The 72,089-nt window shown below is 48.9% G+C and overlaps 1 long non-coding RNA gene across 1 annotated transcript; it reads right to left on the reverse strand.

Annotated features, from left to right (window-relative positions):
* Window positions 1-34,730: 34,730 nt before the first annotated feature.
* Window positions 34,731-45,339, reverse strand: LOC139033031 (uncharacterized). The gene is made up of 3 exons (XR_011485659.1): window positions 45,235-45,339; window positions 35,917-36,215; window positions 34,731-35,048 (listed from the first exon to the last, which is right to left on the reverse strand). It is a non-coding gene; the product is annotated as an uncharacterized lncRNA (long non-coding RNA).
* Window positions 45,340-72,089: the final 26,750 nt, after the last annotated feature.

The following is a 72,089-nucleotide window of genomic DNA, read 5'->3' on the forward strand; positions in this document are numbered from 1 at the left end:
GATCACAGGATTTTCAGAGGAGTGAAGCTACTCTGTGAAAACATGATGGTGAACACACATCATTGCACATGTGTCCAAGCCCATAGAACGTACACCACCATGAGTGAGCCCTAATGTCAACCATAGACTGAGAGTGATGATGGGTCAGTGTGGGCTCATTAACTGTAACAAACATTCCCTCCAGTGGCGGGTGTTGATGATGGGGGAGGTTGTGCATGTGTGGGGGCCAGGGGGTCATGTGAAACCTCTGTAGCTGCTTCTCAAATTTGCTGTGAATGCAAAGCTGCTCTAAAAAATAGTCTTTTAAAAGGCATATGACTTAAGTGTCAGGACTGTAATGATCTGAACTGATTTTGTATCGACCATCTCAATTTGCTAGCGGAGGGGCTCCCACCATTGATTAGAGGGAGGGTGATTGTCGTGAACCTTGGTCTGGGATGCACTCCATGGATGACGGACAGACGCAGGGCGTGGACAGGTCAACGGGGCCCTGCGGAGAGGGCAGGAGGTGCAGGGAGAGCCAGCCTCCAAGGACGGGGCAGGAGAGGCCTGAGCCAGCATGGAGCAGAATGGAGCTGGGGGCTGGGTGACGACAGGGAGGATTTTCCGGCCACTGTTCAGAAGCAGCTGGTGAGAAGCCTGGAGGTGAGATCAGGGAAAGAAGGAGGAACACAAGGTTGTGAGTTTTAACTCAATTCCAACAGAAGTGAAAACAAGGAATCACTAGAGCGTGGTGCAGTTGTTTTCCAACTGCTAAATGTAGAACCCTGATTTCACAGAAAATCCTCCAAGGAGACTAACTCCATGACACAGATGGCAGGGGGCCTCTTGGTTTAGCAGGGGAGCATCTTCCCAGCCCCACGCGGCCTCGAGGGTCCTCTGAGCTCAGCATCCTGAGAGCGTGCAGGGCTGAGTCGGGCTGGGGATGCCCCTGCCCAGTCCCCAGGGAAGTGACAGTGCAGAAGGGATTTAGATCTGCTGACTCCCATCTCCGCCTTTTCTAAAAGGAGGGATAATAACCCCATTCTCACAGGCCAGACAGGCCACGTGGCTAGACACGACTCCGTTTGAACTGGATGCAAGGACCACAGGACGGAGGCTTCGCCTAGGGCTGATGGTCAAGAGTCACCTACATGTACAGGGACATGAGGCCTCCGTCTGCAGCTTTCAAATGGAATGAAACAGAAGACGGTGCAGAGATCATTCAGTTCCACTGCTCCATTTCACAGACGAGAACACCAAGGTCACAACAAGGTCAGTGTAGGTGAAAGAAGGAGGAGAGAAAAGGGTCCATCTGGCTGGTTCTGGCCTTGTCAGTGAACAGGAGCTCAGCTCACTGTGTGCATTGAATAGTGTCTCACTTTAAACACGTGCCAAACAAGAGAAACATTTTCTCTGGGAGCAAAAGGAGAGCACAAGATTCTGCAAATATGTCCACTGTTTTTTCCTTCCTAACATCAGAGGATCTGTTCAACATGCAGGATAGAGAACTGAATCATTCGTAGCGCTAGTGGTAAAGAACCCGCCTGCCAATGCAGGAGACACAAGAGGCAAGGATTCGATCCCTGGGTCAGGAAGATCCCTGGAGGAGGGCATGGCTACCCACTCCAGTAATCTTGCCTGGAGAATCCCATGGACAGAGGAGCCTGGCGGGCTGCAGTAACCTCATAGGGTTGCAAAGAGTTGGACATGACTGAGCAACACACACACATATTTAACTTTATTCATATATGGATTCTTCCTATTGCAAAAGGTTTGAGGCAGCAATAAAAACTCAGACACTGAGCTGAGAGCACTGAGAACTAGGCAAAATCAGAAACAAAGGATAAAAGAAGTGAGTGGGTCGGCAGGACAACACCCTGACTGCTGAAGCATACCAACGTCAGCTGCAGAACTTATTCTCGAGCTTCCTAGCAGGCCAGGCAAGTCAGGAAACACAGCAGAATTCTCACCATTCAGGGCTGGTTTTTATGCTGACATAAATGAAGCTTCTGAAATTAACACAGCAAGTGCTTGAAGTGAAAAAGTCACTCAATCGTGTCTGATTCTTTGTGACCCCATTGTCTATACAGTCCATGGAATTCTCCAGGCCAGAATACTGGAGTGGGTAGCCGTTCCCTTCTGCAGGGGATCTTCCCCACCCAGGGATCGAACCCAGGTCTCCTGCATTGCGGGCGGATTCTTTATCAGCTGAGCTGCCAGGGAACAACTACCAAACTGAGCACCCACTTTGCGTTGGGCCCCGTGTGGTGACGCTCTCCTCTCACGTAACTTAATTGCCTCATTGACAACAGCAGCACCAGGATATCAGAACCCTCAGGATGCGCGGGCCAGGAGGGCCCTCGGGCGTGAAACCCAGGCTGTCTGTGGGAGGTTTTGCAGGAAGCCCCACACTCGCTGTCTATGGGGAAGGAAGGAAATCAATTCACTCGGGCACCCTCATGCATAAACAAATGCATAAATTCGTAACACAAAAACCCACGCTCTGGAGCCCACAGCTTTTGGTTTGACTTGGAAGGTGACGAGTGTCCTGGCTGAGGGCAGTAGCGGGAATCAGGGCTCAGTCTCCCCGCGCCCACATCTGACCAGTGAGCAAACATGCTGATGTTCCTCCTTCATTAACTCACCTCTTCCTCTCCTGGTGCTGCCGCTGTCCCGACTGAGACTTCTCAAGCTCCCGAGTGGCTTAGGAGCCCCGGCCCTGCAGCCGCCTCAGGCTGGAGCGGAGCCGGCGGACGCGCTGCCCTCCGGGGTCAGACTGTCTGCTCCAGCCCGGCTCGTGTATGCATACGCTACTAGCACTGACCTCAGACAAGGGGCCTGATTCTCGGAGCCTGGGGAGGGGATGACGAGGACACGGGGGACCCCTCCGGGAGGCTGCGGGCCCATCCACATGGACACACTCTGCGAGCCAGCTGGGCTGTCCCCTGCCTCACGCTTCCCCTACCGGGGTCAAATCTGAGTGAGGCGGCCGTGCCAGAGGGCCCCCTGCTCCCGAGATGGAGTCACATCCCCGGAGGGTCTTCGGGCCGGCCCGACCTGCCTCCCGGGCCCCTCCTTCCGGCCCCGCCCTCCTCCCAGCCTGAGATCCCCCGGGGCTGGCTGACACCGCCGGCTTCTCATCAGCCTTTCCACCCCCGCCCCCGCCACCCCGCGACCTGCCGGCCGGAACACTCCCACCTGGGACCCCGAACTCATCCGGGAGATTCAGCCCACCCCCCCCCCCCACTCTCCCAGGCGTTCCCACTAGCCCGGCCCCTGACCCGGGCTGCAGGGTCCCCCCAGCACTGAAGCTGTTTACCCCGCAGCCCTCAGGCCGCGTCCCCCTGCGTGTCTGTCCACTTGCCCCCTGGATGACGATTCCATGCCGTCCGCTCACCTGGCGGGACGTTTACCTGGTGAGACGTGCACGCGGACACGGCCGCGTGGGGGCTCCCCGTGGCCGCTGTAATAAAACAGCACAGCGTATTCTGGGGGGCAGAGGCTGACCATGGGGATCCCGGGGCTACAGGCCAGGGGCGGGCAGGGCTGGCTCCCCTGGAGGCCCACAGTCTGCTTCCCCGCATCCAGCTCCCAGCCGCCGGCAGCTGGCGCCCCCCGGCCCCCGAGACTGTTCCTGCCCTCCAGTCCGCTTCCTGACTCAGGCCTCTCGCCCTCCCTTGTTAGGACCCTCGAGTGCACTGGGCGCCCGCGTCACCCGCGACCACCACACCGTCCTCAACCCCTGCTCCGTCACACCCGCCAGGTCCCTCGACCACGTGAGGGGCCATGGTCACAGGTTCCGGGGTCAGGATGAGCGCAGCTCCCACCCACCCCAAGCAGGGATGACGGGGTGAGAGGGGAAGTCACCATGTCACTCGCCTGGCTGAGAAGGTGCCCCTCCAGGACAGCTCTGCGGTGCAGGGGAGGGTGCCAGGCAGACCGGGGGGGTGAGGGGGGCCGGGTTCAGGGAACTGGGGGGCGGGTGGTCAGCAGTGAGGCCAGAGATGGCCCCACCAGGAGCGGATGCAGGAGGCGGGACAGGCAAAGCCCTGGGCCTGGGGTCTCAGGGGGCTGAAGGAGTGGGGAGCCCTGGAGGAATGGAACCCCAACCTGCACGTCCCAGGTCGGCCCTGACGTTGGATCCTCGTGACCTGCGGGGGGCAGGAACAGTGGTGTCAGGCAGGATGCCGCCTGGGGCCCCAGGAACAAACGGTTCACCTCCAGGCACAGCACCCCCACACCCCAGCCTGCACCCCAGGCGGTGACACCCGCGAATCTGGGCAGCCGACCCTGATCTATAACAGGAGGACCCCTCAGGCCCGCAACCCCCCCCCGGGATCCCCGTCTCCGCAGGGACCGCGGGCAGCGGAAAGCATTGGTGGTTTCCGCAGGGACCGCTGGGGCCGTGTAACATCCACCCCTCCCCCGCCGGCCGCCAAGGCCCTGAGGATAATTAGTCCCGAACTCGGAGCAGATTGATCTTACACTGGGGATACTCCATCACGGGCCTCTTCCGATAGAACTCATTTAAGAGAGGGCAGGAGCACTCCCAAAGGACAATTAATAGGCTCTCCATCTTGGAGTAATTTCCAGCACGTGCCGCAGCCAAAGGCACGGCCCCTCCCACTCCCTGCAGCCGGCGGGGTTCGGGGGTGGGGGGCGCAGGTCAGCCTTAGTGACCTAGTCTGAACAGGAGGGCTGCATCCTACAGCTTCCATGGGTTCAGAAACACACATTTCATCTTTCCAGCTCCACTGAATTCTTCCCACCCAAAGCCCACATAGGTCCCGGCATCTTCTCAGATACACGTCAATTACGCAAAAAAGAGCTTATTGCAGGAATTATAAACAGGGTGAGACAGGCGCCCAGGGATCCAGTCTGGCTTGCAGAAAAGTGATCAGTGCTGACTGACCCACCACAGGCATGTTACCCTGGGGGGGGTCTGACGGGGTCCCCCATGTCCTTATAAAAAAAGCAGGCCAAAGAACTAACAGACATTTCTCCAAAGAAGATATATAAATGGCTAACAAACACATGAAAAGATGCTCAACATCACTCATTATCAGTGATGACAATAAAAACCACAGTGAGGTACCATCTGGTACCATCTGGTACCACAGATGGTACCAGGTACCATCTGACCACGCCGGTCAGAATGGCTGTCATCAAATAGTCTACAAACAATAAATGCTGGAGAGGGCGTGGAGAAAAGGGAACCCTCTTACACTGTTGGTGGGAATGTGAACTGATTCAGCCACTGTGGAGAACAGCATGGCAATTCCTTAAAAAACTGGGACTAGAACTGCCATAGAAAGAAAGTGAAGTGAAGTCACTCAGTCGTGTCCGACTCTTTGCGACCCCATGGACTGTAGCCTACCAGGCTCCTCCGTCCATGGGATTCTCCAGGCAAGAATACTGGGGTGGGTTACCATTTCCTTCTCCAGGGTATCTTCCCGACCTGGGGATCGAGCCCGGGTCTCCCACATTGGAGGCAGACGCTTTAACCTCTGAGCCACCAGGGAAGCCCATAACTGCCATACAACCAAGCAATCCCACTGCTGGGCACACACATTGAGGAAACCAGAATTGAAAGAGACATGTGTACTCCACTGTTCATTGCAGCACTGTTTACAATAGCCAGGACATGGAAGCAACCTAGATGTTCATTGGCAGACACATGGATAAGGAAGTTGAGGTACATATACACAATGAAATATTACCCAGCTATAAAAAAGAACACATTTAAGTCAGTTCTAATGAGGTGGATGAAACTGGAGCCTATTATACAGAGTGAAGTCAGTCAGAAAGGGAAACACCAATACATCGTATTAATGGAATTTAGAAAGTTGGTAATGATGATTCTATATGCAAGGCAGCAAAAGAGACACAGATGCAAAGAACAGACTTCTGGGCTCTGTGGGAGAAGGCGAGGGTGGGATGATTTGAGAGAACAGCATTGAAACATGTCTATTACCATATGTAAAACAGATGACCAGTGCAAGTTCGATGCATGAAGCAGGGCACTCAAAGTTGGTGCTCTGAGACAACCCAGAGGGATGGGGTGGGGAGGGAGGTGGAAGGGGTTTCAGGATGGGGGGACCCATGTGCACCCATGGGTGATTGATGTCAATGTATGGCAAAAACCACCACAATATCGTAAAAAATTATCCTCCAGTTAAAATGAATTAATTTTTTAAAAAACCCTCAGATAGGCAAAATGAAAGGGATAGGAAGAGAGAGCTGGTAAAAAAAAAAGGAAAGAAAAGAAAAAGGAACAATCTTTTTATTTTTTTTTTTTTTTTTGCTTCAGGAGCATTAGGAGCCGAAGCCCAGTCTCAGTCTAACCCCAGCATGCAGCAGGGCCTGGCTTGGGCCCAGCATCTCCTCCAGGCCTGCAAGCAGACCCCCCGACCTCCTGGAGGAGGCGCAGAGCAGAGTTCCTCCACGGCAGCTCTGCCGACACCTCGGGCCAGGTCGTTCTCCGGTGGGGGCCGTCCTGGGCCCGTGGAGGGCATTCAGAGGCCCCTTGGTGACCAGCAGCACCCCCACCCCCAGTACATGTGTGTGCTCGGTCACTCAGTCATGTCCGACTCATGTGACCCCACAGACTGTAGCCCACCAGGCTCCTCTGTCCATGGGATTCTCCGGGCAAGAATACTGGAGTGGGTTGGCATTCTCCAGGGGATCTTCCCGACCCAGGGACCAAACACGGGTCTCCTGTACTATGGGCAGATTCTTTACCCTCTGAGCCACCTGAGAAGCAGTGGCAAAACCAGAACTGCCTCCAGGCATGGCCAATGTCTCCTGGGGGCACAGCACCCCAGTTCAGAACCACTGGTTTGGGGGAAAGAGAAGGGACACAGTGCCTGGTGGGACTGCAGACCCAGATGATGTGTCTGGAGCTCAAGGATCTCAGGGTGGGGATGTTCTTGGCCAGCATTCCTGATCTGGCTGCTTCTACAGACACTGAGAGACGTGAGGGAGGAGGGGGCAAGGGTGCTCCGGGAGAAGGACCCACGTGGACAGGCTGGGCGGTCCAGGAAGGCACCATCGGATCCCGCAGTCCAGTCCACCATCTTGTCATCAGCGCACTCCCTGCAGAGATGAGGCCTCATCAGGACCAGAGACCAGGTCAACAGATATCCAGAGATACAAGCTGCTGCAGCCTTGTAGGTAACAGCAGACTGGGGACCAGGCAGCTGCCCGTCAGCAGGGCACTGGCTGAAGAAACCACTCACAGTGACATTCTGTGAAGACATTTCCAAATGCACCAGATCTGTAGATGCTGATGGGGGATGGACCCCGGGACAGACTTGAGAAGAGCAAGACTCAGTCGTGACCACAGCCCGCCTCCATCCCTGAAACATGAAAATGTGAGTCAGAGTCCATGAATGAGCAGAGCCTCTCTCCTTTAACTGGAGTCACTTCTGAAGGGCTTTGAGAGTCTTCAGCAGGAAGGAAATGATTGCCAGTGTGTGTATCTGTTCCTACTCTGAATATTTTACAATGTACATGCAGACTTTTCCAATAAAATATGTGTCATTCAAAAATACAGATTTTTTACATTGTTGTTTTTCAGTTGCTCAGTTGTGTCCAACTCTTTGTAACCTCATGGAGTGCAGCTCACCAGGCCTCCCTGCCCCTCACCATCTTCCAGAGTTTGCCCAAGTTCATGTCTATTGAACCAGTGATGCCATCCAACCATCTCATCCTCTGCCACCCTCTTTTCCTCCTGCCTTCAATCTTTCCAGGCATCAAGGTCTTTTCAAGTCAGCTCTTCCCATTAGGTGGTCAAAGTATTAGAGCTTCAGCTTCAGCATCAGTCCTTCAAATGAGTATTCAAGGTTGATTTCCTTTAGGACTGACTGGTTTGATCTCCTTTTTTTTAACATACAGATACGCAATCCACACTGGACATTACACATCTAAAAATAAGTGTAATCTTTGTTGAAGAATAAAATGCTAAGGACCCCCCTTACAATCTTTTTCATTCTTATACCAATTTGAATCCTTCTGAACAAAGAAGTTCACCCACAAGACAGGAAAGTGATTCAGATCTTTAAAAAGAAAGTGCTTCAAGGTGACCCAGGAAAAGGCAATTTAGCTGAAAGTAGTTGGCATCTGAGCTCAGCTGGCAGAGCCCTGAGGTCTCTTGCCTTTAAATTTAATGTACTTTTTAAGTCCTTGGTGCATGCTAATTCTTGATAAACAAAGTTGAAACAGTTGGTGAGTTTTTATGTGACTATTATATTATCATGAATGCTTATTCAGGATTAATACACAATGACACAATAAACAGAAATCTGCTAACATCCTTTGACTAGAGGGGTAATTTCTCCCAATGCCATGAACGCTCTTTGCTGGAGGTGGGTCTGACAAAGAGGCAGGATCAGATGAGCATGCTGCAAAATTGATAAGTCCAAAGATTACAACTGTCTATTTATTCGTTTTTAGTTCAGGGAGTTATGTAACTGTGTAGTGTAATGTAACTAGTTGCCTGATTCAATCTCAATTTCTTCCTAAGTACTAAAATGGCAATCTCTCAGTATATCAACTGTCATATTTTCTAAGCCTAAACACCATCCTTCAGGTGCTGCTAAATCGCTTTAGTCGTGTCTGACTCTCAGACCCTATGGCCTGTAACCCACCAGGCTCCTCTGTCCATGGGATTCTCCAGGCAAGAATACTGGAGTGGGTTGCCATTTTCCTCCTCCAGGGGATCTTCCCAACCCAGGGATCAGACCCAGGGATCTTTTATGTCTCCTGCATTGGCAGGTGGATTCTTTACCACTAGCACCACCTGGGCAAACACCATCCCTCAGGCTGATGCCAAATCGACCGGTCAGAAACTAAGCAGGTAAAGACTTATTAACAACAAAGAGTTGAAAGGTACACACTCAAGTACAGTTCTGTGACCATAATACTGTCTACTTTCTCAAAGGTTTGGGTAACTTAAAATGTCACCAAATTTTCACAAAACAATTGCTCTTTGAACACTCAGCTGTGTATTTTAAAGTGTGCTTGGAGGGCTTCATCCCAGAACATTGCTGTTTATTTTGAGATGGGGATCATGCTGGAGTTTTCTGCCAATTTAGGGCTCATGCTCCACCACCGCCAGATAATATGAGATGACGGTATCCGCTCTTGATACTCTGAGGAAGCCCAGAATCTTGGTGGTGCAACATAGCAGCTGATTAAAAAAACAAAAAAAGTGTCCATTTCTACTGATGTGCGTGGACACTTAATTGCATGACCTATTTGCCAGGATACAGTTCTAAGATGATTCTTCTATGTCAGCCTTTAAGCTCAGACCCAGGAAAGCAGAAGCTCCACTCCTCAAGCTAGCATTGCAATCACCATAGCCCTGGTCTGTTCATTCCCCTACAGGTCAGGGCAGATCGTTGCTCGTTTTCCAGATGAGGAAACCGAGGTTCCAGACGGCTCAGCCGAGACCATACCGAGTCAAGTGGCTGAGGCAGGCCTCCCGCTGGGACAGGGGGTCCATGTGTGCCCTCACAGAGTCCAGCTGACTCGGTATCCAGAGCGGACACCGTCATGTCATATTCTCTGGCGGCCGTGGGGCATGAGCCCCTAAAGAAGCCGAAAACTCCAGAGTAGGATCCCGTTTCAAAAGAAGCAGCAGGGTTCTGGGATGAAGACCTCCAAGCACCCTCTAATGCTGTGCATCAGGCCAGCACTCAGCCTAGGGGTGAGGCCCCTTTGGAGAGACGGGGTGTCCCGTCCTGTCCCTACAGCCCGGGGCTGAGGACCCTGAAGGCACCATGTCTGACCGTCAATTTGCCAGCATGTCTCCGCCCGCCTCGCGGGCCACCCCTGGCAGCATCTGTTTTGCCAGGAAGAGGAAGAAGGCCAAGGCCGCTGGTCTGACTGCTGGCCTGACACTCCATGGTCCCTTTAGAGTTTGAGGCGGGGGCGTGAGGGCTACCACCCCTCACGTCCCGGGGGTGGGAAGCCCTGTCTCTGCAGAGACTCTGCCCTGGGTTTCTCCCACCCTTGCAGCCAGCGTCGCGGGCAGGGTGGCCCAGCGCCGCACCCGAGGCCCCGCTTCTCCAGGCAGGCCTGCGGGGCGCTCGGGCCTTGTCAGACGATGACCCTGTCGCCTCCTTTCCTGTGTTGGGGAAAAATGAGGCCATTTAAGAGTCCGTGAAGTAAACTGATGAGCCCAATGAGCTGGAACCACAAAACAGATCACAAGTTGGTTTTAAGTCTTCCCAGAGGGAAAGGCAGAAGATATATGTTGAACGTGGGTTTCCTTGGTCTGGTCTGGAAGAAACTTTTATAAGGAAAGGGACCTAAAGCCGGCCTCATCCCTTGCTTCCTGCTAGTCAGCGCCCCCCCGGGCAGGGCCCATCCATGAACTTGAGCACGTCTGGAATCCAGCCAAGGTGCCCAGTCCCGTCTGCTCACAAAGTACAGACCGGCCACTCCACGGTGCTGCCCGCAGGCTTGGGGGCCGAGGCGTGGCCCGGTTCACTGCAGACCCATGTGTGTGCATGCTGAGTCACTCAGTTGTGTCCGACTCCTTGCATCCCCATGGCCTGTAGCCCACCCGGCTCCTCTGTCCATGGGATTCTCCTGGCAAGAATACTGGAGTGGGTTGCCATGCCCTCCTCCAGGGGACCTGGGCCCCCGGATGAAACCCACGTCTCATAATTATGTCTCCTACACTGGCAGGCGGGTTCTTTACCACTGCGCCCCCTGGGAAGCCCATTTCCCCAACTTGTGACTCGATTTTGAGAAACCTCCTCCCTACTCGCCGTCTGACCCTGCTCTACAGGGGTCGCCGGGGCTCGCTGCCCACCCTGAATTGTTTTCCGTGGTTCACCCAGCTCTCACCCGGCCAGACTTCCACCCATCACATCCATCCCATTCATGCTGTCACAGCAAGAAGCCAAACATCTCAGCCACGATCCTTCTTGGGCCTGAGTGCCCTCCATCCTTGAACCGAGCCAAGGAGATGCGGAAATGCTGAGGAATCCACAAGCTGGTCACCAGGGTGTGGCCTGAGTCCTTCCTCTCCTCTCCGCTGGGCACAGGCGCACACGTGTGCATGCGTTCACACATGCACATATGCGTGTGCTTGACCGCAATACACACCATGTGTGTACATGCGCACACACGCATAAGGACACAGCCACACAGCACACACATGCAAACCACACACACACCGCCAGCACCACATGCACACACGCGCCTATGCAGCAAATGCAAACACACACACGTGTACACACGTGTGCACACAACACACACCACACACACAGGCCCACACACACGTGTTTGCTGCCCTCCCTTCTAAGTCAGGCGTGGCAAGCCTACACAGTGTTCCAGTCGGAAACCGACTCTGCCCAAAGGCCCCCGAGCTGGCCGACACTGTCCAGGTAAGCCACTCTTCCCACAGGGACAGAAAAGTCCAGTATTTATCGTCCAGACACGACTGGGCTATTTTCCAAGCATTGAAGTTACTTGATTTCTTTTCCCACGGGGTTTAGAACGTGTTGAATAAATGAACTGATCTCGTTGCACAAACTCTGGCAAGTCATTAACTTCTCTGTACTTCTATTTCCTTCCCGTAAATAGGAGAGTGAAACCCACTTCCCGGGGACGCCTGTGGGTAACAGGAACGGGGCTGGCACAGCTCACCCACGCATGCCACTAAACTCCCAGCAGCCTGCAGACACCTCATGATGGAGAAGTTCTCGTCGACAGCTCTGCATCAGGTGCTGAGTCAGGGCGCCTTCACCTGAGAAGCGCCAGTCCTTGTACTGATCCAAAAACATGTGCAGCAAGCGGGCAACAGGGGCCCAGCTCCCCTTCGACCATAAACCCTGAAGGTCAAGGTGCCAGCGCCTCCCCCAGCACAGGCTTGTCCAGCCCCCGGGTCACTGCCTCTCCTATACTTACTGCCCAGACCTGCCCTTAGGGACCTCATCTCTTCTCCAAAGCTATAATCATGAGAGCAGGTGAGATGAACAAAGGGGAAAAAGCTGGTGAGCACAAGGCACTTAGTTCAGAGACACCAGCCACCAACCACAGCAGAACTTCTAAGTGGGGATAAGTCCAGCTCTGGTGGAGTCTGAATCTTATACCCCTCGGGGGATGCTCTTTACAAAAACGGGCAAAAATAATAAATATAAAATTAGGAGTCAATATGAAGATCTGCCGGAAAAGGGATAGGCTACCCACCCCAGTATTCTTGGGCTTCCTTTGTGGCTTAACTGGTAAAGAATCCGCCTGCAATGTGGGAGACCTGGGTTGGATCCCTGGGTTGGGAAGATTCCCTGGAGAACGAAAGGCTACCCACTCCAATAATCTTGCCTGGAGAATTCCATGGACAGAGGAGCCTGTTGGGCCACAGAACATGGGGTCACAGAGTTGGACACAACTGAGTGACTTTCATGAAGATTTAGAAATATTTAGGTTTTGAATATGAATTTAGAAAAGGCAGAGGAACCAGAGATCAATTGCCAACGTCCATCAGATCATACAAAAAGCAAGAGTATTCCAGAAAAACATCTACTTCTGCTTCATTGACTATATTAAAACCTTTGACTGTGTGGATGACAACAAACTGGAAAATTCGTGAAGAGATGGGAATACAGACCACCTTACCTGCCTCTTGAGAAACCTGTATGCAGGACAAGAAGCTTAAGAAAATCTATGATAAATGTAGACAGTGTACAAAAAGCAGAGATGTCCTTTTATCAACAAAGGTCCATAGAGTCAAAGCTGTGGTTTCTCCAGTCGTCCTATACAAACATGAGAGTTGGATCATAAAGAAGGCTGAGCACCGAAGAACGGATGCTTTCAAACTGGGGTGTGGTTGGGCTCCCCTGGTGGCTCAGAGGGTAAAGCGTCTGCCTGCAATGTGGGAGACCTGGATTTGATCCCTGGGTCGGGAAGATCCCCTGGAGAAGGAAATGGCAACCCACTCCAGTACCCTTGCCTGGAAAATCCCATGGATGGAGGAGCCTGATAGGCCACAGCCCACGGGGTCGCAGAGTTGGACACGACTGAACAACTTTGCTTTCTTTTCTCTCTTTAAACTGTTGTGTTGGAAAAGACTCTTGAGCATCCCTTGGACTGCAAGGAGATCCAACCAGTCCATCCTAAAGGAAACCAGTCCTGAGTGTTAGAGCTAACTCATTGGAAAAGACCCTGATGCTGAGAAAGATTATGGGCAGGAGGAGAAGGGGGTGACAGAGGATGAGATGGTTGAAGGGCATCACGGACTCAATCGATAGTTTGAACAAACTCCGGGAGATAGTGAAGGACAGGGAAGCCTGGTGTGCTACAGTCCATGGGGTCTCAAAGAGTCAGACATGACTGAGCGACAGAACACCCTCACAAAGATTAACGTGTGGTTGGAAGAGAAACAACAGTCACTGGAGCATGGAGTCGCTTTCTACTGGGACATCCTGAACCAAGGGGTCCCCAAGGCTCACGGAAATGCCCCCTGACTGAAGCTTTCCTCCACACCTGTGACCTCAACCTGGCTCGGCCAGCACTTACACGGCCACTTGGTGGTGCCTTCACAGTAAACCCACCTCTGCAGGTCTTTCAGGGACTAGGCCATTGCCCTGCCTGCATCTGTAAAGAATGATGTCAACTTCAGCAACAGCTGAGGTTATCCACGATTTTAAGGGTCCACCTGCTGGCTTGAGGGGAGGAAGTAAAGTCGAAAAAAAACACCTCCTTTTTTATTAAGTGAACCAGGTCCTCAAAATAATCCCACAAGAGCCCCCCTAAATCCTGAAAAGCAGGTGAAATCAGTGCTGGATTAGTGCTTGGTATTTTTCCCACCTCGCCTGTGGGTCTTCAATAGCCCGGGTTTGCAGGGCAGTGGATAGTCACTGCTCTGATGGCTCAGGCCCCTCTGCCAGCACCTTCCTCTCCCAGACTGCCCAGTGGTCCACGAGGACCCCTCCCCTGTCCTCTGACTCTCCACCCACCTACACTTGTGATCTGTATAGTGCCACTTGGATGATGGTCTGTCCACAAGCGTCACTGCAGAATGCTCCAGAAATCTATGCTAGAGTGCTCATCAGCTCACTCTAGACTACAGTGTGGTGGGTGAAATGCCCACCTCCTCCCCACAGCCTCACCACCCGCAGCCCCTGGGACACACACCCCCTCTCCACCTCACCTCTGACCCCTGCACCTGGGCAGACTCACTCCCATGACCTCAGCGGGACGAGGGTCCCTCCTCTGCCAAGTCATGTGATGCTTACTTCCACCACCTCCTAGCGACTTTGATCACAACTACACAGATGCAGATTTCACCAGACCTCCTGAGATGGCCAGTTTTCCAAACTCAAGTTCCCGGAATACCTAGGATTCTGGGGTGGGGTAGGGGATGAGTATAAAGAAGATAAACATGCTTTTGATATGAAAGAACTATTGAAAATTGCAAATTTTGAAAATCACTTATGAAAAAATGTGTTCTTTTGAAGAGTGGCATTGGGCATCTGGAGGTGCCCGTGTGAAGGTTCTCCGGCAAGTTGTTCACACTTCTGATGTTGAGGTTCCCGCAGTAGGAAAGCAAGGTCGATCACAGCACGGCCCCTAAGGTTCATCCAGTGCTCACGGGGATTCAGTCAGTTCAGTCACTCAGTGGTGCTCAAACTCACGTCCATCAAGTTGGTGATGCCATCCAACCACCTCATCCTCTGTCGTCCCCTTCTCCTCCTGCCTTCAATCTTTCCCAGCATCAGGGTCTTTGTCTGCATTTGATCAGCACTCAGTCTCAGAGAAGTGCTTCTCCTCCACTCCCTCCTCCCCCAGCCCACCAAGAACTTCAAGTTCTGTCCATTTGCTTGAAATTTCCAACATCCGAATCTCCTCTAAATTAACAAACAAACTTGATCGTGTTTATCCAGTCTTCACATACGCTCTAATCAGAACTGTACATAGGGCAACGTGCTTCGTTTCTGCAACCTGAGAAGTTCCACATGGGTGACTTGATCTAATGTATTTTTAAAGGTAGAACAAGAGATTCTTGGTAGGAGGACCAGAGCAATAACTCATTCATCTTGAAACTACACAGAAGGGCCAATCGCGCCTTCAGTCCGCCTCATACAGACGTGCAGCACGTGGGAAGCACCCTGCACTACAGTCTCCGTCGGCAGGTGTCACAGCCCCTTCACCCTCCTCCTAACCTACTGCAGGCACCATCTACCTGGCCTCCCAGCCCAAAACTGGCCTCCTCTCCCCCAGGTCCATCCTTTCTATATGCTGTTATTTTTTAAACTCTTAGCTAATGAGTTTAGAGGGAAAATAATAAAGTAGAGGTGACCTTCAATATCAGATGCCTTGAGACTTCCTTGGTGACATAGTGGTTGAGAATCTGCCTTCTGATGCAGGGTTCAGTCCCTGGTCTGGGAACTACTATAAGATCCCACACACCGTAGGGTGACTCAGCCCATGCGTCACAACGAGAGAAGCCCAGTCACTGCAAGAAAGAGCCCATGTGCGCCATGAAGACCCATCGCAGCCAAACCGGTAAAGAATCCGCCTGCCAATGCAGGAGATGTGAGTTTGATCCCTGGGTTGGGAAGATCCCCTGGAGCAGGAAATGGCAACCCACTCCCATGGAGGGAGGAGCCTGAATCAAATGCCTCACAACTGAGAATGCCTACTTACTCATGTCATTTTGTTAGGTCATTAGTTTAAGGGTCTCAAGTTTTCTAAATTGACTTAAAACCCCAACCTGACAATTCTGTGAAAAGAGTATCATTAAGTGAATGACAAATTTGGAGCAAGCAAACGATATCTTCCATGTTCAGCATGTTGATAGGCACATGCCTGTCATTGATCTTTGCATATATCATAATTATAATCCCAATGAGCCTGTGAAAACAGAAAACCACACTGACCACATCTCACAGCTCAGAAGAGCTTTCAGATCCTCTGAACCATTGTTGGTTTAAAACTTTCTGAGTCAGGGTGTTTCAAAATGAAGTGTATGCATCAGTCTTGGAGGTGAGGCTGTTAATCTGAGAATATTTTCCTATTTGGGGTCTTCATTTTAAAAACCTTCCAAAATAACATATTGTCTGGGTCGGATGGTGTAGAGGGATGTCCCTTCATGTTCCTTCTGTGCTGTTTCAAACCTCAAGTTAGCATCTGGGCTTATAAGCCCAGTGATCACTTAAAGGTACATTACCTGTTGTACCTTTGATACACTGCCTTTAGGTTGTCCTGCCCTCGGGTCAAAGCCCTGTAATCTTCCAGGTAAACTTATGTTGAGGGTCTTTTAACCAGTTTTGAAAACAAAATTTCTGTTCAGAAATAACAATTTACAATCAAGAAGAATTTTTTTCAAATCCTAAAGGTTTGATTTCTCAAATTATTTAACAGATTTAATTTGACATCATAAAATACACCAGCAGGATGGAGTGATGTGTAACATCTCAGCAAGAGACAAAGGGATAGTGGTTAAAAGTGACGCTGGCTGGCTTCAAATACTAGCATTGCCGCATTTTAACTGTAGGGTCCTGGGTAAGGCACCTAACCTGTCTGGGCCTAAGTTTTCTTGACTGTTAAATGGGTATAATCTACATGTCCCAAACATGACTTTCAACAAGATTTCTAATTCTCCTCTACCCCTGGTACATGCCCTGTTGAAGTTGACGCAGTCTATGAAGTTTTGGTCAATAAAATACTAGTGAAAGTGATGTGAGTGACTTTGGGGGAGAAATATTTAAGAGCTGATGTTCCAAGTTTTTCTCCCCCTAGAGAAATGATCATGCATGTTCAAACTGATTTGGAGGTGACCTAAGATGGAAACTGAGCCTTCATAAACAACTTGTGCACAAGAAAGAGATATCTACTGAGTTAAGCTGTGAGATCTTGGTGTTGCTTGTTATCATAGCACAAGCCAGCCTGTTTTTATTAATACATTTCCCCATAGGGTATTGTGAGATAAACGAAGTGTACAGAAACACTTAAAAAATGCCTAGCACATTAAAGTTACACAAACGTTTGCCAAAATTACTTGATTGTACTTATGTTGACTTGTATAGTTTTTCACCGTTTTTAAGTGACGGCATCTCCTGCTTTAATTGGCAGTAGCATTTCTTTCTAAATGGTCCACAAGACCCGGGTACATTTTAGATCCAATGAGATAATATGGTGTGACGACGATGATGATGGTTTTAGAGACTAGCGAGGAAAGACCAGAGGCTGAATCTTAATATGTAAGCACCGAGTTCCCAATTCAAGGTACAGAAGAGGTTTTGCAATAGTTTGAGTAAAGGACAGTAGGGGAGGATACAGTCATCATAGGAAACACCAGTGACATGTGCTGAGTTTAGTGCAATGATTGCATTTATATTTGGAGTAAATGCAATATTTGGATTTGATCTTTGTACAGACCAATGGCTCATTGAGTCAAAGTTGTTCAGTTGTGTCTTACTCTTTGTGACCCCATGGATTAGAAGGTCATTAGTAGTGAGTATAACAGTAAATATGCAAGAAAGGACTTTGGTAAATGCTTTCTAAAAATTGCTCAGTATTATATTAATATTTAGGACTTACCTGGTGGCTCAGACGGTAAAGTGTCTGCTTGCAATGTGGGAGACCCGGGTTTGATCCCTGGGTTGGGAAGATCTCCTGGAGAAGGAACCAGCAACCCACTCCAGTATTCTTGCCTGGAAAATGCCATGGACTGGAGAGCAGGGCAGCCCACAGTCCATGGGGTCGCAAAGAGTCAGACACGACTGAGAGACCCAGCACGCACACAACTGTGTGTGACTTTATTCAGAAACAACAGTCTTTGCAGGTGTAATCAAGTGACGATGAGGGCATCAAGGTGGGTCCTGGTCCCGCATGACTGGCGTCTGCATGAGAAGAGGAGAACAGGCCCCAGACAGACACACCGAGGGAAGACAACGTGGAGAGACACGTGTGAGAACAGGGGAGGGACCGGGTGACGTGCCCACGAGCCCAGCAACACCGAGGATCGCTGACAACCACAGAAGCTGGAAGAGGCGGGAAGAACCTTCCCTGCAGATTTCAGAGGGAGCCACGGCCCTGCCCACACCTTGACCTTGGCTTTGGCCTCCAGAACTCTGAGGCAGTAGGTGTCGGCCACACCGCTGTGTTCCTTTCACACATCAGCCCTGGCAAACCAACAGAGGCGGAAAACAGTATTCTTCACCAGCACAGTGCTCCCTTGTATAGTGGCGACTGTAAACTTTTGAACTCTTCAAGGGCACCGCCAAAAATTTCTGGTATTTGACAGTATCCTGCAAACATGAAATAATAGAGAACAGCTGCCCAGACGTTCTCTTTTCCCTCAGATGCCCACATTCCTTCTTTCTTTTTTTAAAATTTTCATTTCATACTGGAGCACAACCGATCAACAAAATGTTGTGACAGTTTCAGGTGAGCAGCGGAGAGACCCAGGCACACACACACATGCATCTGTGCTAAATGTGCTAGGCCACTTCAGCTGTGTCTGACTCTTGGCGACCCTATGGACTGTAGCCCAACCAGGCTCCTCTGTCCATGGGCTTCTCCAGGAAAGGAGAATACTAGAGGGGGTTGTCATTTCCTTTTCCAGGGGCTCTACCCGACCCAGGCCGAGCACTCGAGTCTCTTCCGTCTCCTGCATTAGCAGCAGGTTCTTTACCTCCAGCACCACCTGGGGAGCCCACATGTATCCATTCTCCCCCCAAACCCCCTCCCACCCAGGCTGCCACGTAACACCAAGCAGAGTTCCCTGCACGATATAGTAGGTCCTTGTTTGTGGTCCATTTTAAAAGCAGCAACATGAAGACCACGTTCCTTTTCGTCACTAGCTGCACACTCTCCAGACCCCTGCTCCTCCTCCTCCTCCAGCCTGGCTCCCTGCCCGCTTGGGAACAGACAGAGGCAGGTGACAGCGACAGCTGACCATGGCCTGATTCTGCTGCCTGTTTATGCTCAGCCACACACAGGTCCCTCACTCAGCGGATAATTCCTGCTCACCTGCCACGTGGCAGGTGTGGCTAGAACACGCGGATGCTGCAGTGAACTGCGGAGAAAGCTTCTCCCAGGGAGCTTGAATCAAGAGATTAGACAAACGGAGAAAGGCAAGAGGCAGCAAGATGAGATGGACAAATAGCTAGCTAGCTAGACAGACAGTGATAGAGATGCAAATGAGAAAAATGTAAGGGAGTGATAAGTGTCAGGCACAAATGACATGAAATGAAATCCACGACAAGAGCCTATTTAGAGCACAAGGAATTGTCAATATATTCAATACCTGGTAATAACCTTGGCTTTGCTGACGTCTCGGTGTGTAAAGAATCAGTCTGCAATTCAGGGGATGCAGGAGACGTGGATTTGATCCCTGGGTCAGGAAGATTCCCTGGAGAAGGAAATGGCAACCGACTCCAGCAGTCTTGCCTGAAAAAATCCCACAGAGTCAGCCTAGTAGGCTACCATCCAAAGGGTTGGTGATGCCATCCAACCATCTCATCCCTTCCTTTGTGACAACCTATAAGAATCTGAAAAATATATATGTATATAACTGAATCACTACCTGAAACTAACGCAACATCGTAAATCAACTATACTTCGATTTTAAAAATTAAAAACAAAATGAAGTGATGTGATGTGATTTGGCCTGCCTGGTGCTTATTTTATTCGTAGGGTCAGGAAGGTCACTGGGCCGGGTGGGAGGTGGTGGTGACTGGAGCTGAGGTCCGGATGAAAGAAACAGTCAGCTGTAGCCACATGAAGGGTGGGGCCCGCACCCCCGGCAGAGGGCCAACGGTCACCGTGGTTCTGATGATTGGAGATCAGCCATCCAGGCCCCTGTCGGAGCCAGAGCTGACCTCAAGGGGCTCATTTTCAACGTCTGAGTTCTGCTCCACACGCCTCCGAGGGCAGGCACAGGGACGTGGAGCAGGCATTCTGAAAAACCAGCGGTCAATTAGGGGAGACTTGGAAGCTGCCGGAGCTGCTGAGCAGGTTCTGGGCCTGATGGAGGCGATGGTGGGGACAGGCAGGGAAGACAGAGGAAAGCGTCAGTGAATTAGTTCAACAGGCCCTGGACCGCGGTTTCTCACTCATCAGTTTTGATGAATGCAAACCTACAGTGGACAAAGTATAATTAGCAAGTTCATTAAACTGTGACTAAAAGAGATCCAAAATGAAGAGATGCCACCCCAAAAAGCTTTGGACATCATGCTCTCCTGAAGCACCAAAGACCCAATTGCTGTTGGGTTCACCTGTCCCAGAGGGACTTTAATTCCCTGAGAGGCTCCAACCTGCACAGAAGGGACCCAGTTAGGCGACCACACAGAGGGTGTGGAAAAGGGTCAGCAAAACAGTGATTTCCGAGTAAAAAATAAAGTTGATAAAACACAGCTAGATGCCCCCACGTAAATATCACAGCATTTTTGGCTCTGGTCCCCTCCCCAAACCCAGAGTGGCTGCCTGTGGTCAGGACACAGCAGCCCACAGACCAGAAAACGCTGCATTTTTATCTTTCCAAAACTCCGATGTTTAAGACCAAACAGCTGGAGGCCATCAAAGAAAGATCATGTAGGAGGTCAGCGGTGAAAACCACCCACGCAAGCTTCTGCCTCTGTCTTCCTAAAGGAAGGCCAGAAGGACCTTCCTTCTCCAGCCCAGGCCCCTCCACCGGGTTTGGTCAATTTCTTGCAACCTCCCTGATCCGCAGGGATCCTGGTGTTGCTGGGTGTCCTCCACCAAAGGGCAAGTCTGCACACAGAGTCTGGTCCGTTTCTGTCTGCTCCACAGTGTTTGAACCCTTGCACACATCGGGCGCTCAAAGAGCTACTGAATTGCACCCAACAAGCTGAACTGTATGTCCAGCCCAGTGGTCCAGCCTTCCTGCGGCAGGAAGGATGAGTCGTTCGGCCCCTGCCAGCCTCCGTTTCCCTCAGGGAAAGACTCCCTCCATCCCTCCCCAAAACCCACCCTCAGGAGCAGCCAACAGGTGCTCCCACCATGCCTGAGGCCTTGACACTGAACCGGGGGTCTCCCTGTCCACCCAGGCGGGTCGCTCAGGGGTCTGAGCTCTCGGGTTTGATAACACCCTCCGAACAGCTGAAACGCGCAAAGGAGGCAGGGGCCCTGCCCCTCGGCTGGAGGTCGGCCGGAGCCGCCGAGGAGGACGTGGACAAGCACCCAGCAGCTGAGTTTCAGCAGCTTCGCAACAATGCACAGGTTTCCCAGCGGCCGTGCTGCAGAGTCCCTTTCGTTACCAAACCTGTGACGAACATTGAAGGCTGGCTCATGAGAAATCCGTCGCTCAAGGCACGCTTAGGCCAGTTCTACCAAGTACTTTTTAGTTACTTCTAAGCATCACTTCCCTTGCCAGATAAAGGATGTTTGTTTCAAAAAATACTACAGAACTGAGAACTGGCCGGTGCAAATGGCTCTAAATTTAGCAAATATTGTTCACCCAGCCCACGTTGCAATATTTCTCCGCCCACCCTTTCTGAGCCTGCCGGCTGCCGGAAGCCAAAGCTAAGCGAGACCGTGGTACCCCACGCCCGGGCGGGCCTGGCAGGTGCGGCTCCGAGCGACCACTGCGCAGCGGCAGCGGCCTGCGTCCCCACCCCGCCGGCCTGGCCAACGCCCTCCACGCGTGGGTGGAGGTGTGGAGAACATCTGCGCATCTGGCGTTCACGTTTCAGCTTTCCCTGAAACCCTCCGGGGAGGAGGACAGGGCGTTCTAACTGGCTGGAAACCCCGGCACGGGCAGGCAGTGTGGACAGCTCGTTCGTCTGGGGGGCGAGGGGTGTGGAGGGCAGTGACAACTGGCCACGAGGCCCAGATCTTGCTCCTGATCTCTCCCCCGCAGGCTGCTGGGACTGCCGATTGTTTTACCCTCCGTGTCATTTTGCTGGCAGCAAAATGCTGCCCAAGCGCACCTGTTTTGTGCCCAGCAGGTTGACCGTGTCTCAAAGCACACACAAGAGCACTTGATCAGGCTCAAGTAACGCCAAGAAGAAAAGAGTCAGGAGGGTCTCAGGCCTTACGGGCCTCGTGGTCCTCAATGAAGACTCTGAAGCTGGAAGGACTCCTCTGCTTCCTCCACCCCATGTTGCCCCCTTTTCAGATGACAGCTCCTCTCCTTTCTGTTCATCCGCTCATCACTTATTTTGGATGTGTTCCCAAATGCTCCAGCCCGCGACAGCATACATCCCAAGGGGGCTGGGGCTGGGGCTCTGATCTCTAGGCCGCTGGACACAGGCAGAAAATTCCGTGTGAAGTTAGCCAAGGTCGGCAATTAGCCAGGAGCGGGGGCATCTATTAGGACAAGCCAGGTCCTCCTAACTAGGCGCCCCTTTGGTCAGATTCACACGCCAGCCATTTCTCTCAAGGAAGAAGAGAGAGGGCTTGCTTTTCTTGAGCTGATTGAAGTTTTAATTTTAGAAAATGTTAAAGTTCGGTTTTTATGGAAGCAGGAAACCCAGGAAGTCCCAGAAGTCCCAGAAGTAACCAGAGGAAGCGGGGTTGAGAGAGGAGGAAGGAAGTGAACACCAGGAGCACCTGATTGGCCGCATCCAGGGCCCAGGACTCCGCCCACGTCCGCCCCGCCCCTCCCCGAGCCTGAGCGGCAGCCTGTGAATTCTTTGCGGTGTTGTCAGACGCAGATTCTGTCGTCTCTCTTGCGTGTGCCTGTTTGTTCATTTCCAGGTACTCTGGTTTCACAGCCCAGTTTAGTCCCATCTTGTTGATTTTCTTTCCCTATCTATGAAGTGCCAATGTTATTATTTTCTTAAAGGCTAGAAAACAATTATGGAATTCAAGGGGAAGATGTCTGAGCTATTTAAATACAATGTTTGAGTATGACTTTGAAGTTCATTTTATGTGCCATACCAGTTTGTGAACAGTCTATAAGGTTTTTCTGGAGAAGGAAATGGCAACCCATTCCAGTATTCCTGTCTGGAGAACTCCATGGACAGAGGAGCCTGGTGGGCTACAGTCCATGGGGTCACAAAGAGTTGGACACGACTGAGTGATTAACACACACTATAAGGTTTTTATATGCATAAAGCATTTTATAGTCACAATCCAGTCTCGAAAGGAGAGGGGCCCTATAGCTAATTCGTCTCATATTCAGTTCTATTTATTAGTGGAAAAGGATGCTTAGGAGCCATTGGTTTAGACCAGCCTCCAAAGTGCTGCTAAATTTCAACCACCTGTTGAAAGAATCTGTCTTTCCCTAACCCCCATATGTGTTTGTTTGTGTGGGGTGTTGAATGAGCCATAAAACACTCCTCCAGAGTCAGGAGGGCATTCAGGATGAGAGGTCACGGGCAGCCGACTGTGCCTACACTTCATGCACAATGAAAAGAATTCCTACACAGCTCTGCTGTTTCACCAGGACTGGGCCCTGAGGACCCTGGACTCTGGACTCTGGACTCTGGGTTCCACCCTCAGCTGCTCCAACCGAGCCAAGGAAGAGCCCATGGTTGGCAGGGGAAGGGGGGTTGGGAGCTCCTTTGGCCAAGTCGATTATGTATTATTCCCTCCTGCCTTTCAACCTGCCTGGTCTGTCAGAGCCAGACCAGCCTGACCTTCCCTAAGCAGAGGGAGCCAGTGCCTGCTGGAGGCTGCAGCCCAGACTCCCTCTCCTCCAGGCAGGGAGGCGCTGCAGGTCAACCACGTTGGCGTGTGAACGTGTCTGTAACATGAGACCTCCCCTCCCTCCACTCCCGTGACGATGTGCCCCTGGGGTAGGTTTCCTGTGGCCCAAGTGATCTAGACCATAGGTTTTCATTATTTCTGCACGTCATGCCAGCCTGCATTTGCTCACGCAGTGTTCGCTCACAAACGTTCCTGAGCCCGGAACCTCTCCACCTCTTCCGTGGCCATCGGCGGTGATGCTGCCGGGGAAGGTAGTGCTTCAGACCACACTTTGGCGCCTTGTTCACATGAGTCTGGAGTCACCAACATCACTGTTACAGTTTCCCTACCAGAGGCCCTCTTGTTTGGAAAAGGGAGAACCTCCCAGAAATGAGAGAGGAAAAACTAAGGATAAGCACTGCACCAGGGAAATGCTCACAAATGAAAACCACAGAGCGGAAGAGTTTGCTTCATTTTGAAATAGAATCACTTGATCCCTAGTTGACATCACAGCCCGGTATTTGACAAATACGTGCAAATCTAACCATAACCAGCTCGTAAGCTGTGCGAACCTAAGCATAACCAGCTCGGATGCCAGGCTTGGTCCCAAGCTCTCTCCATGTCTCCCACCAATAGGAGGATTTGGTTTCTCCCTCCTCGTCGTCTGGGTGTCCAGAAAGGCTTGGAATGAGATGCCACGTGCTGCTCTGCCTTTCCTGTCCTGTTGACAGAGAAACCGTCCTGTCAGTCCCTCCCAGGTGAGCCTCCTCCGTCTGCATTCTGCCCTTTTATATTTTGTCCTACCGCCTTTCAAAGACAATGGGCTGCTTTCCTGGGCGCCTCATGTCCTCTGCTAGTGATCAGAAGTTGTTTTGTGGAGTTTGCTCCTGCATCCTGTCCTTCGTGAGACGTTGTCTGTGCCTTTTGGCAGCAACAGGTGTGTCGACTTCAGCTCGAACACAAAAGCCCACTTTGCCTGGAGACGAATGGAAAGCCGCCTTCGTCCCTGGTTGAGCCCACGTGGCCCTTGCCCAGAGATGCCTGCCCTCTCCTCGCTCCTTCCGTCCTTCCGGGGCTCTGCAGACGCCTTCTAGAATTTGCCTCCCGCATCACAAAAGGCTGCTTTCACTTCTCTCTCTCTCTGCTCACCCGCTGCACCTCTGAAGGGCTCCAGCTTACATCTGTCATGCAGCCTCCCTGCGGGCTCGGGTGTATAACTCGCTCTGGCGATGGGGTTTACAGATGGCGTCTGATGTCCTTGAACTCTGGAGGGATGGCAGAGAGGAGCACAGGAAGTGAAGGGTGGGCCGAAACCAGCTGATGGGGAGAGGGGGAGCGTGCAGCCCAGGCAGAAGGAGACAGCATCTCTTCCCATTGAAAGTCAAGTAAACGTGGCCTCCTGTGATCATTTCAGAATTTATATCTGTAACCACACATTTATATCCCAGTTACTCATCACCAGGGGAACCAGGATTCTTGACTGACGTGTTTAATATGATAAAAACAAAAAAGAAAAAGAATTGCCAAGATACAGATCTCTCTGGGTCCCGGTTATTTTCTAGGTGGTGATGTAATGAGGTGAAGTTTTCCAGGGATGGTTTATATTTGCTGTATCCCCTGCCCGACCACCAGACCTTAGTTTGGTGGTCCTTCAACAGATGGGCTTCAGAAGGACCTGGAGACCTGTGAGAGCCCAGATCCCTTGGACCTCTCCCAGAATCTCCATTTCGGTGGGTTTGGGGTGGGGCCCAAGAACCTGCATTTCTCACAGGGTTACACATGCAGCTGCCAGCGACCACACTTTGAGAAACTGCTGCTTCACTCACAAGGAGCAGGGCGCCAGGGAGCTGAGATTCCCCGCTTTGGCATCACACTACACTCCCTCTGTAGCCTCTCCTTGGGAAGTCCTCACTTGGTTTCCTCTTCATGTGAGTATTCGAAACTCTAGCATTTAACAAAATGACATTTCCCAGCCAAGGAAAATGTTGCTCTGACAACATTCTAAATGATCTCAAATAGACCCACCACGTATTTGATTTAGGTTTAACAGGGAAGTTTCACATGTTAATTAAATACCAGCTGATTATGCAAGGCATACCCACTGGGGATTAACTGTGTCACAAGACACAGACTTCTGACATAACTGCTAAATCTAGGACTTGGTGAGTAGTAACAAGCGGTCTCATTAGACAGAGATCAAATGGCTATGGAAGAAACCACTTTTTATGGGTATTTTTCACTGTTTGACTTATTGATGCATAGCAACAGACAGACTTGATTTGGGATCCATTTTCCAAACTACTGTCCTATTCCTGCCCTGTTGATTATGTTGTTCACACTGCAGTGGGATGGCTCTTGCCCTTCCTTGCACGGACTTATACACACAGATCTTAAAATGAGGCGTGGTCAAGCCTAAACTTGACCTCTAGCCTCAAAGCACCGAGGCGTAACAATTAGAGCAGCACTGAGTCTGTTGATCTCCTGTGCTTCGGGAGCTATGTGAGGTCGAGATTGTAACAGCCTTTTTCCAATTAATGGAATGAGGATTCAGATGGTTTAGGAAGTCGATCAAGACCACACAGGAAGCGAAGGTAAACTTGATAGCCTGACTCCAGAGCTCTTCTGCTTAATCACTAAAGCTCTGTTGGACCCTGAACGCCTTGGATCTTATAAAATCTTTAACATATTTTGTTTCTGATTTTTATACGAAGTATAGCAGAACACCTTTATATGGTACATAGTAGAATATTATTAACCTTTGCAAATAAAAGAACTGTGGCTCGGTGAAGGGGAGGGATTTGCACAAGTGCACAGAGCATGTTCACAGAAACCAAGAATCTAACTCTGCCATTAATGCGAAGGCCCCCTCTGTACTCTATTATTTCCTTGGGGAAACAGATTAATTTCCTTCACTCAGTAAGTTAAGAATATTTACTAAATGCCCACTATGCACTACATCCTGATAGAACATATCTGCAGGTGATTTTTATGATTGGTCAATTTGATTGATGAGCTACTGTGAGTGAGTAAAGACGGCCACGTACTTTTTGATACTCCTCCCACTAAGAGAAGGGAGCCACTTCTCCTCCCATAGGCTTGAGGCAAGTCTCTGACTGCTTCGACTAGTAGAGTACAGAGAAAATGACACGAGGTCAGGTCCGGGCATAGCTTTGCTTCAAAAGCACTGGCAACTATCACTTTGGTTTCCTAGAGTCCTGAACCACCATGTAAGGAGTCTGGCCATCCTGCCTTAGAGGGTTTATGGGGAAGCTCTGAGATGTGAGGGGAGGAGGAGGGACCTGGTTGAGTCCAGCCTTCCCTCTATCCTTGCTAGGGTGCCAGAGCCCAAGGAGAGCTAGGGCCCCTGAGTTCTTTGCTCGGAGCTCCAAGCCCCAGGATCCCCTCTTAAATCCTCCCAAACCAGCCTAACTGGCAGCTGAATAATAACTGGTAATCTCACTTGATGCATCATGGAACAGAAGAACCATACAGCTGAGCCCTGCTTAAACCCTTCACTTTCCAAATATGAAGTGTAATAAAAATGTTTAATGTTTTAAGTCACTAACTTTTGGGTTAGTTTGTTAGGCAGCCACAGGCTATTAGGTGGGATGGGGGAGGAAAAACTTTTAACCTAGAAGCAGTTTGCTGCTATGACAAAAATTACAACATGCAGTGCAGGGTTTGGGACCTGGTGGTGGAGAAAGGTCTGAAATGCTTTAAAGGGCTTCTCAGTGAAAAGAAAGAATAGTGAGAAATTTTTACTGGAGACTGGGGAGAAGATGATGTGTGTTATGTAGGAGCAAGTTGTTGAACAAAACCATCCCTTGCAGTAACATGGAAAATGAAAGGTATCATCTGTAAATTCCTGGCTTTGGCTGATGAGCTTTGCTGGCATCATACAGAACTCTTCTTCTGGCTGGCAATGATGACATTCAAGAAGACAAAGATGAACCAAGGAGGGACCTATTCATTTCTTCAGCAGAATGTAGAGGAAATATAAAGGAACCATGGATTGTTAGGTTTGAAAATAAACTCTTATCCTTAGCCTCTCCCAGCAAAAGATTCTCAGAGGGGGAAAAAGATGGCTTCGGGGCAAAGATCAAAGATGTTAGCACAAGATATTTTGTTAAAGACTTAGGAGACCTAGGGTGGCATTTCATAGATGGTTTCAGACAGACAAATGTCCTGCTAAGGACGTCCAAGGCAGATGTCCTCAAAGATCTCCTCTATTAAAAAAAAGATGACTTCCAAGAATCTTAAGGGCATGTTTCCAGAGCTAGAGATAAAGAAAGGCCTTTGTGATTTCAGGACGTCTGTGAATGTTGAGGAGGGGGGCCCAGGAGACTCCACCCTTCCAGCTGACCCCTGCAGGTGTCATGCACAGGAGTCCAGCCATCTCATACCATCCAGAGCAGCCCAGCTGCCACTTACAGACACTAAAGTGTGTGAAGCAGAAGAATTGCTAAGTCGACATCTACCCAAATTTCTGATTCACAGAATTGTGAGATATAAGAAAATGGTTGCTGTTTTAAGCCACTAATTCTGAAGGTCACTTGTCATGCATCAAATGATAATTATGATCGCATGAACTTTCACAGAAAATGATAAGCCCTCCAAAAGCCAAACCGTCATTTTCATCATCACCTTCTATGTGCTCATAACTATAGCTGGTTCCGCTAAGGTCTGACCTGCTACTAACCGCCTAATAACCAGATCCGAAAGTTTCTTACCCTTTCTGTAGCGACAGACACCGCTGACTTCATCCTCCTTTGTGAAGCTCCCCTCTCCACTTCCACCGCACTGGAATTTATGATTCTCTCAACTCCGCTTCTGTGAAAAACAATCTTCTGTCTCTTTCTATTGTCACTTCTACCACCCTGGCTTGAGCTGTCCTCTCTCTTACCTTGCTGGCTCCTCCTGAGGAACGTAAAGATGGTGCGTGTAATAAGTGGGACCATGAGCCTCTGATCACTGTTGCTTGTCCTTTCTCTGAGAGTTGGGGCTCAGAGCTGAAGAAAGCTGATCAGGGAGAGCCCTCCTCTGTTCTCCTGGGTTTGCTTTGAGACCCGCAGACTGCAGGGTCACCAGAGCAGGCCCTCCACCTGCTGGGGCCCATAAAGCCAGCCCGTAAGTTCAATTTAGGAAGAAAAGAGTAGGAAACTCATTTTGACCTCATATATAAGCCCCAGTGGGCTTCCCTGGTAGCTCAGCTGGTAAAGAATCTGCCTGCATTGCAGGAGACTCCAGTTTGATTCCTGGGTCAGGGAGATCCCCTGGAGAAGGGATAGGCTACCCACTCCAGTATTCATGGGCTTCTCTGGCAACTCAGACAGTAAAGAATCCACCCACAGTGCAGAAGACCTGAATTCGATCCCTGGGTCAGGAAGATCCCGTGGAGGAGGGCATGGCAACCCACTCCAGTATTCTTGCCTGGAGAATCCCATGGACAGAGGAGCCTGGTGGGCTACAGTCCACAGGGTTGCAAGGAGTTGGACATGACTCAGAGACTAAGCTCAGCACAGCACAAACCCCAGTCCATCCAGTTTTTCCAGCAAAGAACAAATTCAACCCTATCTGAATCCTGTGTGTCTTTCTTTATTAGTTCAGAATTTAGAGGGGATTTCAGAATGTCTGAAAATTCCCCAACACTGTCATCCTGAAAGAAAGATCAACAAAAATGCGTTTCATGCGGAACATCAGCCCACTGGTCTCTGAGGACAGAACCTGCAGGCGAGCCAACAATCCCTCACGTGAGACCCCTTAACTTCCTGAGGCCAGGACTGGGAGTGGGGACCCCCACCCAAAGTACGCAGCGCTCTGGGCTTGAGTTCACTGGATTTCTCCGGGTTCTGGAGCCTCAGCTGTGTCCTCCTCCCCGTCTTTCTTCGTTCTTTTCTGTGCACGGGGCGAGTGGCCTCCCTGGGACCCCCAGGGGTGCACCTACGGCTGTCAGAGCTGACGCCAGCCCCAGGAAGACGCTGACCGCTTCATCGGGGCTTCGGAAACGAGCCGCAGAGCCTTGAGGAGGCACATGGCGGCCGTATGTTTCCACGGCTACCTGTAAAAACAAGAAAACAAACAGAGCCAGGCCCCGGGAGAAGGAAAGAGCAGCCCTGAGTGGCCGCGGCGCACCAGGCTCCATCTGCCCTCGGCCTGAAGGCGGGGCCAGCCCCGGGCGGACGGCTCCATCCGAGGTCACTGGGCCCCTCCTCCAGGTGCTCCCCTCAGCCCTGAGCCGGACCCCAGACCCCTGCCCGCCCCCAGGCCGGGCTCCGTGCAGCATCCCTCCCCATCTCTGCCCTGCTGACTGGGTCCTCTCTGCAGCCTAGACACCTGCCCTGGTTTCTCCCGCCCAGGAAAAAGGACAAGGAGCTGCCTGCCTCCTTCCACCCGCCTCCCCGTCAAGCTGCCTCTGCCCTGCTGTCCCCCGCCAATGGGGTCAGGGCACTACCCACACACCCCGATTCCTGCTTCCTGTCCATGCCATGCAATCCGCACCCACCCACCCCCTCACTGAATTGGTTCTGTCTCCAACCGTCTTTGAAAGGTGACCTGTACTAGCGACTTGAACAGTGTGTCCTCAGCCGTGTCCGACTCTCACGACCCCATGGACGGTAGCCCGCCAGGCTCCTCTGTCCATAGGCTTTCCCAGGCAAGAAGACTGGAGGGGGTTGCCATTTCCTCCTCCAGGGGATCTTCCCAATCCAGGCGTGGAACTGGCATCTCCTGTGACTCCTGCATTGGCAGGCAGTTTCTCTTTCCTCTGAGTCACGTGGGAAGCCCCGGGTTGAGCAGTGGCTTCCAAATCTAGGTCCACCTGAAAGGTGTGAATGTGGCTGAATTTGGAAACAGGGTCTTTGCAGATGTCATGAAGTTGAGAGGAGGACATTATAGAAGGTTCTAATCCAGTGTAACCACTGGTCCTTATAAGAGATGGAGACACACAGGGAGAAGGCCACGTGGCGATGGTGGCAGAGAGTGGACGGGGGTGTCTACAAGCCCGGGAACACCACTGAGGATTGAAGCCACCACCAGAAGCTGGAAGAAGCAAGGGGGGGTTCTTCCCTGGGCCTTCAGAAGAAGCCTGGCCCTGCTGACACCCTGATCTTGGACTTCTAGCCTCTGAACTGTGAGAGAACACTTTCTGCTGTCTTCAGCCACCTAGTTTGCGGGGCTTTGTTACAGCAGCTCTGGGAAGGTAATAGATGACCTCTTTCCAGTCCTTATCCTGTTCATGTTTTTTGAAAACGCCCTTTTCACAACTTCATCCTTCCTGAAATTCGCTTCATCCGTGACTCAGCAAGACCGCTCTCTGGTTCTCCTCCCAACTCTCTGACCATCCCTGGACGTTCCCAATGGTGGCTTTCCCCAGGGTTCTATCCTGACCCCTCTTTCCTTCTCATTCTCTTCTTTCCAGGCATGCACGTTTGCTTTCTGTGCACGATGACTGGTATTTATAGCTTTCCTCTCTCCTGAGTTCCAGACCCGTATTTTCAAACATTGCCAGGCATCTCTACCACATACACCTCATATACTACCCATCTGGAATGAAACTCACTATTTGCAGATGGTAAATTTTTTTCTGAGACAAAATAGAATGAATATTCAGGGTTGATTTCCTTGAAGATTGACTGGTTTGGTCTCCTTGCTGTCCAAGGGACTCTCAAGAGTCTGCTCCAGCACCACAGTTTGAAAGTATCAATTCTTTGGTGCTCAGACTTCTTTACTGGAGAAGGAAATGGCAACCCACTCCAGTGTCCTTGCCTGGAAAATCTCATGGACAGAGGATCCTGGTGGGCTGCAGTCCATGGGGTCGCAAAGAATCAGGCACAACTGAGCAACTAACACCAACACTTCCTTATGGCCCAACTCTCACATCCATACGTGACTACTGGAAAAACCAGAGCTCTGACTACATGGACCTTTATCGGCCAAGTAATGTCTGCTTTTTAATATGCCCTCTAGGTTGGTCATAGCTTTTCTTCCAAGGAGCAAGCGTCTTTTAATTTCATGGCTGCCATCACCATCCACAGTGATTTTGGAGCCCAAGAAAATAAAATCTGTCACTGTTTCCATTTTTTCCTGTCTACTTACCATGAAGGGATGGGATCAGAGGCCATGATTTTACTTTTCAAATGTTGAATTTTAAGCCAGCTTTTTTACTCTCCTCTTTCACTTCATCATGAGGCTCTTTAGTTCCTCTCCACTTTTTGCCATTAGGGTGGTGTCATCTGCATATCTGAGGTTACTGATTCTTAGGGATTTTCGTGGACAGGAGGGAATGAAAGTCCTCAAAAGTGAGGTGGTGGAACTCTTGCTTTCTGGACAGAAAGCACCTTCAGCAACCACCTGAAAAAATGAAAGAAATACAATTGTATTTTTTGAGTCAGTAAAATGTGTCAGTGGCTGCAAATACATAAATACATGTCACATGAAATTCTGCATCTAATACGTGCCTCACGGGCGTCTCATGTCTACCTTTACAGAGGTTTAGTCTAGGCCTCAATTTTAGAACTCAGTCATAAGATTAACAATTTTTGGCAAAATTTGAAGCTATTATTTTAGCACCACATGTGTTTTTATGAGTTAAGCAAAGTCTTCCCCTTTTTCTAGTTTTGAATGTGAAAGCGTTAGTCGCTCAGTTGCGTCCGACTCTTTGCGACCTCTTGAGCTGTAACCCACCAACCTCCTCTATCCGTGGAATTCTCCAGGCAAGAATACTGGAGTGGGTAGCCATTTCCTTTCCAGGAGATCTACCTGACCCAGGGATCGAACTCGGGTTTCCTGCTTTACAGGCAGATTCTTTACCATCTAAGCCACCAGCGAAGTTTTACTCAGATAAAATTGACAAGTAAAAATGGTATGTATTTAAGTTGTACAAGATGATGTCTAGATATACATTGTAAAATCATCACTGAAATCTAGTTCACATGTCCATCCCTTACATAGTTACGTCTGTGTGTGTGTGTGTGTGTGTGTGTGTGTGGTGTGAACTTAAGAGCTATGATTGTTGCCAATTTCAGGTATAGAATACAATGTTACTAACTTGTAGACACCAGTACATTAGACCTCCAGAACTTCTTCATCCTGTGAAACTACTTTGTACCCTTGGACAATATCACTCCATTTTCCCCTCCCCCTGCCTCTGGCAGCCACCATCCTGTTTACTATCTAAAGATTCCTCACGTAAGTGATACTTGCAGTAACTGTCTTTCTGGGTCTATTTCACTTAGCATATGTGGTTCAGGTCCATCCATGTCGTCGCAAATGGCAGAATGTCTTTTTTATGACTGGATAACATTTGCTTGTCTACACACACACTCACACAGACACACTCACACTCACACACGCGCGCACGCACACTCACACTCATTCACACACACACTCACACACACTCACACACACACTCACACACTCACTCACACACACACTTTTCTTTATGCAGTCACTCTTCACCACTCACTTGGTTCACATCCATATCATGGCTGCGGTGAATAATGCCCCAGTGAACGGGGGAGTATGTAGATCTCTTCAAGATACTGATTTCATCCCCTTCAGCCATACACCCAGAGGTGAGATTGCTGGATCATGTTAATTTTTTGAGGCAACTTTATACTGGTTTCCATAATGTCTGTGCCATTTTATGTCCTTACACTCAAAGGGTACACAAGACTTTCCTTCCGCCACATCCTCGCTGAGACTTCTTCTCTCTGTCTTTTTGATGGCAGCTGTCCTCACAGGTGTGAAGTGACATCTCACTGTGGCTTTGGTTTACATTTCCCTGATGATTACCAATGCTGAACATCTTCTCACACGCCTGGTCATGTGTATCTCTTCTTTTGGGAAATGTCTGTTTGGGGTCCTTTGCCCATTTTTTAATCGGGCAGGTTTCTTTTGCTGATGAGTCGTTTGAGTTCCTGATGTTAACACACTCTGGATGTTAGGAGCCCAAACAGCTCAGATGTGTGGCTCTTTCTCTCATCCCATGGGTTGTCTCCTAACGCTGCTGATTTTTTGCTCTGCTGGGCAGAGCTTTATAGTTTTACATAGCCCCTCGTCTATTTTTACTTCAGGATCATCCAGAAATAAATCCACACATTTACAGTCAACCAGTCTTTGGTAAAAATGACAAGAAAACACAAAGAAAAGGAGAGGCGCTTCAATAAAGGATCTTTTATTGAACGCTTACAATGTGAAGAGTTATATGCAGAAGAATGAAATTGGGCCCTTATCTCACACCATATACATGAATCAACTCAAAATGGATTAAAGACTTAAATGTAAGACCGGAAACTATAAAACTATTAGGAGAAAACATAGGGGAAAGGTTCTTGACAATCGCGGACAATAATTTTGAGGGACATATCTATTTTAATGTATTTTCTATTTGAGTTTTGATATATACTTTATGCATTTGACATGATTAAGCCAAAAATAAAAAATACTCAGCCTAAGCATAAATTGGTTGGCATGCATTGAATGATTCCTAGATGTCACTCTTAGCAGTGATCTTGCCAATGCCACAAAGGACCCGTAGTCTAAGAAATACACATGCATTTAAAGACCAGTGGGGCCCAAGAGTTGACCACAGATCCATTCCTGAAACTCCAACATGTATGGTTACAGCAGATATCATAACCAATCCGGTTTATTGTTGGTGGTGATTCAGACACTAAGTCATGTCTGACTCTTTGCAACCCCATGGACCATACCTTGCCACGTTCCTCTGTCCATGGGCTTTCCCAGGCAAGAATACTGAAGCAGGTTGCCATTTCCTTCTCCAGTCCAGTTTATTAGGGGTCAGCAAACCAACATGATAATGGGGATCTGTAGTCCTAGTTTTTCATTAAGAAATAGGTATCACAGTTCACTGTTAGAGCATATATTTATTTAGAAGGGCCTGTGTACAAGATGTTTACAATGGTATAAAATGTTATTTGAGAACACATGGGTATATTTTGAATGCAACACAGATACTAACACTTAAGCTTTTCACTGAAAGTATCAAATTAAAAGAAAAAAAAAACTTTCCTAAGTATCAAGTCAAACAAGTTAAATATGTCTTTATTCTGCTTAGAAATATTACCATTACCGCCTGAAGGTTGAAGCTGAGGTCACACCAAACATTGCTTTAAGAGTCTTTGTTAACATTATATGTTTGGCTTTTCAGTAGATTTCATTTTCTAAAGATTTCTCAACAAAGGTAGGAGGTAAAAAGAAAATATAATCTATGATTTGAAAACTAAAGTGGGACCATGAAAGGAAAATTAGATGCTCACTTCTTAGTAGTAAGATGCAAAATTGTCAGCAATTTTTTATTCAGCATGAGTCACTCTGTAAACTTCTGAACAGGGCAGCGTGGTGGGCTCTCCACCGCTGCCTACACGTGAGGTGGGATGGCTCTGATTCCAGGCCAGTCTGGAGTCACCACAAGTAGACTGTCTACTGGAGAACTGCTGAGAGATGATCAGGATGAGCTCTTCTCACCGAGACCAGCCCGGACGTGGCGCCCACCCTCCGCGATGCTCCCTGCACTTTCCCTGCAGAACCACCACCGCCCACTGGGCACCTTTGTGAAAATCAGAAGAAGACATCCTTTCCTTCAGGTGGACGCGGCCCGGGGCCCACGCATGTGACTTGCCCAGGAGAGAGAGGGCAGACGTCAGCCCCACCAGCTAACATAACCACCATCTGCACCCACTAAGCGTAGCCACGATCCCACTGCCCACGCGGGATTCCATCCACCGTGGAAGCAGCTCCCAGCTCCCTCCTCCGCCACCAAGTTCTGAGGCCACTTGGTTCAACTAACAATGCAGCATTGCAATTATTTGTTGGTGAGTCTGTTTCCCCGGGTAAACTCTGAGCATTTTATGATACATTTAATAGGTAGAATGAATTATTTGATTGACATTTTATGGAATTGAATACAGCTTTTCACTTTAAAGGACAGACTACACCAGGTTCGACTGGTGTATTTTCTTTCCTGGGAAACCCTTCGGGCTTTCTGAGCAATTTAATGGTTTCCCGGCAGACTTACCCAAATGCGAAAACAGCTGCTGTCTAGAAGAGAGCACGCACCCCAGCGATCAGGTGTGTGACTCTCGTGGAGACGGATCGCTAGTTCTCATGAGACATGGTAATATTAATGAATGGTAATATTTATTATTAAATGTCCGCTGCATGTCAGGCTACAAAGACAACCCAACACCTACAAGACTCAGTGAGGAAAGGAGGAGCTGAGAGGCTGGCCTGCCCCCAGACCCCCTCCCCTCCAGGCAGCACAGAGCGGTGAGTGACCCCCCAGACCCTTCCATGACTCACCCAGGGAACCTTCCTCTCGCTCCCCTCGAGCAAGACTGTAGACACGCTTCAGGAAACCTCTCTGGACACATGTAAGGCCTTCCTGCGTGAGATTCCGCCGTCTGGATGGGTACCAGACGGACCCTGTTTACGAGCTGAGAACCTCGCGATTGTTTCAGTTTGTTCCCCCCCTGCGCTTCCATCACCCTCTGAAGTGCAGCACTTCCCGTGGCCTTTCATCTGGAGTGGTCCCAGTGCCTCGTGAATTGATGCGAACTTTCTTTCGTAACAAGCCTGTCTGGGGGCAGCCAAGTCCCACCCTGTAACAATGGGGTAGAAAAGTACATGGTCTGTTTCCTCTTGGCTCCTGCTGCCAAGAGCCCATTTCCCAGGCCCTGTGCTGGGTTCCTATCCAGAAACCACAGCAGACCTTGTGAAGGCTAGGTGTGAGAACTCCACAAGCAACCTGTTACCCCAGGAAGAAAACAAGGCCTTTGACTCATTCATCAGGGCTGCTCTGCCCTCCCTGGGTAGGGGGTGCCGGGGCAGGGGGCGCTGAGCACTTGAATGGGTCTCCTGAGGTCTCAGTTTCCCCAGCACAACCTGGGGCATGTTCTGCCACAAAGCGAGAAGCCCTTGGGGTTCCTCCAGCTTTCTTCAGTTCCCCACCCTGTGCCACCAGTTCCGACAAGGAAAGTGAGGAACTTTCTTTCTCAAACAGTCGCCCTTAAGAACACAAGCTTCAGTGCTATTCTCTCAAATCATCCCACCCTCTCCTTCCGCCGCTGTGGCCGATTCATACTGATGTATGACCAAAGCCATCACAATAGTGTAACTATCCGTCAACTAAATAAATTAATTTAAAAAAACCACAAGTTTGATCTATCTCTGAAATACTAGCAGCCCTCAAAACAAATGGAAACATTTTTGTACACAATGGTTTGAACAGAAGATTTTAAGAGTGAGCCCAAGTGTAGAGAGAGCATATTTATCCATTCCTTCCTCTGAGATCGCCTCTGCTTTTCAAACTTTTGAGAAAGTCATTTTGGAAGATCATCTCGGGCTTCCTCAGTGGCTCAGCGGGTAAAGGATCTGCCTGCAATGTTGGAGATACAGGAGACACGGGTTCAATCTCTAGGTCAGGAAGATCCCCTGGAGAAGGAAATGGCCACCCACTCTAGAATTCTTGCCTGAAAAATCCCATGGACAGAGGAACCCGGCAGGCTACAGCGCATGGGGTCACAAAGAGTCAGACACAGCTGAGGACAAAGCATACACATTTCTCTAATGACTTTTAAGGCACAGGTTATCCTTAGGAAAGGTGGAAATGAATTACGCCTTAGAAATCACAAGGACTGACCTGAAAAGTCCTACCTTTGGCTGTCCAACTTACACAACTGCACACACAGCCCTACGAGAACGTACCTCCATGCAGGGTAAACAGAGAATAGATGAGATTTGATTTCTTGTACTTTGTGAGAAAAGCCCCGAATTCAGTTTTTTTTCTTTCTGAATTCAATTTAAAATCGAAGTTCCCCAACACCATCTTCTCCATCAAACTCCAACTAGCTTGCTTGGAAGTCCTCCCATGGGAGCACTTTCTGCAAAGACCATGATTTCTGGAAGGACCACACAGGGCAGCCGCGCCTTGAACACGCAGGTTGCGGTAAACGTCAGGCGTCATGCCGTGTCCAGACCTGACCTCCTCTGCTCCGAGGTGGAGGCTTAACACTCACGTCCACAGCAAAGGCCCCGACAAAGTGGCCAAATGTACAGACACCTCCCCCCACACCCCTGAGCCCGGGACACAGCCCCGCTCTGGAATGTGATCAAAGCAGAGTGCTCTCAACACTCCTCCTCCCCTGCCCGCCTTCTGAACACCGTCATGATGCCACCTGCTAGTTCCCAGAACAGAACAACTGAGCTTCGTGCACATAACCAGGCTCTTGAGTTTTACCCAAGTCACTTCCCGGACTTTACCCAAGTCACTTGTGTCTTTATTTGACAAGAGGGAAAACGGGCAGAATGGAGAGAGGGCATTAGAACACTGCCCTGATGATATTTCACTTAACTGGGGGCCTGGGTAATGTGAAGGAAACTTCCTCCGAGCCAGTTATTCCTGTAAACACACAACAATCCCTGGTTCACTGTGGATGCATATGCATGCAAGTGTGAATTACTAATAAATGATTGTGCCCAGTTAACACACCCACTCACCCATTCTCTCTGAAACTTGTAGATATGCAGCATATTTTAACTCAGGAGCAAACGATTTAACCATGGCACTCAAAGGGGAGAACTCTTTAATCATTTGTGTGACCATCGCCAGTTTGTTACTGTAATCCTAATGATTCGAGCCGTGTTGTCTGCTGGGTTTAAAAGCACTTATCAACACTCCAGGAAGGAAAGCAAAGCACGAAGGTAATCCCTTTCAACTCAGCCCAAGAAAACGTTAATCCTTTGTATCCACTAATGGGTACGCCTGGGCTGGTATCTCTCTCTACTGATGAGAGATGTGAGGCTGGCCGCCACCCTGCCACTGCTCCGTGCCCGCTGCCAGGAGGGGATGGAATTACCTACAATGCAAAGAAGCATGTTCCAAGTGCTGGGCACCATGGGCTGCAGCCCCAAAGAGGGAGCATTTGTTCCACCCTGCACGGCACCAGGACCAGAGCCGAGACGGGGGAGGGGAGGAGTCTCACCACAGCCCCGAGGGAGGCGGAGAGGCTCTAAGGGGGCAGGGGGTTCAGGGCAGGGAGCTGAGTCGGCTGCAGGGGCACCGGGGGGGGCGTCCTGGCGTGTCTCGCTCAGGGCCCGGCCGGGCGAGCACAACCAGCATGAGACGCACGCAAGCAGAGGCTGAGGGCAAGAAAGAGAAGACCCCGGCAGGACGGGGTTCCTCGGCACAGCCGGGCAGATCCTCCGCGCTCTCTGGGGAAGCCTCAGCCCTGTCTGTGGGAGAAAGAAATGGCAACCCACTCCAGTGTTCTTGCCCGGAGAATCCATGGACAGAGGAGCCCGGTGGGCTGCTGTCCATGGGGTCGCACAGAGTCGGGCACGACTGAAGCGACTCAGCAGCAGCAGCAGCGTCGCTTCTCGGCCTTTGGCTAAGATCAAGTGCAGCAGCAGCAGCCCTGTTTGTAAACCAGCTGATGGAGTCAGGCTCGCAGATGACCCGAGATCATCGCCCCACTTCAAGCCAGCTGAAAGGCCTTAGGGGTGGTTGTTCAGTCGCAGAGTCACGTCCAACTCTTTGCAATCCCAAGGAGTGTAGCTGGCCAGGCTGCCCTGTCCTTTGCTGTCTCCCCAGTTTCGCCAACATCCACTGAGTTGGTGACATGACTGAACCATCTCATGCTCCACCACCCCTTCAGTAATTCCTTCCCAATCCCATCACAGCCATGCCCAGATGGGTGTTTGAGTAACTACAGCCTCACCAAGCTAACACAGCACCACGTGGGACTACCACTGGTCGTGTCATCCAGAGACCGAGGCAGAGAGCGCCTGGGTCTAAACCTAGGACTCCGTCCCTCACGGCTCCTGCCATGTCCTCCAGCAGGTCAGCCTGTGGCTCAGTGCCTCAGTTTCCCCACTATAGCATGATGATGGTGTGCTTTATAGATGTGTTATAAGGATCAAATTAGTCAACACGTGTCAAGTGCTTCGAACAATTTCGAAACTAACAAGCATTCACTAAGTGCAATCTATTGTTATGATGTTATTACTATTATTTAAGGCGTATCTGTGTGTGAGTGCATGTCGCTAACACGCCGAAAGCTACTTTGGCAAGTCAGCTGCAGAACCAGGATTAGAATTTGAAGGTCCAAGGATCCAGTCCTTTGGTAGCTATTTATTTAGCATCTGTTGTGCTTGGCAGTGCACAGATTTAAAGAAATGTGAATAGAATTCATTCCTTGTTGAAATGACATTCTAGCTGAAAATCTGAGGCAGACAGACAGTGGCCAACAACGCATCTGCATGGAGAAAGAAGGGGACGGAAGATGGAACTCGGGAAGTCCGAGTGGAGAGAGATCGCTTCCCCTTGGGGTAGTCTGGAGAGAGGCCCTGGGAGGGGGTGTTTGACCCAATACAGGGGTGTTTCTGTTCTGGGGCTTAAAGAATGGGCCGGAAGAGGGAGGCAGAGAGGAGAACAAGGGGGGGAAACGGTAACAGGGGGCCAAGTGGGCAAAAACACACAAAGGCCAGGGACTTGACAACGGCACCTGGTCAACAAGAAAGGCCCCAAAATTCAAGCCTTTGACTCTAAGTGCCAGGTGGCGCTGCTGGTAGAGAACCCACTTGCCAATACAGGAGACATCAGCGACGTGTGTTTGATTCCTGGGTTGGGACGGTCCCCTGGAGAAGGAAATACTGGAGTGGAAACCCACTCCAATATTCTTGCCTCGAGAATCCCAAGAATAGAAGAACGTGGTGGGCTATAGTCCATGGGGTCGCAAAAAGCCGGACATGACTGAAGCAACTTGGCTCACACACATACTAGATAGCTATTGCTTCACTTAGGAAAGCATTAAGTTATCATCTTCAGCCTTTGTCTTTGTATAGAAACCCCAAAGCATAGTCTCACGAGCTTGATGCCACATCCAGAGATTAAAACACCTCTGCTCATGATTTTTCCTTCCAGGGAGCTAGGTTTCTCCTGGTATTTCTCCAGTCCAGGCTTTCACTGAAGCAACAGATACAGCAGCCCATGCCTTATATTTAAAAAAAAAAAAAAAAAAGATAGCTTCACCAGTCTGGCACAGCTGAAGGGATCTTATTTTACAAAATCTATAATCAGAAAACATTGGTTTTGTCTTTTGTACTAGAGCTGTGATGGAATTAAAGGATTCAAGATTGCAAAGCCTTCATGAATAATTTAGAACCTTCAATCCTAGCAAATTTCCCACATGCCGATATCAGGCGCTGACATTTGAAGAAGGTTTAACGGTGCTGAGCACACCTTAATTCGGGATCATCTTCACCCACACACCTGTGACCATGCTCCTCCGGGTTGTTCTGTGTCACCTTATGCCTAAAATCTCAGAGTTAATTCATTTTTCAGTGCAATGGCATCTGTCCAATGTATTGTAACAAACACTTATTTGACATTTACTTAGCACACCCCAGATAATAACTCATCAAGGAAATGGCAAAACCCACTCCAGCACTCTTGCCTAGAAAATCCCATTGATTCAGGAGCCTGGTGGGCTATAGTCAATGAGATCACAAAGAATTGGACATGATTTAGTGACTAAACAGCAACAAACCTCAGGCAGAAACAATAATGATGCTCTTGCTGCAAATGAGGTAACAAAAGCCCTGGGAGGCGGAGTCACTTCTCCAAGTCATGGCCCCAGGAGAGGAAGAACTGGGGTTTGGATGCTGGCTGTCTGACCTCCAAGTCTATACCCTTATCCATCACAGCCCCTATCATATTGGTCATGAGAAGAGTAACAGAAGCATCCTGGGGTCCCCAAGCTTTTCAGCTACATGATTGGGAAGGGTCAAGACACTGGGTGAATCTCGGCCCAGTTTGGCAAGTCTCTTCTCAGCTTGAATCCCAACAGCAGTTATCCCTCCCATCAACCTGTGAATCAGAAAGCGTCCTCCATCACCCCAGCAAGGCAACAGCAAGATACAGAACGCAACAAGCAGACACCAGCCATGTCCTGGATTAGCTCCACAGCCCAGTGCAGAGAACAGAGCATCCCAAGGCTACAAGGAAGCAGTGGGACAATTTTGGCCCCCTGGAGGCTCAGATGGTAAAGAATCTGCCTGCTAAGGCAGGAGACACAGGTTTGATCCCTGGGTCTGGAAGATCCCCAGAAGGAAATGGCAACCCACTCCAGCATTCTTGCCTGGGAAATCCCATGAACAGAGAGGAGCCTGGCGGGCTTCAGACCAGGGGGTCACAAACAAGTCAGACATGACTTAGCGACTAAACAGCAACAGCCAGTGGAACGATTTACATCCCACCTTTAGAGGAACAACCTCGAGAATGCCAAGGGATGTTTAATACTCTGAATGAGTGCTGAATATTTACCAACGCATACCCTGGTTTTTCCCTAAAAGGTCATGAAGATTCTTGGATAAAAAGTAGCCAAATGCAGATCTGCATGGAACACAGAGGAAAGGACCATTCTAATCTGGACCAGACAAGGAAAGGAAGAGGAATCCACACCAGTGACACGTACCGTTGTCCAGTCTAGCTATGGGCTTTCACCAGTTCCTTGGAATAAAGGATTTTGGAGTTTATGCCAGACTTGCATTATGTATGATTTATTGCAGGAAGTCCTGTTATCATTAAGTTGTTAGAAGAAAATCTGGCACAGTGAATTCAAATAAAACAGAAATCGGTATTTCATAGTGATAAAAACCAGTAGACTAGGGTTTATCTTGAACTGAAAACCATAAAAATGAATTTGTTTTGTTTATATTTAACATCATTTTAGGATATTATTAAGCAAACAACACACCAAGTATCGACAGGGGGCGAGGTCACAACCTATCTAACATTCTATTAATATATTCAGCTCCTTGGTGCAACGGAAAGACTCCATTGTACAAAACGTCAGAGCATTTCATCACTGCTTCCAAGTGTCTGTCGGAATATTCTAAAATGTGCACACATCACTATCTTTGTCAACTGTCTACTCTTCACTCATTGGCTGAATTACCTCTATCAGAGGCTCACTTTTCAAGGGCTTTCAACAGATTGCAGCAGCCAGCAACACCACTGCCATTGACTTTCTGTAATCCTGCCTCTATTGCACGACCCTCAATTTTATTTTGCAAACGCTTTGTATGCAAAACAATGTCTCACGGAATAAAGACCATGATAAAATAAGGAAGGTAGTTTCCATGAGGACTGGTCTCTGGCCTCCAGAATTTCTTTTAAAAGGCTCACCTGATTGGGTCAGGCCCACACAAAATAATCTCCCTTCTGATCAACTTAAAGTAGACTGATTAGGTATCTAAACTACAGCTGCAAAATCCCTTCACCTTTGCCAAATTTTGTGGTTAAAAATAAGCTAGATTTCCTCAAGAGGAGGGAATTATACAAGGAGGTGGGTCACTGGGCTTTGAATTCTGCCCACCCCACCCTTCATGTGGCAGAATAGCAAGGAAGCCAGTCCTACGTACATTTCCCACCCTGGGCCTATGGCAAATGTTGCATTGCAATGTGGAAATAAGCAGTCTGTCTCTCCGAGAATATTACTTATTGTTTCATCTTCTGCCCTTTTCAGTTATTCATTCAGAAAACATTTTCCTTCTGCCCACAGCACCCTGCTTCACTGAGGGCTGGTACGTGAAAATGAATAGTCCTTGTTCATGAGGACATCACAACCATGACCCCTTGTCCCGTCAGCTTCACAAGAGCAGAGTCAAGTGGCTCTTTTGTTAGTCAACCTCTTAGTCAACCATCTTGCCACATTACTTGATGTTTCCCTGCTAAAACCTGCCTCTAGCAGGACTACAGAGGTGACTATTAAGCCTCCTTTTATTATGAGCATGAATGTTGGAACCTGAGGCCAGAGCCCAAATCAGATGTGTCAGGAAACCACTATGACCTGCTCTGTGTTTAGTGAAAAGAATAATGATCTGTTCTGAACCAGCTATCCAAGCACAGACGCGCAGCTTTTCTGTTCTAAAAATCATCCAGGATAAGGAGAAACCTGTGTCAACAGCAAACTGTTTGTGAGCATGTCAGGGCAAACACAAGCTTTCCTACTAGTGTGCAAGCAGAGCTACAGTGCAAGGCTGATAAACCTGCACCCTGGGTCAGCCCCCCACCCATGGGCATCACTGGAGCACATGAAGCATTTCTCAAGTTAGCCGTCTGGGACTCAGAAGCTCGGGCAAATAACCATCTGCCTAGGAATTCTCAGTTTAAGTGAACCCGAATCTTAAGTCACCACACATATTATCCGGCAGAGCAGCAATGAGTGACCCTTGCAATCAAAACCAGATCAACGGCCCTGGACCCGGCTCTCCCGTGAGACAACCACATCCTGCTTACTCGCTCAGTCGTGTCTGACTCTGAGCGACCCCGTGGACTGTAGCCCTCCAGGCTCCTCCGTCCATGGGATTCTCCAGGGCAAGAACACTGGAGTGGGTGGCCATTTCCTTCTCCAGGGGATCTTCCCGACCCAGGGATCGAACCCGGGTCTCCTGCACCGCAGGCAGACGCTTTACCATCGGAGTCACCAACATGGAGAGGTTATAAGGGGAAGACGTGTTCAAGGTATTTTCCAAAAATAACTAATTGCTTTGTTGCTGCTCAACTTTGCATGCATTATGAGCAAATAAAATAAGTCGCTTGATAATAATTATTGCCCTTAAAGAAAGAGGCATGTCTATATTTTGTCTAAGTATTCTGTTACCCCGGGGAGGTGGTGAAGGAGCAGAGCTGTCAGCAGCTGCCAGACGGATGAATGGTTCAATGCTGCCATCGCCTTTTATACCTAGTCTTATGGCTACAATAAAGAATAGATAAGCAGTACATTATACGTCATACACAAAGTTCTATATAAAAAGCATACACAATTATATATAAAGAAATAATATAAATATATAATTATATGTATTATGTAATATATAATGTATAGTGGTAGATCCAAAGCTGCTTTAAGAACAAATAAACTGAGAGAAAAAGAGAGCTAGAAAATAAATTCCTCTAGCCTATTTAAGTACCAAAATGCCTTGGTCTGTGGATCACAGCGCTCCCTTCACTTGCTCCGACTGACAGCTGGTGTCCTCTGAGAATAGAATCTGATTATTGAGTACAGCAACTGATCAACTGAAGCAGCCATAGGGAAACATCTTAAGAAAGAAAATGGGCTTCCCCGGTGGCTCAGTGGTAAAAACCCCACCTGCTGATGCAGGAGACACGGGTTCAATCCCTGGGCTGGGAAGATCCCACATGCCGGAGCCGCTACGCCTGGGCAGCACAGTTAGCGAGCCTGTGCCCTAGGGCCCAGGGGCCGCAAGCACTGAAGCCCAGGCTCTGGAGTCTGTGCTCCTCGACGAGAGGAGCCACGGCGATGAGAAGCCCGTGATCCCGACGGGAGAGTGGCCCCCGCTCACGGCAACTAGACAAAAGCCCACGCAGCCCCGGAGACCCAGCACCGCCCAAGATAAATACATTAGGGAAATTACAAACAGAAGAGAAAATGCTTGACAAACACCCATGTCTGGATAATCACAGTTTTAAAAAGAAAAGAAAGAAAGATGGGGGAGGGAGTAGAGGAATGAAGGAAGGGAAAGAAAGAAAGAAAGAAAGAAAGAAAGAGGGAGGGAGGGAGGGCGGGAGAGAAAGAAAGAAAGAACTGTCTTAACTGCTCAGAATCACGCGCTGCCAGGCCAGGGCGCTGAACTCATTCAAAGACATCTCCTATTATTATTCTTCTCATTTCCTGCAGTTGAAGCCCACTTCCATTTTGGATGACATCAACAGAGTGAGCCCTCCCCCCACGGAGCACAGAATGTTCTGTTGGCTTAGCGTCCGCTCCCGTCCCCTTCACGGTGCCCACAGCAACAGGCTTGCTCCTCTTGAAGGGGGAACTGCAGACCTTGGAGGGCAGCCCCCTCTGTAGGACCCCAGCCCACTCCCCTAACTCCTTGCCCCCACTTCCCCTCCTTTTCCTTCCCTTTGTAGCAGCCAGCCTTGCACCAACACACACACACACACACACTCACGCATGCACCCAGGCACGCACATGCACGCCACCTGCCTGCCCCGTTTCCAGGAGAACTTAGTGACTGCTGCTGGGCACCTGCTCTTCACACACCTGTCAGGCCCAGTAGCTAGAGTCTTAGCTGGAGATCAGGAGTGAAAACCACTATACGCAAGTGATAACAGGGGATTTTTGCAAAGCTACAGATACAATATTAATTATTTACCAAAAAAAAAAATGACTTGCACCTGCATTCAAATATAACTATATCAAATAAAACTTATAATATGCAGGTAATTTTCACTTCTTTATCACACACTTGTTTCTTAAAGCAATTACGTTCCAAGAGGCTCCCTCAGGCAATAAATCCTTATGTTTAACTCAACTCCCACTTTCCATCCTAACCAGACTCCTCTGTAATAAAACCAAAACTCATCTGACATGTTTGTGGAGCACTTTATTCAAAAAGTCCCAAAGGCTTTACAGATTTCACTCTATCCGAGGGAAGGGAGTAAATTATTCACTTTATAGAGAGCTGTGAATAATGCTTCCTGGCTTCCTCGGTCAACCACCTCTAACAGTGATAAACTAAATCAGGCTCCTCCAGCCAGTCACGGGCCCACATCCATCTGGATGAGACCAGAGAGGCTGGATCTGCCTCCCACACCCTGCCTCCATCCATCTTTCCTGTCTTCAATCAAAAACCAGCTTTCCCTCTTCACTCTGATTTTTACTCAGCACATCAAAATGTGGAGAAAGAAAATGAGAATATTTCAAACGTTTAAGAATCTGTGCACTAAACGGCCCCCAGTTGCTCTGAAATGTTAACGCCATTTCCAACAATAAGGCTCCATTCCATCCAAAAGCCTCCCCCTGCCATTCATCCCCAAATGAACTTTAGACTGCTCACCTACATACTACACTGGTCACCAAAATGGGAGCAAAATGGGAAGAAAGGAATAGCAATTGGTTAAAATAAACTAGCGTCTAAAGACAGACACTGTTTGCATATATGAATTGTAGTCGCCACAAGAACATCATCAATAGAACACTAAAGAAGACCACAGAGGAACTTTAAGAGGTCTCCGTCAAGGAACGAGTGAAACAGCCCAGAATGAATTCTTACAGGACTCCATGCTTTTTCTCTGAGAGGCAACAAGAATGATCCCATTTTTGCTCAAGGAAAATAAAGGGGGAGGATTTGGCTGTGTCCATTTCTGGAAGATTCAACAATAACCCCCACCCCGCCTTGGAATCACTCAACCAACAAACATTAGTCAAGCACTGTTCTAGGCCTGATAAGGGTATAAACACACAGTATCTGCCCAGAAGGTAAGCCACTGGGCAAAGCTTTATGTTTAGTAACACTAACCTAGACTTATCTGAGTAGCATCTTTTTTGAATAAATTGTATTTATTTGACTGCATCGATGCAGTGCAGGCTCTCTAGTTGTACCAGCAGGCTCAGCTGCCCCAACATATGTGGGTTCTTAGTTCCCTGCCCAGGCATTGAACCCACGCCCCCTGATTGCGAGGCAGGTTCTTAACCACAGGACCACCAGGGAAGGCCCTGGGCAGCATCTTGAAAGAGGTAACCATAGAATTTTTAATTGATCACTAGGAATACACACCCCCCCCCAATGTTCTTTTTAATGTTAACATTACTTACACCATGGTAATAAATATATGCAGAACTGCAAATAAACAGTTTTATAGATGAAGAATCAATGCACTAAATGTTTCAGCTTCACTCTAGTATCTAATCAATCCAAGAGCAGCTTACTGCTGTGTATAGGCCAAATCAATAAAAAAATACACCTTAAAAATACCTATAAAATAGAATGCTACAGAACAGATACTATGGGACTACAAGAAGCAATTACACTGTACAATTATAGAGCATAATACCAACAGCAAGTAGTTATCTTAACTGCCCATGAAAAATTATGGGGTGTTTGAAGCTGACTTGCTTTCCCATTACATCTTTCTCAAACAAAATCCAATATCAAGGAGTATCTTTTATAGGCCTTTATACACATATTCTGGCACTGTCACCAAAATTGAAATTTTTAGTGCTGAATAAGATTAAGGCAATGATTCAAAAATTGTATTCAAAGCCTGAGCTCCTTTTGGTCCCCAAGAGGACAATGCTTGAGGCTGCAGAAGACCATTCCTCAGTCTCAGTGAAGTGACCGGTGCTCCCTTGTCTAACCCTAAACCCTAGCTGCATCCTTTCCTGGGACCGCATTACTCTTCCTTGTCCCTGGGCACATGTGAGGAAGTATCTGGACACATATCTTCAGGTGATCCTATGCTTTCTTTGTCTCTAGAACTTCTGTTGTTGGAGATTCCCAATGGAGCCTGGCCCCCCAGCCCCAGACGCATCCCCCAGGTCCCAAAATCAGCTTGTGTGGTCAACAAATGAAAACAGAAAAAGAGGGGAGAAAAGGGGGAAGAGAAGAAATGAAAAGAAAGGAAATGGGGGGAAAAATAGAGGCACCAGGAGAAATAAAATTTTTTTAAATGAAGAGAAATATGACCCAAGAGTTTGAAAATCATTTTAATATGTATTAGGAGCTCTGAACACCCACTTTTGAAGACACTAAATGGACATTGATGAGATTCTAAATGGCGTGGGCTCGGGTTCTGAGAGCTGTATCTTTAAAACGGTGATAGCCAAGTCGCCCTTTGATGGAATGATGGAATGATTTACAGGCTAGAGATTCTATTGTATGAAGAATGAATGAAAAAATGATTAAATGTAGCCTGAAGAAAATAACTCATAGACGAAAAGGAATAGTGTCTTCAATAGTGTCTTCACTATTTTAAAATAGTGCCTTCAAATACTTGAACAGGTGTCACATAGAAAAGGGTGAGATTCATACTCCAAGGACCCACGGTCAGAACAGTGGGAGTGACTAGGAGAAACTGTTTTCAATGTAAAGAAGGATTTCCTAAAAAATGCACCACCACCCCCTCCCCCCATACAGAAATAGATCATCTCAGACCTCAGAGAACTCTATCATTGAAGACAGCCAAGACCAGACATCTCCCAGCAGGACAGAAGGGAAGCCTTCCCTTTGATGACACCCACGGCTCCTCCACACCCTCCCAGGAGAGAACAGGATCATGTGACAGGACCGCTGCAGGCCATACTTCATCGGAGGGGGGCAATATCCTGGATGCTCTAGAAAGAGAACCTTCCAGAACAGGACAGAGCTAACTGCCCTGAAAACCAAGAAAGAATCACACAGGGTAACCCAAGGAATTGTGCCCTTACTAAATAAAATGAGTAACAAAATAACTGTCCACCCAGAAGATGGCACACACTCCTGAAAACAGATGAGAATATTCCAAGAAGGAAATAGCCAAGCCAGAGTCACCATAGCAAACAGGAAAGTTGTTTTTTTTTTTTAAGAAATCTTTTATTTGCATTCTCTTTTTCATCTTGGCTTTTTGTGTTTCATTTTTGCTCTATAAACTATCACAATGTATTTGAAGCTAAAGGAGGGGTTTTACATTTTTCCAAGATTAAATAACTATTTCATGTTAATACAGACGTAGCATCTCACCGGCTTTGTGTGGGCTTTGATTTCACAGGCTGCCTAAAGCATTCACACTGTTGCGCTGCCCCCAAAATTGACTCCTGTGACTCGGAGTGAGGGAAGTCTGCAGGTGGAAATGAGAAGTCTCTCCAGATTAAGGCCCCACGCTCCCCCTGATGGGAGCTTCATGAGGGTGGGAGGAGATGCACAGACCTCCCCCCAACGCCTTCAATGGCTCAGTAGTCTGCACTCACCTATTTCACTTTCCTCCAGCCTCACTGTGAAGTCGAGGTCCCCCTCAGGAGCCCCCCACCCCAGCTCTGCTAAGCATTGATTTAGGAAGGACAGGACGTCGAGGTTACGCTCAGCCCACAGAGGACAGCACCAGCGTGGCCACTCAGGAAGCCAGGCTGATGGGGTTGGAGTACCAAGCCGTCTCCAGCTGCAGAGGCTAATGGAAGAATAGCTGAGTCACTGAAGAGGCAAACCTCACTTCCTCTTGTATGTCATTGGTCAGAGCAAATCATGTGACCACATCCTTTGCATGTCATTGGTCAGAGCAAATCATGTGATCACAACCTTTGCAGGTCATTGGTCAAAGCAAGTCATGTGGCCACAGCTGACTTCAAAGGGAGCCAAGATCCTGTGCTTACTGGGGCTCTAAGGCAGGGGAAACAGTCTTAGCGAGCAGCCCTAAGGATCGCCACAAAGAGGGAGTGATTCTAACCTAACTGGCTTGAGGTCTGTGTGAAGCTAAGTGCTTCACAAAGGGGAGACACAGATGTGCAGGAATGACCACCAGGAATGTAGATCCTGATGCTGACTACATTGCAGACCAGGCTAGATCAGCGCTTTTCAACAGATCCACTTGAAGCACCTTCAGTTCAGTTCAGTCGCTAAGTCGTGTCTGACTCTGCGACCCTATGAATCGCAGCACACCAGGCCTCCCTGTCTATCACCAACTCCCAGAGTTCACTCAAACTCATGCCCATCGAGTCAGTGATGCCATCCAGCCATCTCATCCTCTGTCATCCCCTTCTCCTCCTGCCCCCAATCCCTCCCAGCATCAGCATCTTTTCCAATGAGTCAACTCTTCACATGAGGTGGCCAAAGTATTGGAGTTTCAGCTTCAGCATCAGTCCCTCCATGAACACCCAGGACTGATCTCCTTTAGGATGGACTGGTTGGACCTCATTGCAGTCCAAGGGACTCTCAAGAGTCTTCTCCAACACCACAGTTCAAAAGCATCAATTTTTCGGTGCTCAGCTTTCTTCACAGTCCAACTCTCAAATCCATACATGACCACTGGAAAAACCATAGTCTTGACTAGATGGACATTTGTTGGCAAAGTAATGTCTCTGCTTTTTGATATGCTATCTAGTTTGGTCATAACTTTCCTTCCAAGAAGTAAGCATCTTTTAATTTCATGGCTGCAGTCACCATCTGCAGTGATTTTGGAGCCCAAAGAAATGAAGTCTGTCACTGTTTCCACTGTTTCCCCATCTATTTCCCATGAAGTGATGGGACCAGATGCCATGATCTTAGTTTTCTGAATGTTGAGCTTTAAGCCAACTTTCTCACTCTCCTCTTCCACTTTCATCAAGAGGCTTTTTAGTTCCTCTTCACTTTCTGCCTAAGGGTGGTGTCATCTGCATATCTGAGGTTATTGATATTTCTCCGGCAATCTTGATTCCAGCTTGTGCTTCTTCCAGCCCAGCACTTCTCATGATGTACTCTGCATATAAGTTAAATAAGCAAGGTGACAATATACAGCCTTGACATACTCCTTTTCCTATTTGGAACCAGTCTGTTGTTCCATGTCCAGTTCTAACTGTTGCTTCCTGACCTGCATATAGGTTTCTCAAGAGACAGGTCAGGTGGTCTGGTATTCCCATCTCTTTCAGAATTTTCCAGTTGATTGTGATCCACATAGTCAAAGGCTTTGGCATAGTCAATAAAGCAGAAGTAAATGTTTTTCTGGAACTCTCTTGCTTTTTTGATGATTCAGCAGATATTGGCAATTTGATCTCTGGTTCCTCTGCCTTTTCTAAAACCAGCTTGAACATCTGGAAGTTCACGGTTCAAGTATTGCTGAAGCCTGGCTTGGAGAATTTTGAGCATTACTTTACTAGCGTGTGAGATGAGTGCAATTGTGTGGTAGTTTGAACATTCTTTGTCATTGCCTTTCTTTGGGATTGGAATGAAAACTGACCTTTTCCAGTCCTGTGGCCACTGCTGAGTTTTCCAAATTTGCTGGCATATTGAGTGAAGCACTTTCACAGCATCATCTTTCAGGATTCGAAATAGCTCAGCTGGAATTCCATCACCTCCACTAGCTTTGTTCATAGTGATGCTTTCTAAGGTCCACTTGACTTCACACTCCAGGATGTCTGGCTCTAGGTGAGTGATCACACCATTGTGATTATCTGGGTCATGAAGATCTTTTTGTACAGTTCCTCTGTGTATTCCTGCCACCTCTTCTTAATATCTTCTGCTTCTGTTAGGTCCACGCCATTTCTGTCCTTTATTGAACCCATCTTTGCATGAAATGTTCCCTTGATATCGCTAATTTTCTTTAAGAGATCCCTAGTCTTTCCCATTCTGTTGTTTTCCTCTATGCCTTTTCATTGATTGCTGAGGAAGGCTTTCTTATCTCTCCTTGCTATGCTTTGGAACTCTGCATTCAAATGGGAATATCTTTCCTTTTCTCCTTTGCTTTTCACTTCTCTTCTTTTCACAGTTATTTCTAAGGCCTCCTCAGACAGAAATTTTGCTTTTCTGCATTTCTTTTCCACGGGGATGGTCTTGATCCCTGTCTCCTGTACAATCTCACAAACCTCCGTCCATAGCTCATCAGGCACTGTGTGTATCAGATCTAGTCCCTTAAATCTATTTCTCACTCCCATTGTATAATCATAAGGGATTTGATTTAGGTCATACCTGAATGGTCTAGTGCTTTTCCCTACTTTCTTCGATTTAGGTCTGAATTTGGCAATAAGGAGTTCATGATCTGAGCCACAGTCCGCTCCCAGTCTTGTTTTTTCTGACTGTATAGAGCTTCTACATCTTTGGCTGCAAAGAATATAATCAATCTGATTTTGCTGTTGACCATCTGGTGATGTCCATGTGTAGAGTCTTCTCTTGTGTTGTTGGAAGAGGGTGTTTGCTATGACCAGTGTGTTCTCTTGGCAGAACTCTATTAGCCTTTGCCCTGCCTCTTCTGTACTCCAAGGCCAAACGTGCCTGTTACTCCAGGTGTTTCTTGACTTCCTACTTTTGCATTCCAGTCCCCTATAATGAAAAGGGCATCTTTTTGGAGTGTTAGCTCTAAAAGGCCTTGTAGGTCTTCATAGAACCATTCAACTTCAGCTTCTTCAGCATTACTGGTTGGGGCATAGGCTTGGATTACCATGGTATTGAATGGTTTGCCTTGGAAATGAACAGAGATCTTTCTGTTGTTTTTGAGATTTCATCCAAGTACTGCATTTTGGACTCTTTTGTTGACAATCATGGCTACTCCATTTCTTCTAAGGGATTTCTGCCCACAGTAGTAGATATATTGGTCGTCTGAGTTAAATTCACCCTATTCCAGTCCATTTTAGTTCGCTGATTTCTAAAATGTTGATGTTCACTCTTGCCATCTCCTGTTTGACCACTTCCAATTTGCCTTGATTCATGGACCTAACATTCCAGGTTCCTATTCGATATTGCTCTTTACAACATTGGACCTTGCTTCTATCACCAGTCACATCCACAACTGGGTATTGTTTTTGCTTTGGCTCCATCCTTTCATTCTTTCTGGAATTATTTCTCCACTGATCTCCAGTAGCATATTGGGCACCTACTGACCTAGAGAGTTCTTCTTTCAGTATCCTGTCATTTTGCCTTTTCATACTGTCCATGGGGTTCTCAAGGCAAGAATACTGAAGTGGTTTGCCGTTCCCTTCTCCAGTGGACCACATTCTGTCAGACCTCCCCACCATGACCTGGCCGTCTTGGGTGGCCCCACACGGCATGGCTTAGTTACATTGAGTTAGACACAGCTGTGGTCCTATGATCAGATTGGCTAGTTTTCTGTGATTATGGTTTCCATGTGTCTGCCCTCTGATGCCCTCTCACAACACTACCGTCTTACTTGGGTTTCTCTTACCTTGGATGTGGGGTATCTCTTCACGGCTGCTCCTTACCTTGGATGAGGGGTACTGTCTCACAGCTGCCCCTCCTGACCTTGAACGTGGAGGAGCTCCTCTCGGCCCTCCTGCGCCCGGGCAGCTGCCACTCCTTGGCCGTGGGGTAGCTGCTCTTGGCCGTGCTTCTCCCACTGCGCTTCTGCGCAGTCCATTGCAGCCACCGCGCTTCTGCGCCATGCTTTTGAAGCCCCTTAAAGAACAGTAACTGGAGGACCACGAACAAGGCCCCCTCGGTGGAATCTTAGGTGGTTGTTTTTGGGGAGACCCACTGAATCCATGGCCTCCTAAGACCCTCTCCCACCTTACTTCCCCCAAATCATCCTTTCTAACTAAGAGAGTCTGTTGTCTAGATTTAGAAGGGAGTCTGTGGCCAAAGTTTGCTGGTGCATTAACCCCCAGGGCTGAGTCCGTAAGAGCATTATTACATCAATGCCTCCTGAGTTTTATATTCTACATTCAAACATTATCTGAGTCGGTGAGAGCTTTGAGAGGGTAGAGCTGTAAGAGGAAAGTTGGCATTTCCATTCAAGCTAGGTTTTTCAAGGCCTGCAACTTGTCGGGTGAGTAGCAGCTCATGTGCAAACATCTTAAAGGTAATCATCCAAATGAAACAGCTTCTTCATCAGGGTCTACCATTAACTGAGAAAAGAAAGAAGCATGTAAAGCATCGTAATGTTTTGTCTCCTGAAGGTAGCTGGAATTTCAATCTTCTCCAAGCAAATGTGGATTCATTAGATTGTTTTAGAAATGAATGCTTTGTTTTACACTTCTTGTCATGACTTCATTTCTAACTCATTTTACTGGCGGACCCCTAGAGAAAGTAGTTTGGGGGAGCTCCATCCTTATTAGAGGCAGATCAAGCAGATCCTGCTCACTGGGTTTCAGCTCTTTTTTTCACAGCATCAGGAGCAGGATATTATTTGCAAGCAGCCAAGGTAATTACCATCCAGCAGGGTCCAATTGTTTTCAATTAAAAGCTTTACTGCAGTCTTTAGTTTTTAATACCATTGTGGCCATCTGCTTTCACTGAAGATCTACCAGCCAAAAGCCCAGGCCACATCTTAATGCCATTAACTCCTAAGAACCACTTTTCTCCAAAATGAAAAAACCCAATAGTCCAGGGAAAAGATGCCAATAGCCCTGTGGCTCTTCAGTGGCCTGGGGAATGCTATGGAACAGGATTCTAGAAGGTCATTCTCAGAAAGACAAGTACTTCCTCTTCTTGCCTGAAGTGCTGGGTAATTGTCTTAATTCTCCATTTCAACAGAGGATGCTCGACTTCAACTGCTCTGCTTCCTAGTTCCCACCCAGCTTCAGTATTCTAAAGCTCTGGTGTTCAAAGTCTCTGAACTATAATTGCATCATATATATTGTTTTAGTAGAGACATTTTCCACTTTTCATATTCAGTATTACTCTAAGTAATACATTACTTACAGTAACAAGACGCTTGCTCCTTGGAAGAAAAGCTATGACCAACCTAGACAGCATATTAAAAAGCTGAGATGTCACCTTGCCAACAAAGGTCCATACAGTCAAAGCTATGGTTTTTCCAGTAGTCATGTATGGATGTGAGAGTTGGACTATAAAAAAAGCTGAGCACCGAAGAATTGTTGCTTTTGAACTCTGGTGTTGGAGAAGACTCTTGAGGGTCCCTTGGACTGCAAGGAGATCCAACCCATCCATCCTAAAGGAAATCAGTCCTGAATATTCTTTGGAAGAACTGATGCTGAAGCTGAAACTCCAAACCTTTGGCCACCTGATGCAAAGAACTGACTCATTTGAAAAGACCCTGATGCTGGGAAAAATTAAGGCAGGAGGAGAAGGGGACGACAGAGGAAGAGATGGTTGGATGGCATCAATGACTCAATGGACATGAGTTTGAGTAAGCTCCTGGAGTTGGTGATGGACAGGGAAGCCTGGGGTGCTGCAGTCCATGGGGTCAAAAAAGAGTTGGAAAATGACTGAGCGACTGAACTGAACTGATTACTCTAAGTGGGCTTCCCAGGTGTCTCAGTGGTAAAGAACCCGCCTGCCAAAGCAAGAGACTCAGGTTCGATCCCTGAGTGGGGAAGATCCCCTGGAAAAGGAAATGACAACCCACTCCAGTATTCTTGCCTGGGAAATCCCATGGACAGAGGAGCCTGGCGAACCATATATAGTCCACGGGGTCACAAAAGAGGCCGATATGACTTAGTGACCAAATGACAGCAATTGCTCTGAGCAGCTCATGGTGACCCGACCCAAAATCTAAGTGGAAGTCAATTGTAAAGAGCCACCCAGGTTACCCAATAAAGGCTCACATTGTGATAGATGGTATTTTAACTATTTTTACAGCTTAGAGCCTGGACTCCATTTCTGAGGTCACAAAGTTATCAGAAATTAACTTGGGAGTTTTATGGACTTCTCAGGGGTGACAGCCCAAGGGCTAGACTTGGAGATTCCAGCACAAATTTGGCTCACTGCTGGCAGTTTAAACAGCAGGCTGGGTCTGTCTCTTTGCCTTCCTCTATGACATGGTTCTCAGGCAGCTCCAGCTCTGGCCAATTAAGACAGACATGCAAGCCTCAGAGAGGGTCCCTTCCCAAATAAAAAGGCAAAGCCTTGCAACGAGAAACCATTGAGCCCTTCTGGTTCCTTTTCCCTGGTCTTTTCTCTGCACATATCTTGGAGCAGGCGTCTGAAGTGGCAGCTGCCATCTGATAACAGTGGGTCAGTAAACATGAAAACAAAGGCATAAATACTAAGGGTGGTTGAGCAAAAACCCAGAAAGAACCTAAGTCCCGAAGGGCTCAGGACCCGCCCTAGACTGCTGACACCCAGACTTCTCATACATGAGACATAAAAATCACAGGCTGTTTCAGCCCATCAGTAGGATTTGCCATTATTTGGGGTAAAGATGCATTCCTAATAATAGAGTGATCAAACCAAGAATAAAATCACAAGAGGATCTGAGAAAAGCAGAGTACCCTCCCTCCTGGGTCCCAGCTAAGGAAGTATTTCCATTTTGAAGCAAATTTAATCTCTTAATTTCTCAAAATCATAAGGGGGGGAAAATGTCTTGACGGAATTAGCCAAACTGAAAGCATTTTGAACGGAAAATCAGAAATCCACGGGTCATAGCTGTTGCTATTCTCCAAATATTTCTGGCTTTCCTTCTCTCAGGAACATGGTACAATCTTGCTTCCTCGCACCTTTGACAGGAGGCAAAACTATATGATTTTCTTTGGCCATTGCAATGAGAATCCAAGTAAAGAGTCATTCCCCAGCTGAAGATTTAAGAACCAGTGTGCATTTTGCTAAGTTCTCTTCCTCTAATTAAGGTGATAGGGACGCACGGGTCAAAATGAAGCGTCTGGTCAACTTGGGTCCCCAGAAGTCTGCCACAAGTAGATCCCCTGCAGACCCACGCTGGTCGTGCAGCCTGAGTGAGGATGAAACCTGCATTGTTGATGTCAATGATCCTGTTTGTTACAGCAACAGAACGCGTCCCATGGGGCTGCTACATCATGATAATAAGCAAACTCTAGAAAACTCAGGAATCTCAAGTTGGAGAAAAAGATTCAGGAAAAGATGGGAAATTTGCTAAGGGGTTTTTAAGCAGATATGCTGGGGAATGTCATGAGTAAAAAGACCAGAGCTGTGCTTCCCAGACTGTGGTGTTCGTCACAGTCACTTGGGGAGCTTTGAATAATCCTGACTCCCAGGTCAGCACCCACACAAATTAAATCAGGTGTCTGGGGGTGAGAGCCAAGCATCGGAATGTGATAAAGATCCCCAAGTAATTCTCAAGAGCAAGAAAGTTTGGGAACCATTCCATCAAAATCTTTTATCTTAATTAAAAAAAGAAAACTTTTCTGATGAACTTCAAAATATTTATATCAGGGAAGTCAAAGAGCAATGGTGAACATGCTGGAAAAGGAATGTATGAAACCAGAGATCTGAGAGAGCAAACCACATCCCAGGGGTAGAAAGGGAAGGAGGTCCTCCCCCCGGACACCCTGTGACGCCCGCTCAGTGCATACGAAAGGGACCCACGGTCTGTGGCTCCTGGCTTCCCCGGTGGCTCAGTGGTAAAGAATCTGCCTGCCAACGCAGGAGACACAAGAGACGAGGGTTCTATCCCGGGGCCGGGAAGATCCCCTGGAGAAGGAAATGGCAACCCACTCCAGTATTCTTGCCTAGAGAAGCCCATGGACAAAGGGGCCTGGTGGGCTACAGTGGCAAAGCATCAGACATGACCGAGCACAAACGCACTGTCTGTGGCTTTAGTTACCTGATATCAGCCCTGGGATCCTTTTCAGCAAAATATGACAGCGTCTTTGAAATAGCTTTTGTCAGAGATGGGTTCTCCACAGGCCCTTTGCCCTTGGCTCATCAGCTGAGAGTTCCCCACTTTCAGGCCTCAGTCTGGGCTTCCGAAAGGAGAGCAGGCGCCACTGTGCACCCAGCAGTCAGGCCGGGAGACAAAGTCCTGCCTCCATCTGCCTTCACGCACAGACAGGTGGGACCTCTCATCATGCTGAGTTGCTCTTTCTAGAAGTGAGCAAAGAAAGGAATTGGATATGTATAAGATCCTCATGTGCCATTTCCCATCCCGCCCCACGTACCCCAAACTAGATGTACAAGGCTTATGATGAAGTTGAGTGAGCCCGGCCCAACCTGGAAACGTCCCAGAAGCCCTTTGGCGGCCAGGGTGTGCAGAACCCCAGCCCACAGGGCTGATGTCGGGGACCCAGCCTTGGGACACTCATTCCCACCCCCACCCAGCAGCCTTTCCTGTGAGACCTTCGAGTTATTCAAGAAACCGAGCACGCAGCAGAACAATCAGATGCCTCCCCCTCGGACTTGGCTTGGCTAATGGCCACTTCCTGCGGTTGTCAAATGAAGAGAAGAACCGGCACATCCCCCGACGACTTACTGCATCGCTTCCCGTATCTGACTCTCTGGCAGCCGGTGGGAAGTTCACGACGCTCGTAAATTAAGAGCCTTTTGGCGTGGGCGCCACAGCTGAGCCCTCCGCCCCATTCTGCTGATTATAAGGAAACCCTGCCAGGACTTCCATTATGAATAGTCACTTCCTAAAATGTGTCTCCAGCAGCCCTGACATCTAATCGTGCGTTAAATGACTGAGGAGCGGCTGCGTGCACGCCCGTAGACCCCCAGCGCGCATCCTCAAGAGGAAAAGGACCTCTTCAGTATTCGCCCAACACACACCATGCTCACGAGGTCTGCTCTTCACCACGACCCCCAGGCCTTCTCCCTCGCAGACCCCTCGACCTCCAGCCTCCAGGCTAAGCCCCTGCACTCTTCCCCATTTCTGGGCTTGCTTGGTTCTTGCCCTGCATCACGCCCTGGCCTGCGAGAAGAGTCAGCTTGAGGTCCAGAGATGCTGAGGCTGGACTGCTTCATCAGGGCCCCGCCAGCCTCACCAAGCTCCCTGGGTGCACAGGGGGGCAGGCTCCACGGTGCCCATGTTCAGAGAGATGTCCTTGCTAGCCTGACTGATGCTTGGGGGGAAAAGACCCTCCTAGTGCCTAGATGGTATGGTGTGTGCATGTTTGTCTTGGTTAGCTCAGAGATTTTGTTTCCTCAGCGTGAAACCGTGAGTGGCGCCAGATTTGAATTCAGACGACCCAGTTTTCATGCTGGCTTTGCTTCACAGTCCGCGTGGCCCCCAGCAGCCCTCCTGGGAAGTGAGCTGAGTTTAGGAGGATCACAGTCCCTCTGGTCTTCAAGTTCCACATCTGTAAAATGGGAACAGCACCAGAATCTGTACTCTCAGGACTGTTGTGAGCATCAGTTAGATAGCATGTGTGAAAATACTTTGTGAAATGAAAATACATTAGCTGTCATTATCACTCCAAATAATCAGAATGGACCAGCCCACTCTGCTTTAGTCATAACTCCACTGTTTATGACTCACGTGTCCTTGAAACAAGAAACTTAACACTTTGGGGTCTTCACACAACTCATGGCTCATAAGGTTGTTGTGAAGGTTAAGATGCGATGATATGAAATACCCACCACAGTACTTGGCAAGAAGGAAGCGCTCAGTTAATGAAAACTGCTTTTATTTTTATTCTTTTGTTATTGTTTGACTAGGACGGGCAGATAAAAGACTTGGCCAAGAAAAATAAATAAGGTGCCATATTTTTTTTTTTCTATTTTATGAGTCCCAAAAAGAAAAGATCAGGAAAGCAGGCTTTTTACATTTCCAAAATGATTTTGATTCCAAAATAAAGACCAACACTTGAAAGCTCTGGAATATTGTCTAGCAAATTTGGGAACTCTGAAAGAAAAAAAATGAGAACAGCTGACACGCTACAGCTTAAATATAATCAGTCACTGAAATTGCTCTGCAATTTGTTTCAGTGTTTTTCTGTGGATTTCTTTTTTTAACCATACATGTGTCCTAAATATATAATTACACGGCAGAATATAATAGCTCATTTAGAGTTATTGAGGTCTATTATATAATCCAATAGGATCATGAGGCGGGGTTTGGAGAGGCGTGATGGCTATTCACTTGAATGAATACTGAACACAAGCCCGGATAGATGTTAATAGATGGTCTTAGTACTTTTCTTCTTGTCTTTGCCAAAGTCAGATCATTTTCTTGCCCAAAACTAAATTGTTTCAAATTAACGTTACATGTTCCTTCAAAAGGTCAAGAAGGCGTCTACGTAAAATTTCTCAAGGGCCGAGTGTAAGTGTGGGTCTGTGTGTGGATGCGTCTGTGTATGTGTGTTTCTCTCTGTGTGTGTCTGAAGTTTGTGTTTCTGTGTGTCTGTATGGAGCGTGTGTATGTTTCAAAAGTTAAAACCTGAGTCTTAGACATAACAGACAATTTTCCAAGGCATAAATAAGGGATGCAAATCCCCCTCCCCAGACACCTTCCCTTTGCACTGGCCTGAGAAATGCGTGTAAATTTTAGGCCAAACAGGAACACAGATTCTGCTACCACCCTCACTCAGATTGCAGAAAGAATCAGCCGGAGCCATGATCTTCCAGTAGAGTTAATCATTTCGCCAGTATATCCCTGTTGATTAACCAGTGGATTCAATGAGGGCTTTTTGTCAATTTCCATTCCCACTGGATAGTTTCTCTCCCTTCAAGATAAATTAATCAGGGAGTTGGAGACCATATACTCAAATTCCACTACCTAATTTATCTTTAATCCCAAGAAAAACCTAGGCTGATGAAAGCTTGGATATGGTTTAAACAATTGACTCCCAGGGTTTGGGGGACAGAAATGCCTCATCACTTCATTGTGTGTACTGATGCTCTTGGGGTTCCGAGCCATCTGGAGTCCAATGCGCTTATTTAAGCCAACTAAAACCTGGTTTGAATTGACCCAGTCAATCTTTTTTTTTTTTTTTAGCAAAACTTAGATCTAACTCACTTTTTAAATATTTACTTTATTTGCTTGTTTGGCTGCATTGGGTCTTCGTTGCCACATGTGGGATTTCTCACTGTGGTGAGACTCACAGACTCTCTAGCTGTTTCTCTTGGGATTGGTTGCTCTGCAGCATGTGGGATCTTGGTTCTCCTACCAGGGATCAAACCCATGTCCCCTGCATTGCTCAGTGGATTCTTAACCACTGGACCCCGAGGGAAGTCCCAACTCCGTCAATGTCTAACTTTGTGCATTTAGTTTGTGAAGAACCACGTTTCATCCAGAATACCTTCAACTTCCTGAGAGAAGGTCAAACCAGTCCATCCTAAAGGAAATCAGTTCTGAATATTCATTGGAAGGACTGATGCTGAAGCTGAAGTTCCAACCCTTTGGCCACCTGATTCGAAGATCTGACTCATTGGAAAAAGACCCTGATGCTGGGAAAGATTGAGGGCAGGAGGAGAAGCGGATGACAGAGGATGATATGGTTGGATGGCATCACTGACTCGATGGTCCTAAGTCTGAGCAAACTCTAGGAGGTGATGAAGGACAGGGAAGCCTGGTATGGTGCGGTCCATGGGAGGCGGGGGGCGGGGGGCACAGGTCACAAAGAAGCAGACGTGACTGAGTGACTGAACTACAGCCTGAGAGGCAGTCCTTCAACAGAGAACAGTCACCTGTGGAGGCCAGCGGCGCATGTGAATGACCCACACGTGCAGACCTGAATGCTGTACAGACTGCTCCAGAATGTCTGTGTTGCTGTCCCAGGGAAAGCGCTTTCCTCCGGCCTCATCCTCACCTTCCAAAGACTCAGGTATCTCCAAGGATGCTCAGTAAAGCATTTGTCTTCTCTCTAGAACTCACAGCAATCTTCCGGGGCTCCCAGATCTCTGTGACCAATGACCCCCTCAAGCCACCACCATGTTGCATTTAGTACTAATTCCTTGTTGCATTTCGTGCTCAGTAATTTCCACTGAAAATCAGATTCCGGGATCGAATTTTCAAGATCCGCAATTCTCAGGGGCTCAAGCCAGGGCCACTGCTAGCCAGGCTCTCCTGTCCACGATCCCTCAGGAAGCCGGGCAAACTCTACATGGACTGAATTCTGGGGGTTCTGGCTTGAAAAGGAGGCATCCTGCTCCTGGGTGGGTGTGGGGCTTGGTCTGTGGGAGGCCCAGAAATGCTGAGGGCTGTAGGTTTTATGCAGAGGTCATGCATGTGGGTGGGAACTCATCACTTTGCAGAGGGACGACGTCTACAGCAGGAGAAAGAGAAAGGGTCTCCATCTGATGCAAGGACTCAGGATACCGTGAGGTTAAGATGGACTCTTACGATGGCCCAGCACAGAGAGCGAGCTGAAAGGAGGAGTAAGGAATGATGGAAGGAAACGTTTTGAGGAGAGACCCTCGAGCCTGCAAGTCTTTCCGAGAGGTCTCCCGTGCCCGCCCCCTGCTTCTTGCTCCTTCTTAGGGCCAGGAGGGTCGAGATGCTTCCTGACCCCCCACCCACGTTCCGTCCAGCCGCCTCACTGCTGTTGCCACGGCCCTGGGACTGCGGTGGAGTCAGAGGAGGCCTCAGGCCACGGCCTCCTGCGGCCCTGGGGCCTGGCCACCCTTCTGGCCTGTCACTGTCTTTGTAGGGCATTAGGGATGGATGGGGTCACTGAAGCCAGGGCCAGGACAGAGCTGGGAAAGCTGAATGAAATTTCTAAAATAAAAACAAAAACACCTTAAAAAAATAATAAAAATGTAAGACTTTTGCTTTTCTCAGAGCCAACACAAAGTCTCAACACATGATCAAGGGTGGCCTCCTTTCGAACGCTGTAGTCAAAGTGCCTCCACCTTCCAGCTGCTTCCCATCACAGATCCGTCTTTGATATCCTCAAAACAGGTCCATGCTGGTCTGAGTCCAGTTGGTATTGAGCTCTCATTCCGACCCAGTGATGGCACTTTGATAAAGTCCTCCTTCCCCTCCACCAGCCATTTCTTGCCTCAGTCTTGCTCTCAGAGGTTCTCGCGGTTCTCCGAAATAAACCATCCGCTTCAGCCAGAGCTGGCCACTGTTCCCTGACAGATGACCCCAGCTCACGAGCCCGGGAGTCGGCGGGGTATGATGACATACCGCTGCAGCCTTTCGTGATTCATTCTCAGGATCCATGCAGACCAGCTTCTCACCCAAGGAGAACTGACCATCAGGGGTGAGTCATGAGATAGGACCAGGTTCCACACCCCGACCCCAAAGCAAGACTCCTGGCCTGCGTTCTTGCAGTTTCCCTTGTTTCCTCTGCCAAAATCTTACTGTCTCCCGAGGCTCCACACACATCGTTCCCCCTCTGGAAAGCCTTGCCTGTTGAACCCCATCAGACAGGGCAGTTCTTTCCTATGAATCCCTGCAAGCCCCATTGATCAGGAAAAAGGCATGATCCGCTGGCCCCATAAAACCAGGGCACACACTTCCTGGGAGCGAGATGCTTCTCCTAGTGCTTTGGGCATAGAACTAATTTAATCCTCATTGTCCATTCTGCTAATCCATCCACATTAGAGGAAGCCCAGGTGCAAGGAGGACAGTTGACCAGCTCAGGTCGACACTGGTAACTCACCAAGCGGCATCAAATGCGGCACAGGGGCCCAAGAACTCGCCTCCCGTACCCTCACCCCAAACGTCTCCCGAGGTCGAGCTCCTGCTGATCTTTTCTGCTGCACGCACGGCCCGGCAAAGCCTTGCATCAGCTTTTGACTTGGTGAGTTTATGTGCCGTATTATCACTCCAACCAGGCTGCCAAGCAGGGGACCACAATGCAGACTTCTTGGAATGAAGCTGGCAGACGTGAGGGTCCCCGCTCTCCTGCCTCAGAGCATCCAGAGGACCCTGGCTCAGCTGGCTCTCTGGTTTTTTGGTTTTGAATCCACAACATAGACAATATTTCTGTTTAGGGGGTCACTAAAATCTGTCATTCCTGAGGCCAGGAGTAAACAGTGAAATGGCATGAGAATCCAGCTCAGGATCAGGGAATCAGTCCGTCTGCAGCGGGGCTGCTGCTAGCAATGGATTCCAATGCTTTGCACACAAACACATGCGCCTTCTTAGCAGACAGGCTTCCCACATGAGCAGAGGAGACAGCCTCTGGGGTTGGGAGATCTTAAATGGCAACCCACTCCAGTATTCATGCTTGGAGAATCCCATGGGCAGAACAGCCTGGTGAGCTACAGTGCATGGGGTCACAAGAGTCGGACGCGACTTAGCGACTAAACAACAACAAATAGCTTTGAGAAGAGAGTCAATCTGCACAAGCATGAAAACCTGGCCAGTTTCAACCTGAAGCCCTTCGGTCAGGGTTGAAGCCAGAAGTAAGCAAACAAAATCGCTGTGTTCTCACATCTCCAGAGGCCGCAGCTGCTGGTCATCTGTGCCGAGACCTGACCCCTGGCAGAAGTGAGCGCCCGTGGTCCCAGCCTGAGGGCCAGGGACTCGCAGGTCCCAGGCGCGAGAGGACACAAGTCCTCGGGCAGGAGACCCGGCCCCCTCTTTAGCAGGACGGGTACAGGAGTCGATTCTACAGATCCCTGCCATGCAGCCACCTCCGTTGACCGCATTTAATTTGATCCCGTCAGAAAGTTAGCAAGAGATCCTGGTTGCAGATCAAAGATGGTCCCCAGCTTAGGCCTGGCCTCTCCCTTGCCCTCCAGTTGACATTTGCTCCATGATTTAATTTACCTTTTCCTATTCCCCCTCCTCTCTCTTGTTTACCTGGCTCCCAATTGGATTGCGTGGTTGAATTTTCATTACTCAAGTCAGAGGTCTGAGGAAAGTATATGAGCTTGGGATCCCTGCCAGCAGGGCCATAGCTGTTCTAGTTCATTCGCCATAAAATCCTGAATCAGCCAGACCCACGCTGCCTCGCTCCAGTTACAACAGGCATAGCAACGGGAGGAGATTTCGGAGATACGAAAGAAGCTGATTTTCTGCTAAGCTTCCCTCACCCTCAAGGACTAAAGCAGTTCTGCACCTCACTTCTCTTGGCCTGAGCCTGAGAGAGGCAATCTGACTCTGGGCAAGAGTCAGAGGCTTCAGATTCAGCTGCCTCTCCGGGACGTTTCTTCATTGGATCCCAGGGAGGGGGACCTCAATGTGATGCCGTTAAGAGAGCTGAACCCCCTGCGTCTTCAGCAACACTTGCAAATCCCCTCCAGCCAGCACAGCACCGAAGCAAAAATACTGTACTCCCCCCATGAGACGGGACTTCCCTGGTGGCTCCGTTGGAAAAGAATCTGCCTGCAATGCGGGAGAGCCGGGTTCAATCCCTGAGTCAGGAAGATCCCCTGGAGAAGGAATGGCAGCCCACTCCAGTGTTCTTGCCTGGAGAATCCCATGGACAGAGGAGCCTGGCGGGCTGCAGACCATGGGGTCACACAGAGTGGGACCCAGCTGAGCAGCTGACACATTACTGTATGAGACAGTTTCAAAATAAGTGTCCTTGCTTCTTCCTGTCCCCCCCACCCCACCCCCCACCCGCCAAATGGAAATTTCTGGAGCTGCCACAGGACAATGCTTCTCCCCTCCAGACACTGCTGCCTGCAGCCCCAGCACACACACCCCCACCCTCCCAAAGCAGAGCAGAAACCTGGCCTCAGGACCCCGTGATCCGCTGAGACGTGGTGCTGCTCATCACGCTTTTCAGCACAGCTTTCCAAGACGGAGCACAGGAGCGAGGGGTGGGAGGGAAGCAGCTCGCTCTGCAGCTTGCAGTCTTGTCTTGCTAAGAGCCAGGTCGTTTGCACCTTTGCAGAATTGAACAGGGTCAGTCAAAGAGGCCAACTCAGGTTGTCGACAAGGATATCATTAAATCAGAACTTGGGGGAGGGTGTAATCAAGTAGCAAAGAATAACTTCAGCATTTATCTTGGGTTCAAGGTAAACCACCTGCCTAAGAAGAGTTCATTTTCATAGTGTTGCTCTAGCCTCAGAGGCAATCAGTTCACCTTTTTAAAAATGGAATGAACACAGAAACATACTCAACACATACTACTGGGAGTTAGTGGAATTTCAAATGCTGAGTGAGTGAATCAGGGAAATTATGTCTTGGCCCCATTTCTATTTATTTCAGGGTTCCTTTAGGGGAATAAGAAAGATTTTTTTTTTCTGAAAATGAAAGAAAAGTATGTTACTGGTTAAGGTACTATGATTTTAATTAATACCATTAAGTGTTAAAAAAAATAGGATTGAGGAGCAGATTCCTTATTTATATTAGAAGGTGTGTGCGTTCAGTCACTCAGTCGTGTCTGACTCTTTGTGACTCCATGGACTATAGCCTGCCAGGCTCCTCTGTCCACGGAATTCTCCAGGCAAGTATACTGGAGTGAATTTCCATTTCCGTCTCCAGGGGATCTTCCCAACCCAGGGATTGAACCTGTATCTTCTACATTGGTGGGCAGAGTCTCTACCACAGTGCCACCTGGGAAGTCATATTAAAAGGTAAAATTACCATAAATTCTATTCTTCAAAGTAGCATCTGTTTTGTAACTGTTCATTTTTATTTAAGAAATGTTATATATTTTTTAAGTATGAAAGCTAAGATTTTATTCTATTCTGCTATGGCAGAACCAAACTCTGACATAAGAAAGTACGCTTTGAAGAGATAAACCTAAAATAAATAAGACAAAAGATTTCAGCATAAATTCTTTTCATCATTATGGATTTGTACAGATGACAGCCAGTAACTCTTGAAATTATGCGTTTTCTTTTAAGAGTGAATAATTTGTCTTCAACTTTTCACAAAGGGTTGTAGCTCACGGCAGGCCAGGAGGGGTATGTTACACCATCAGGGGTGGGCATGAGGACCACCAGTGGGAAGGATAGCCAGTGACTGGATGCCCTGGCTGTCAGTCACCTCTGCAGAGATGCACCAATGCTACTAGGGGAAATAAAACGTGCTTTTCGGTAAGATCTATTGTAAGATGAAAGCAGTACGTGTGTGTTCCAACACAAGGAGACCCAGAAGGACAAGACAGCTGCATGAGGTCACGCAGGGTCGCCCACCATGGTGACACCAGGACCTGTTCCTCTGGTCATGCCTGAGGCCAGAGGAAGGGCTTGGTTTGCGGGTTGAGTCAGCTTGGTGTGTGGGTGCGGGACCACAATCGGGGTGTCTTTAAAAGCTATTGTTGGGGGAAGCTCTCCTCATGGTCAGAGCCTTGGGCAACGCACCTGATCATTCTTTTGGGCTCTCAAGAGAAGTTCCCTGAGAGGAGATGATAAATGAATGAAAATGTTGATCAACTGTGTCCAACTCTGTGACCCCCTGGACTGTAGCCCGCCAGGCTCCTCTGTCCATGGGATTCTCCAGGCAAGAACACTGAAGGGGGTTGTCACTTCCTTCTCCAGGGGATCTTCCCGACCCAGGGGTCGAACTCCAGTCTCCCACATTGCAGGCAGAGCCTTTACCACCTGCGCCACCAGGGAAGCCCAAGAATACTGCAGTGGGTGGCCATGTCCCCCTCCAGGGGATCTTCCCGACCCAGGGAAGGGATGGGATGAGCCTCTTACCTCTCCTGCACTGGCAGGCGGGTTCTTTACCAATAGCGCCACCCGGGAAATGAAGTTGCTGGCAATTGTGGATGGCCTGGCTGGTTGGCCAGGGACCTGAAAAGGAAAAGATGGGAAAATGAAGGAAAGAAGTCTGAGGCAGAGGCGTATGGACGCCCTGGTCCCCTGCGCCTTCTGCCTGTGAGGTCTGAGCCCCTTCCCCTCATGCGCTCAAAGCTCAGTCTGCCTCAGGACGACCTTGGGAGCTCATTACAAACCTGGGCGCAGGGCCCCGGGCTGGCGTGCCTAATTCTGGAGACTGGGGTGCATCTGCATCTCTAAGGCCCCGGGAGACACTGCTGCTGCGGCTGCTGCACCGTCTTCCCCTTTCCTCCTGGTTCTTATTTTCCAAATTTCAACCACCTTGGTGACCTTCTTCTGACCTCTCCCGTGGACTCTTCAATGAAAAGCCCTACTTGCAAAGCGTGTTTTCCACAGACTGCCCGGCACGGAGCATAAAAGAAGGATTACTTTGCAGTTTCGCTGGGTCAGCCCGCTTTGCATCCCCCTCAGCGCAGCGCCCACGTGGCTTTGTCGCTGGTACCTGCTCAGCCTTCATCTACCATGACCCCCGGTCACGCCGCACGACCTCCTTCCCCACCCCGCACTCGACACCCGAGAAGGACACACACGAACGACTCCGGGACGTTTTTCTGTCACGAGAAGAATTTGTTTTCAAGTTTTCCTGCTTAATGGCTTTTTATTCGTAACCAGGGGGAAGAATATGAAACACAGACTATTTCCAAACCAGGGAGAAAAATAAATGACTACTGATCTCGTGAATGAAATTGAATTGAAATAAACGGCTTGGAATCCATTAGTTGACTCCCCACATACCAATGTTTTCATCTTATGTTCTGTTCCTTCCTAGGGAGAGTCTTCTTTTTCACAAAACCAAGCCTCTAACTGTATTTGGAGTGGCAAGGACGGTTCTCCCGGTACCAGGGCCGTTCCGGCTCTGCTCTGCATTAAACATAACTGTTCTCGGGAATCCATTTCTCAAATTTTGTTCTCCTGCCTTTCAGGCTCTTAACTGCTTTGCAAGCTGTTTTCCCCTGTGGGGCCGCCAGAGTCAGTCCCGGATGGTGAGCTCTGTGCTTTGCGAGGGCTGTTAACTCTTTCCGGGGAAACCCCTGCTTCTAACACCTTCAGGCCGAGGGTGCTGTGATGCTTGTGCGGCAGTGGTTCTCGTGGTTCTCAAAGGATGACAGTACCCCTGCTTCCCACGTGGCGCCAGTGGCGAAGAACCCGCCTGCCAATGCGGGAGACTTAAGAGATGTGGCCTAGATCCCTGGGTGGGGAAGATCCCATGGAGGAGGGCATGGCAACCCACTCCAGTATTCTTGCCTGGAGAATCCAATGGACAGAGGACCCTGGCGGGCTACTCCATGGGGTCGCACAGAGTCGGACACGACTGAAGCGATTTAGCATGGCACCATACCTGTGCACTCACCTCATTACAAGAGCTGAGAATGTAGGTTTTGAGTGTCCTTCCCTAAACATAGCAGGCATTTGGAATGTCAGTGATGACTCCTTGCTCTTTGGTCTAGCAGAAACTGGAGAAAACCACGGACCAGAGAAACAGCTGGTAACGGGACTTCCAAGTGGGTTTCTCAGCTTCCCCGGGATTGGGCGAGACAGTATTCTCTCCAAGGAGCTTAAGGCTCATAGGATGAGTTTAGGTCAACCAAGGACCCTGAACTCAAGGACCTAGAGCCAGAGGATGCCGAACAATTGGATGTCTCCCCTTCAGTCTCCCCTGCAAAGCAGCATCTTTACCTGCCATTCTTGGCTGTTTCTTGGAGATGTTCAACTCTTGGTTCGTAATGCATTCTAATTGAGCTCAGTTCACTGAGACAGATGTTACAGATTGTGCCTTTTTTTTTTTCTATGTAGGTTTTACCGTATAAATTCTAAGCTACTGCGTTCATAATAAAAATATCCATGGGGGTCGTATGAGAGTTGAAAGTTCAGATGTTTCAGGGCCAACAAGTAACCTAAATGAAGTGGTCGGCTGTCAGACAGAGGCCCTGGGATGGGGGTCTAAGGGAAGCTGTGACCCAGCTCCAGCCAGTCATGGCCATGAGGGGATATTGGCTCACTATTCCTCTGACTTTTCTAGAAAAGTGGGAAAATAAAATTTTTGTGTAAAATTTCCTGGCTTTTAAGTGTTAGCAACTAATCCCAAAATGTTTAAGGCTTTGAGCAGCTGAATAACAATGAACAGACACAACAATGCATCTGGCCCCTGGGTTCACGGCTTCTCTTCTTATTGACTCTTTGAACACTCACTGTTCCATTTTATAAATTCTAAGCTACTGCGTTCATAATAAAAGGATCCATATGGGTAACAACAGGAGTTGAAAGTTCAGATGCTCGAAGGTTCAGCAAGTTGTTGCTCAGTCGCTCAGTCATGTCCGACTCTTTGCAACCCCATGGACTGCAGCACGCCAGGCCTCCCTGTCCCTCACTGTCTCCTGGAGCTTGCTCAAACTCATGTCCACTGAGTCGGTGATGCCATCCAACCATCTCATCCTCTGTCGTCCCCTTGTCCTCCTGCGCTCAATCTTTCCCAGCATCAGGGTCTTTTCCAGTGAGTCGCCTCTTCTCATCAAGTGGCCATCTAGGAACCTAAATGAAATGGCCCTAAATGAAGGCCGAGAGCGCGTCTCCCTTCACAGATGCACACACGGAGTTCACAGTGGCTAACGGCTCTCCAGGGCCTCCCGGCTAATGGCTAACGACTCTCCAGGGCCTCCCGGCTAATGGAGCAGAGCCAGGCCCCCGGCCGAGGAGGGTCCGCTCTCGTCTGGGGCGCCGCGGGGGCCATGCCTGGCTGCTGGCTCCCTGGAGGAAGCCCACAGCAGGGGGGAGGGCAGGCTCCCCCCGCCCCAACGTGACAAGTGACGCTTCGGTTTTGTTGTGAAAACCTTGGGACTGGCTGATCCCTGTTGATTGGCGTTGGCTCTGCCATCTCCAACTCACGGCTCTGAAGTTACCCCGTCCAGCCCGCAGAGGCGAGGGGATGGGCAAGCCTCTCTTGCAGGGGTGTTTCATGGGCAGGCCTGGAAGTGGCAAGAACTTGGCAGCAACAGAGCCCAATGGCCAGGGAAGCTGGTAGCTGCAGTCCGGCAGTGTGCTATGTAGAAAGAGGGGCGGACAGCTCTCGTGACCTCCTGCTTCTGAAAAATTACACAGAAATGATTCATGTTCTCCGATATTGTCCTTGTTGTGGTTGAAAATATATCTCCTGTGCACTGAGGTTTCAAATTTTTGAAATATTAAGGTTAAAACCAGAACATGGACTGACCTGATAAAACACCCGGTTTCTCCCTGACATTCATTATTTCTCATACAGAGCTTTGCACGCAGTCAGCCTGCAGTCCCGTTTCCTGAAAAGCATTTAAATGGCCCTGGAGTTGATTATCGGGCTGAAAGGGTTGGGACCAGTGGCTCCATGCACTCTCCAGGCAGCTGGCCTCCCAGCCTGACTGTGCCTCCCATCTGGGGGTGATGGGAGGGGGGGCGGGAGGAGAAGGGGTAACCCCCACCCCATCCCCACTGTGCTGTGAGAAGGTGACCTTGGGTAAGTCACTTCCCTTCTCTGAGGCCTCCGTTTCTCATTAGGAGAATGGAGGTACGTTCCCATGATGTTTTTCAGCATTGCTACAGAGTCACGAGACTCTGATCTGCCAGAGTGTGATGTCCAATAAACTGATGCTAAATAAAACTAGTTCAGTTCAGTTCAGTCACTCAGTCGTGTCCAACTCTTCGCTATCCCATGAACTGCAGCACGTCAGGCCTCCGTGTCCATCACCAACTCCCGGAGTCCACCCAAACCCATGTCCATCGAGTCGGTGATGCCATCCAACCATCTCATCTCTGTCGTCCCTTTCTCCTCCTGCCCTCAGTCTTTCCCAGCATCAGGGTCTTTTCAAATGAGTCAGCTCTTCACATCAGGTGGCCAAATTATTGGAGTTTCAGCTTCAACATCAGTCCTTCCAATGAACACCCAGGACTGATATCCTTTAGGATGGACTGGTTGGATCTCCTTGCAGTCCAAGGGACTCTCAATAGTCTTCTCCAACACCACAGTTCAAAAGTAACTGAACTGAACTGAAATCAAACAAGATGCTAAAGAAGCATCTAGAGCATCTGGAGCAACCCAGAGCAATCCAAACCTGGTCACGGTATCAGGGAAATCCCCAAACATGTCTGGGTGAGTGCTAGGTCCTCACAAGCAAAAGACACACAGCTTCCCAGACAAGGAGTTTGTCAGCGGAATCAGAGAGCCCGGGGCTGACATCGGACTGGGGAGGGGACCGCCTCTCTGAGTGGGGCACCTGATTTCCCCCAGACACTCTGACCACCCGGCCTCAGCAGTGGCCGAGCAGCCCCCACCGGGTGCCTTCGGGCCTCCAAGCAGCTGGTTAGGGGTCCGAGGCCCCTCAGCTGATCCTTCCACGGATCCACAGTTCGTTATCCATGTGCCAGGGTGTGAGGAAAGTTGGGGGGTTCTCTCCTTTTTCGGCAGAATGAAACCTTTGTTTCCTCAGAAGCCAGGGCTTTCCCGGTTGAAGGACGAGCAGGCACGAACCCCATGCAGACGTCAGCATGCCAGGCACGGCCGCCCAGGCCCCTGGGGTCTCCCCACCAGGCCGCGGGCTGGGAGACCTGGGGGTGTGTATATCCACCATGACCTACCCATGAAATCAGGCTAAATTGAATATCAAGTACAGCTTTCACATGGGAAAAAAAAAAAAAGAAAATCCTTTGCAGCCAGAGAAGGAAATGGAGGAAACTGT

The sequence above is a fragment of the Odocoileus virginianus genome, chromosome 34 (genome assembly GCF_023699985.2).
Source record: "Odocoileus virginianus isolate 20LAN1187 ecotype Illinois chromosome 34, Ovbor_1.2, whole genome shotgun sequence".
NCBI classification, from domain to species: Eukaryota; Metazoa; Chordata; class Mammalia; order Artiodactyla; family Cervidae; genus Odocoileus; species Odocoileus virginianus.